This window comes from Bufo bufo, chromosome 4 (genome assembly GCF_905171765.1).
Source record: "Bufo bufo chromosome 4, aBufBuf1.1, whole genome shotgun sequence".
Taxonomy (NCBI): Eukaryota; Metazoa; Chordata; class Amphibia; order Anura; family Bufonidae; genus Bufo; species Bufo bufo.
Window position 1 is genome coordinate 405,610,714 of NC_053392.1, and position 72,089 is coordinate 405,682,802.

General features: G+C 44.9%; 1 long non-coding RNA gene across 1 annotated transcript; it reads left to right on the plus strand.

The window, feature by feature from the left end:
* The first annotated feature begins 7,570 nt into the window (after window positions 1-7,570).
* On the plus strand, window positions 7,571-33,238 carry LOC120997572. Its single transcript, XR_005778196.1, has 6 exons — window positions 7,571-7,580; window positions 17,241-17,246; window positions 19,105-19,118; window positions 21,863-21,866; window positions 30,661-30,670; window positions 33,110-33,238. It is a non-coding gene; the product is annotated as an uncharacterized LOC120997572 (long non-coding RNA).
* Window positions 33,239-72,089: the final 38,851 nt, after the last annotated feature.

Sequence of the window (72,089 nt, forward strand, 5' to 3'; positions counted from 1 at the left end):
ATACAGTCTGCTCAGCTGTAGGCTCTCACTACATTATTTTATGTGGTTTGTTCACCTGTAGGCCTTTACCTCCAATGTTTCATACGGTCTGCTCAGCTGTAGGCCCTCACCTCCAATGTTTCATACTGTCTGCTCACCTGTAGGCCCTCACTACAATGTTTTATGGGGTTTGCTCACTTTCAGGCCCTCACCTCCAATGTTTTATACGGTCTTCTTAGCTGTAGGCCCTCACTACAATGCTTTATATGGTTCGCTCACCTGTAGGCCTTTACCTCCAATGTTTCATACGGTCTGCTCAGCTTTAGGCCCTCACCTCCAATGTTTCATACGGTCTGCTCACCTGTTGTCACAGCCAGACAGCTGAGAAGCGCTCACAGGAGCTTCTCAGATCCTCCTCCTTGAATTTCTTTGTTTTGGTTTAGTTTCTCATCTCGTTAGTCTATCTCAGCTGTCATGCAGTCAGACTGATCGCTACCCTTTAAGTTCCTCCCCATAATGCAGTAGTGTGCGGCTGATACAACTTCCTGGAGTGTGTGTGCATGCTGTTCCCTGTTCCCTGTTCCCAGTTCCCTGTTCCCTGTCGTCAGTCGTCATTCGTCTGCAAGATAAGTGCTGTTTATGTATTTATGATTTTGTCTTTTCTGGATCCAGGTGACCCTGACTCCCTCCGTGTCAGTGTAGGGAGCCGGTGGTCGTGTCCCTTCACTATTGCAGGGTCTTAAGGTAATAGATAGCCGAGGAACGTGGATATGCGGACATCCACCTTTGGGGTGTTCGCATAGGCTGAGCAGTGAGGGAGAGCGACAGGTCTATTGCAGGGGTCTCCCTTTGTTCCTTAGTTGTGGATCCAGAGAGACATTGTTTATATGGTATTGTCTTGTTTCCTGTACACCATCCGTGACATTATCAGCCGCCCAAAACCGTCTCAAGCATGGATCCGGTTTCACTTTTGGCTGAACGCTTTCAGTGTCTTTCTTTGGAGGTAGCTGATCTCCGTAAGACTTTTTCTCAGTTTCAAGTGACCGGTTCAGCTTGCGTTCATGGAGTTTGTGCTGAGCCTAAGATCTCGCTCCCGGATACATTCTCCGGGGGTAGTGAGAATTTTGTGCGTTTTAGAGAGGCTTGCAAACTCCATTTTCCATAGCATCATCACGACGGCATACAAGGAGATTGACCCCTGACCTCTGTAGGGGCAGGAACAGAGAAAGGTTAAATACCCTCCTCCCACCACCAACACCAGTGTTTCCTGTCCCTACAGAGGACAGGGCAGAGAAAGGTCTCCCTGTATGCAGGGAGATGAAGCTAAGGAAATGGAACCTGTTTATTTTTTATTTTCCGTTACCTTTGGAAAACGCCGGCATCCAGCATGGCGTCCCCCTGCCCTCCCGCGGTCCAAGTACTAACGCTGGGCAGGGGGTTCAGGGCTATCTCGTCCTGGTTATTCCGGGGCCTGTCCCTGGCGCAGACTCCCTCCTAGCCTAAGGAAAGGGCGATAGCTGGGTGCGCGCCGGCGCATGGAGCGCATGTTTCTGACGTCACGGCCGGCGACCCGGAAGTGACGTCGCGGCGGCAGCGTGGAGCCCAGTTTAAAACCGAGGCATAAACGCTGGTTACCGCCCGTGTCAGAACGCTCCCAGGATCGGTCCCCACTGGTGCGGAACCCTTGCCTACAGAGAGGACGATGTCAGCATCTGAGCGATCCCCCAGAGCTGAGCCACCGGCGCTGCTACCAACTGTGAGTCCCCTTCGGGGGTATTGTTTGTGCAGGTCAGGGAGTCTGTTGATCCCCCTCTCCTGCTGTAATGGGTGGAAGGGGGAAAAAAGAGAGAGAGGAAGTTATTTCCAGGGGCAGCTAGCTCGCCTCTGCTGTCCCCCTCTTGCTCTCTCTCTCTCTCTCCCTCTAGTGGTCATACCCTGATGCCCTGCCTTCTCCTCTCTTTTAGGCTAAAGAAGCCCCGAAAAAAATCAAAAAGACACTCAAATGTATCTCCTGCAATAGCAGACTTCCTGACTGCTACCCTAAAAAGTTGTGCAAGTCTTGTATTTCTAATATTGTACGGGATGAAGCACCCTCCTTAAAAGAGGAATTGAAAACCATGATTCAGGAAGAGATCCGTTCATCCCTGGCCCACCTGTCCACTAATCCCCCCGACTTGCCGCAACCTAAGAGGAAGCGGGCTAGGTCTCCGTCCCCTTCGGACCTAGAAGTTATGGCGGATGAAAGTGCCCACTCCGTTAAGTCATGGGAAGAGGGGGAGAGAGTCTCTGATACAGACTCAGTGGATGACAGTCGTAGATATTACTTTTCTACAGAAGAAATGTCCGACCTATTAAAGGCAGTAAGGTCGACCATGGGCGTGGAGGAAGTGCAACGTACCCATTCAGTACAAGAAGAAATGTTTGGGGGCCTAAGAGTCAAGAAAACTCGTGTGTTCCCCATTAACGAGAGTATTAGGGATATGGTCCTTGATGAGTGGGCAGATCCAGAAAGACGTCTGGGAGTCCCGGCTGCGTTCAAAAATAGGTTGCTTTTTGATCCAGAGGAATCTAAAATTTTCAATGAAATTCCCAAGATCGATGTACAGGTGGCCAAAGTGAACAAAAAAACATCTCTCCCATTTGAAGATACCTCCCAACTTAAAGATTCAATGGATCGTAAAGCGGACAGTCTTCTCAGGAAATCCTGGGAGGCGTCCATGTTCAATATTAAAACCAATATTGCGGCTACCTCAGTCGCCCGATCCATGTATCTTTGGTTGGGAGAATTGGAAACTCATATTAAGGATAGAACATCTAGGGAACAAATTCTTAGTTCTCTCCCTCTTTTAAAATCCGCCACGGCCTTCCTGGCGGATGCCTCTGCCGAATCAGTCCGATTCTCAGCCAGAGACGCGGCACTTTCCAATGCAGCCAGAAGAGCCCTCTGGATGAAGTGCTGGTCAGGGGACAAGACGTCTAAATTGAAGCTCTGTTCCATACCCTTTTCTGGAGAATATGTGTTTGGCCCGGTGCTAGATAAGATTCTAGAGAAGGCCGCGGACAGAAAGAAGGGGTTTCCAGAAGATCGCCCCTCCAGACGCCGGTATCCTTTTCGCCCCTCCTCGGGTCAAGAAAAAAGCTACAGGGGGAAAGGGAAATCAGGACGTTGGAGCTATCCAAAAGGGGGAAGAGGAAGAGGCCAATCCTTCTCCCACCCAAAATCCTCCGATAAGCAATGACGTCGGGGTGGGGGGAAGACTCTCAAGATTCCTGGGGTCATGGGAATCCATCTCCCAGAACCCCTGGATTTCCAAGGTAGTCGGGGCAGGCTACTAAATAGAGTGGTCTTCAAGACCCCCAAACAAATTTTCACTGACACGGTTCCAAATGAACCTTTGGCAAGGAGTCCAGAAACTTCACTTAATGAATGTAATCTCACCGGTCCCGCCTCCAGAAAGAGGCAGGGGTTTCTATTCAACCCTATTTCTAATCAGGAAGAAAGAAGGCGCTTTTCGGACTATCATAAACCTGAAACCACTAAACAGATTCATCCGTTATCAAAAATTCAGGATGGAGACCCTAGCATCTACAATCCCTCTGCTAAGCAAAGACGTCTTCATGTGCACAATAGACCTACAAGACGCTTATTACCACATTCCCATTCACACCGACTCACAAAAGTTTCTCCGGTTTGCAATCCAGGATATATCAGGAAACGTCCATCACTACCAGTTCAGGGCCCTTCCCTTCGGGATTTCATCTGCGCCAAGAATATTTACCAAAGTAGTGGTAGAGATGGTCGCCTTTGCCCGAAGACAGGGACTTATGATAATCCCTTATTTGGACGATTTCCTTCTAGTCAGCGAAAGTCTCAGCCAAATCAGTTCGAACCTGAAGCTTTTTCTCTCCATCCTAGACGATCTGGGGTGGATCGTGAACAAAGGAAAGTCCGTCCTCACCCCCTCAAGGGAAGTTCGTTTCTTAGGGATGATCCTAGACTCCCGAAGGCAAGCGGTATTCCTACCTCGAGACAAAATATCAGTTCTCCAACAAAAGATCAGGTCCTTTCAAAAAAGAAGATCCTGCTCTATCAGAGAGGCGATGAGTCTGCTGGGCCTGCTAACATCCTGTATTCAGGCAGTTCCCTGGTGTCAAATACACTTCAGACCCCTACAGTCCTGGATCCTGAGTGTCTGGGACAAGTGCCAATCCTCTCTAGATCATCAAGTAAGTCCACCAACTCAGATTCTGCAGTCCCTAAATTGGTGGAAAGACCACGGAAACTTATCTCGGGGAAATCCGTGGCAGAAAACTCCCCAGGTCCAGGTAATAACAGACGCAAGTCTGTCCGGCTGGGGTGCAAAGGTGGGGGATCGTATGTTCCAGGGCACTTGGCCAGATTCGATCAGATCCCAGTCATCGAACTTCAGGGAACTGAGAGCAGTCTGGGAGGTGTTAAAGGTAGCAGAGGAAATGTTGTGTCATCATCACATAAAAGTGCTGTCGGACAACACTACGGCCATTGCCTACCTCTCCCATCAAGGGGGAACGCGGTCCGTAACCCTACAAGCACTGTCAACAAAAATCTTTGCTTGGGCAGAACAGAATGTGGCCTCGATATCGGCAGTTCATCTGAAGGGAATACTAAATCAGGAAGCGGATTTTCTCAGTCGCCACAGAATCGACCATACAGAATGGTCTCTAAGTCCAGAAATATTCGGGCTAGTAGTAAGGAAATGGGGTATGCCCGACGTGGATCTGTTTGCCACCAGGGCAAACTCAAAGGTGGAAACATTCTGTTCCCTAAACCCCAGGGACAGACCTCATGCCTTAGACGCCTTCGCCATTCGTTGGCATTGGAATCTGTGCTATGCCTTCCCTCCACTTCCTCTAATTCCGAAGGTGGTACAAAAAATTCTTCAAGACAAGGCCACGGTGATTGTGATCGCTCCCCTATGGCCAAAGAGAAGCTGGTTCTCATCCCTCCAAAAATTTTCCCTACAAGATCCATGGCTCCTTCCTGTGCGGGGGGATCTACTCCAGCAGGGTCCAGTTCTACACCCAAACCCACAGTTTCTGAAATTGGCGGCTTGGATCCTGAGTCCCAAACCCTGAAGCTTCAGGGCCTGTCAGACGGAGTTATTGCTACTTTGAAAGCCTCCAGAAAGAAGGTAACGTCAGCAATTTACCTTAAGATATGGAAACGTTTTTGTTCCTGGAGTGGGGACGAATCGCCACATTTGCGTAAACCCAACATCCAAAGAATACTGGATTTCCTACAGCAAGGTCTGGACCTGGGACTTAGACCCTCTACCTTGAAAGTCCAAATTTCAGCCCTAGGTTGTTTCTTTGACCAAGATATAGCCGGCCATCGTTGGATCAAAAGATTCATTAAGGCGGCGACGAGGCTCCGCCCAACGATCACCGCCCGTGTCCCTTCCTGGGATCTGAACGTCGTTCTTACAGGCCTTACTTTACCACCCTTTGAACCCATGTCTGACTGTCCAATAAAATTATGGTCCTTGAAAACGGCCTTCTTAATTGCGATAACTTCGGCCCGCAGAGTAGGGGAATTACAAGCCCTATCAATCAGGGAACCCTACCTCCGTATTCTAGATGATAGGATTATTCTCCGTTTGGATCCTGGATTTCTCCCCAAAGTCGTATCCAATTTTCATCGGAGCCAGGAGGTTACCCTACCTTCTTTTTGCCAGCACCCCTCTAATGATAAAGAATCGGCGTTTCACTCTCTGGACGTTAGACGGGCAGTCCTAAACTATATCACGGTGACTGAGAAGTTTAGAAAATCTGACAATCTTCTAGTCCTGTTTGGAGGAAGATTTAAGGGCCAAAAAGCCTCCCGGTCCTCTAAAGCTAGATGGCTCAAAGAAGCCATTAGTCTTTGTTACCAGATACAAAACCTTACATGTCCAGTCAACATTAGGGCCCATTCCACTCGAGCCATGTCTTCCTCTCAGGCGGAGAGAGCTGGGGCTTCTCTGGAGGAAATCTGTCGTGCTGCCACTTGGTCCAGCATTCATACATTTATAAAGCACTATCGCCTGGATCTTTCCAGATCTTCTGATCTGTCCTTCGGGCGGAAAGTCCTCCAGGCTGTAGCCCCCCCTTAACTGATATATTTTTTATATCTCCTTGTATGCCGTCGTGATGATGCTATGGAAAAACCGGAATTAGTCTTACCGGTAATTCTGTTTCCATGAGATCATCACGACGGCACGTTATTCCCTCCCTATGATTTAAATCATTTTGACCTAGTAGGTCTCTAGAAGGTATGAAGTAATACCTTTGTTTCACTATTTTCCACCACCGGGTTGCTCTGTGTGATTTTGGAAACACTGGTGTTGGTGGTGGGAGGAGGGTATTTAACCTTTCTCTGTTCCTGCCCCTACAGAGGTCAGGGGTCAATCTCCTTGTATGCCGTCGTGATGATCTCATGGAAACAGAATTACCGGTAAGACTAATTCCGGTTTTTCGCCTTCTTCCCCATTCTTCTGGTGATGAAGAACGGAGGGTGGGGATCATTATATCGCTGCTCAGGGGTAACGCTCAGTCCTGGGCCTTTTCGCTGCCGGAGGGGGCACGGCCCCTTCGTTCAGTGGATGAATTCTTTTTAGCCCTGGGTCAGATATATGATGATCCGGATCGTATTGTTCTGGCTGAGTCTAGACTACATCTGTTATGCCAGGGTAAACAATCCGCAGAGATATACTGTTCAGAATTTCGGAGATGGGCAGCAGATACGGGTTGGAATGATGCTGCACTCCGAAGTCAATTTTGCTATGGTCTTTCAGAGGGATTGAAAGATGCATTTGCCTTTCATGAAAGACCTACCTCCTTGGATTCTGCTATGTCTCAGGCTGTTCGTATTGACAGGCGTCTTAGAGAGAGAGGAGAGATCTCTCCTTCCTGTCATACTCAGTCCCGGGACAGTGCAGCGGTCTCATTCTGTGCACAGGGGTCTCAGTCGCTGTCAGCCCCTTCTGAGCAGGAGTCCATGCAGCTGGGGTTGATTGCCTCTGACAATAGAAGATTCAGCCCGCAGGGGAGGGTTTGTTTTTGTTGTGGAGGTATAAATCATCTGGCAAATGTTTGTCCCTCTAGGAGATTCAGGCAGTTTTCTGGGAGTAATAAAGAGACAAAAAGGAAAAAATCTTTTAAAAATGTTCCGTCTGTTACTATTGGCAGGGTTGAGGCGGAAATTGAAGGTTTTCCGTTTGCTTGTAGTTCCCGTTTTGTCCTGCCTGCTAGGGTGGCGCTAGAGAGCAAGAGCATTTTTTGTGAGATTTTTGTGGATAGTGGAGCAGCTGTCAACCTCATTGATAATCAATTTGCAATAACTCATGGTTTCCAGGTATGCACTTTGGGAAAGGATATTCCTGTTTTTGCTATTGATTCAGCTCCACTTTCTCAGAAATCATTAAAGGGCATAGTTCACAATATCCGTTTAATTGTGAGTGATGCTCATGTTGAGGATGTGTCATGTTTCGTCCTTAGCGGTTTGCCTACTCCTCTAGTGTTGGGGCTACCCTGGCTCACTAAACATAACCCCACCATTGATTGGCAAGCGAGGCAAATAAATGGTTGGAGTAACTTTTGCAGAGAGAATTGCCTCATAACATCTGTTTCTGAGGTTTCTACTAAGACTGTACCACCTTTCCTCTCTGAATTTTTGGATGTCTTCTCTGAGAGTGGAGTTCAGGGTTTGCCTCCGCACAGGGAGTATGATTGCCCTATTAATCTCATCCCAGGCGCCAAGCTGCCTAAATCTCGTTTATACAATCTCTCCCAACCTGAGAGGGTCGCTATGCGGGCTTATATCTCTGAGAGTCTGAGAAAAGGACACATACGACCCTCGAAGTCACCTGTTGCCGCTGGTTTTTTCTTTGTTAAGAAAAAAGATGGTTCTTTAAGACCTTGTCTGGATTTCAGGGAGCTGAACAGTATCACTATTCGTGATCCTTATCCGCTTCCTCTGATCCCGGACCTGTTTAACCAGGTTGTTGGGGCTAAAGTCTTTTCCAAATTAGACCTAAGAGGGGCATACAACCTGGTTAGGGTCAGAGAAGGAGACGAATGGAAGACGGCTTTCAATACCCCTGAGGGCCATTTTGAGAATTTGGTTATGCCTTTTGGTTTGATGAATGCCCCAGCCGTTTTTCAGCATTTCGTCAACAGCATTTTTCATCATTTAATGGGAAAATTTGTATTAGTGTATTTGGATGACATTTTGATTTTTTCTCCTGATTTCAAGACTCATAAGGAACATTTACGTCAGGTCTTGCTCATCCTGCGGGAGAATAAATTATACGCGAAACTGGAAAAATGTGTGTTTGCGGTTCCAGAAATCCAATTTCTGGGGTTTCTTGTCTCCGCTTACGGTTTTCGCATGGACCCCGAGAAGGTCCGCGCTGTGCTTGAGTGGGAGCTTCCTGAGAATCAGAAGGCGCTGATGCGTTTTTTGGGCTTTTCCAATTATTACAGGAAATTTATTTTGAATTATTTCTCTGTTGTTAAACCACTCACTGATATGACCAGAAAGGGGGTAGATTTTTCTTCCTGGTCGGTAGAGGCGCGTAAGGCCTTTTCTAATATCAAGGAGAGTTTTGCTTCCGCTCCCATCCTAGTACAACCTGATATTTCGTTACCCTTCATAGTTGAGGTTGATGCTTCTGAGGTAGGGGTGGGTGCGGTCTTGTCTCAGGGTTCCTCTCCTGCCAAATGGCAACCGTGTGCCTTTTTCTCAAAGAAACTCTCCTCCGCAGAGAGAAATTATGATGTGGGAGATAGGGAATTGTTGGCCATCAAGTTGGCTTTTGAGGAATGGCGCCATTGGCTAGAGGGAGCCAGACACCCTATTACCGTGTTTACTGACCATAAAAATCTGGCCTACTTGGAGTCAGCCAAGCGTCTGAACCCGAGACAGGCCAGATGGTCTTTGTTCTTTTCAAGGTTTAATTTTGTTGTTACGTTCCGCCCTGGGGTTAAGAATGTGAAGGCAGATGCCCTGTCACGTTGTTTTCCGGGAGGTGGGAATTTTGAAGACCCGGGTCCCATTTTGGCTGAAGGTGTGGTGGTCTCTGCTCTTTTTCCTGAATTGGAGGCAGAGGTGCAGGCAGCCCAGTCAGAAGCTCCTGATCTTTGTCCTCCTGGGAGGTTGTTTGTGCCTCTCGCTTTGAGACACAAGATTTTTAAAGAACACCACGACACGGTCCTTGCTGGGCACCCGGGGGCAAGAGCCACACTGGATCTCATCGCTCGGAGATTCTGGTGGCCTGCGCTTCGTAAGTCGGTAGAGGGTTTTGTGGCAGCTTGCGAGACTTGCGCTCGTGCCAAGGTCCCTCATTCACGGCCATCAGGTCCTCTCCTTCCTTTGCCCATTCCTTCCCGTCCTTGGACACATCTGTCCATGGACTTCATAACGGACTTGCCTCGTTCCTCGGGGAAGTCTGTGATTCTGGTGGTGGTGGACCGTTTTAGCAAAATGGTGCATTTTATCCCTTTTCCTGGTTTGCCCAATGCTAAGACGCTCAAATTGCATGGGATTCCTTCAGACATAGTCTCTGATAGGGGCACGCAGTTTGTTTCCAGATTCTGGAAGGCTTTCTGTTCTCGCTTGGGGGTTCGGTTGTCATTCTCTTCTGCTTTCCATCCGCAGTCGAATGGCCAGACAGAGCGCGTCAATCAGAATCTGGAGACATATCTGCGCTGTTTTGTGGCGGAGAATCAGGAGGATTGGTGTTCTTTTTTGTCCCTTGCTGAGTTTGCTTTAAATAACTGTCGTCAGTAGTCCTCTGATAAGTCACCATTTTTTGGGGCATATGGGTTCCATCCGCAGTTTGGGACTTTCTCGGGAGAGGGCTCTTCTGGTTTGCCTGATGAGGACAGATTCTCCTCGTCTTTGTCATCTATTTTGCAAAAGATTCAGGATAATCTAAAGAGCATGAGTGAGAGATATAAGCGTGTGGCGGATAAGAGACGTGTGCCTGGTCCGGACCTGAATGTTGGTGATCTGGTGTGGTTGTCTACCAAGAATATCAAATTAAAGGTTCCCTCCTGGAAGTTGGGTCCTAGGTTTATTGGGCCTTACAAGATCCTGTCTGTCATCAATCCTGTTGCCTACTGTCTTGATCTTCCTCAGACTTGGAAGATCCATAATGTTTTTCATAAGTCCTTATTGAAACCTTATGTTCAACCTATTGTACCCTCGCCTTTGCCTCCTCCTCCGATTATGGTTGATGGAAATCTTGAATTTCAGGTCTCTAGGATTGTGGATTCTCGTCTTGTCCGCGGTTCCCTCCAGTACCTCGTTCATTGGGAGGGTTATGGTCCTGAGGAGAGGATGTGGGTCCCAGTGACGGACATTGAGGCCTCTCGTCTCATCAGGGCTTTCCATAGGTCCCATCCTGAGAAGGTGGGCCCTGAGTGTCCGTAGTCCACTCCTAGAGGGAGGGTTACTGTCACAGCCAGACAGCTGAGAAGCGCTCACAGGAGCTTCTCAGATCCTCCTCCTTGAATTTCTTTGTTTTGGTTTAGTTTCTCATCTCGTTAGTCTATCTCAGCTGTCATGCAGTCAGACTGATCGCTACCCTTTAAGTTCCTCCCCATAATGCAGTAGTGTGCGGCTGATACAACTTCCGGGAGTGTGTGTGCATGCTGTTCCCAGTTCCCAGTTCCCTGTCGTCAGTCGTCATTCGTCTGCAAGATAAGTGCTGTTTATGTATTTATGATTTTGTCTTTTCTGGATCCAGGTGACCCTGACTCCCTCCGTGTCAGTGTAGGGAGCCGGTGGTCGTGTCCCTTCACTATTGTAGGGTCTTCAGGTAATAGATAGCCGAGGAACGTGGATATGCGGACATCCACCTTTGGGGTGTTCGCATAGGCTGAGCAGTGAGGGAGAGCGACAGGTCTATTGCAGGGGTCTCCCTTTGTTCCTTAGTTGTGGATCCAGAGAGACATTGTTTATATGGTATTGTCTTGTTTCCTGTACACCATCCGTGACACCTGTAGGCCCTCACTACAATATATTATGGGGTTCGCTCACCTTCAGGCCCTCATCTTTAATGTTTTATACGGTCTGCTCAGCTGTAGGCCCTCACTACAATGTTTTATTGGGTTTGCTCACCATAAGGCCCTCACTACAATGTTTTTTTGGGGTTTGCTCACCTTCAGTCCCTCACTTCCAATGTTTTATACGGTCTGCTCAGCTGTAGATCCTCACTACAATGTTTTATGGGGTTTGCTCACCATAAGGCCCTCACTACAATGTTTTATGGGGTTTGCTGACCTGTAGGCCCTCACCTCCAATGTTTCATACGGTCTGCTCACCTGTAGGCCCTCACTACAATGTTTTATGGGGTTCGCTCACCTTCAGGCCCTCACCTCCAATGTTTCATACGGTCTGCTCAGCTTTAGGCCCTCACTACAATGTTTTATGGGGTTCACTCACCTTCAAGCCCTCACCTCTAATGTTTTCCAGGGTCAGCTCACCAGTAGGCCCTCAACCATAATGTTTAAGAGGGTCCGCTGAGCAGCAGGCCCTCACCCGTAATGTTTTAGACGGTATCCAGCAGGCCCTTGCTCCTAATGTTTTTTGAGGGTCAGCAGCAGGCTATTATTAATAATTTTTAAATGGTGTGTATGATGCCCTCCATTATGTGTAATAAAATGTGTATTGGAGTGCCTTTTCCTTGTAATTTTTGGCAGGCCTTTTACTTAGTGCATAGGCTGTATGAGTGTAGGAATCCCACTACCTGAACAATTGTAGCACCATGTGAATGAAGCCCTCCTTTATGCGATATAAAGGCTGTATCTCTTTTTCCTTGTAATTTTTGGCAGCACTTCTACAGGAAAGAATGTTTCCTAACAATTTTTCCTCTAAAAGGATTTTTCTTTTGAGGGGGGCTGTGTTTTTGGCGTTTTTTTGTCAGTCTGTTAAAGGGGCGTACAACTCGGACAACATGGTTCCAAGCAGCGATATTTGCGTCCGATATACATCCAGACATGGTCCTCCTGCTGTTCCTGATCGATTTCAGAGGTGTTTCCATTACTTTAAGACCTTTTCCTATGAACCAGGCACACTTCCCTCATCCGAGCAGGGGGTGCCTGGTCGCCTCCCGTTGACTTCCATTGTACTCGGGTACTCGACCGAGTGCACGAAAATCGCGATGTGTTCGGACCGAACACACCAACACTTTGGTGCTCGCTCATCACTAGTCACCTTACATCCCTAAAAGTGCAACACCAAGTGATCAAAAAGGCGTTTACCCCCCAAAATAGTACCAATCTACCCGTCACCTCATCCAGCAAAAAATTATACCCTATCTAAGACAATCGCCAAAAAAACTACTGCTGTATAAAAATATCACATGACATAACCCCTCAGGTGAACACCTTTAAAAAAAAAAAAGAAAAAGTGTGTCAAAATGTCATTTTTTCTCACCTTATTTATCACAAAAAGTCTAATACCAAGTGATCAAAAAGTCATACGCATCCCACAATAGTACAAATCAAACAGTCATAAAAAAAATGAGCCCTTACATAAGACAGTCGCCCAAAAAATAAAAAAAACTATTGCTCTCAGAATGTGGAGACACAAAAATTTTTTTTTTTTTTAAAAATGCTTTATGTAAAACTGAAACAAACAACCCAAAAAAGTTGTCATATTTGGTATTGTCGCATCTGTAACAACTTGCTCTATAAAAATACCACATGATCTAACCTGTCAGATGAACGTTGTAAATAAGAAAAAAAAAAAACTGTGCCAAAACAGTTATTTTTTGTTACCTTGCCTCACAAAAAGTGCAAAATAGAACAACTAAAAATCATATATACCCTAAAATAGTAACAACAAAACTGCCACCTTATCCCGTAGTTTCCAAAATGGGGACTTTTTGAAGTTTCTACTCTAGGGGTGCATCGGGGGGCTTCAAATGGGACATGGTGTCAAAAAACCAGTCCAGCAAAATCTGCCTTCTAAAAACCATATGGCATTTCTTTTCCTTCTGCACCATGCCGTGTGCCCTTACAGCAGTTTACGATCACAAATGGGATGTTTCTGTAAACTACAGAATCAGGGCAATAAATATTGAGTTTTGTTTGGCTGTTAACCCTTGCTTTGTTAGCGGAACAAAAATTGAATAAAATGGAAAATCTGCAAAAGTGAAATTCTGAAATTTCATCTCCATTTTCCATAAATTCTTGTGCAACACCTAAGGGGTAAACAAAGTTTGTCAAATCAATGTTGAATACCTTGAGGGGTGTAGTTTCTAAAATGAGGTCACTTTTTGGGAGTTTCTACTCTAGGCGTGCATCAGGGGGGCTTCAAATGTGATATGGCAGCTTAAAATTTTCCTAGTGAAATCTGCCTTCTAAAAACCATATGGCGTTCCTTTCCTTCTGCGCCTGCCGTGTGCCCATACAGCAGTTTACGACCATATATGGGGTGTTTCTGTAAACTACAGCATCATGGCAATAAATATTGAGTTTTTGGCTGTTAACCCTCTGCTTTGTTAGCGGAAAAAAGTGGATTGAAATGGAAAATCTGCCAAAAAAGTGAAATTCTGAAATTTCATCTCCATTTTCCATTAATTCTTGTAGAACACCTAAAGGGTTAACAAAGTTTGTAAAATAAGTTTTGAATACCTTGAGGGGTGTAGTTTCTAAAATGGGGTGGTTTCTATTATGTAAGCCTCACAAAGTGACTTCAGATCTGAACTGGTCCTTAAAAAGTAGGTTTTGAAAATGTTCTGAAAAATGTAAAGATTTGCTTCTAGACTTCTAAGCCTTTTAACGTCCCCAAAAAATAAAATGGCATTCACAAAATGATCCAAACATGAAGTAGACATAAGGGGATTGTAAAGTAATAACTATTTTGGGAGGTATTACTATCATAAAAGTAGAGAAAATAAAATTTTGAAATTTACAAATTTTTCAAAATTTTTGGTAAATTTGGTAACTTTTCATAAATAAAAATGAAATTTTTTGACCAAATTTTACCTGTCATTGTACAATATGTGACGAGAAAACAATCTCAGAATTGCCTGGATAAGTAAAAGTGTTTTTAAGTTATCAGCACATGAAGCGACAGATTCGCACTTCAATACAACCTACAGTACAGACCAAAAGTTTGGACACCCCTTCTGATTCAAAGAGTTTTCTTTATTTTCATGACTATGAAAATTGTAGATTCACACTGAAGGCATCAAAACTATGAATTAACACATGTGGAATTATATACATAACAAACAAGTGTGAAACAACTGAAAATTTTGCTCATATTCTAGGTTCTTCAAAGTAGCCACCTTTTGCTTTGATTACTGCTTTGCACACTCTTGGCATTCTCTTGATGAGCTTCAAGAGGTAGTCCCCTGAAATGGTTTTCACTTCACAGGTGTGCCCTGTCAGGTTTAATAAGTGGGATTTCTTGCCTTATAAATGGGGTTGGGACCATCAGTTGCATTGAGGAGAAGTCAGGTGGATACACAGCTGATAGTCCTACTGAATAGACTGTTAGAATTTGTATTATGGCAAGAAAAAATGGTTAATCAACCTCTTGAGACAGTAATTGCTGTTGAGTTATTGGCAACTGTGTCTCATCATCATCTACCTCATTAAACAGTAATTGCTGGCCCTCTTCATGCGTGCTTGGCGAGAGGGCCAAATCAAGGAATGGCGCAGAAAATATCTCCTCGGAATATCCGACTGTGGGATCACTTGTTTGCTCCAGACTCTTGCCTACCGAGACTGGAATTGGTGGAAGACAGGGTGGTGCTTAAGTGACTGGAAGCATTATCTGCTGTAATCCAACCGACCACCTGGTCACACTGGTCTGACTTCAAGAGTGGTGTCCTGCTCCTCCCTGCAAACTGGGACATGAAGCTAGGTATCGTGGATGATTGTTTTTCTTGCGCTCTGGCAGCAGGCACAGTTTCAATGCGCCCGGGGCCATGGCCTCTGCATGCACAATCAGCATCATGGTCACTTCCCCATCCCTTACTGCTCTCCTTCTTCATATTAAATGTTATATATGCTTAAAAGTATGTCACACGTACAGTAGCGTAGGATTTGGAAGTGTATGCGCAAAACAATGTAAAAAGGAATTTGGGATGTGGAAACGTCACACAGGAGATATCCCGCAGATAATGTCAATGCTGTCACCAGCGGCTAATAAAAAATTACAGAAAATGTCACAGGTATTTGGGATGAGGAAACGTTATATAGGAGAGGTACCACTGGTATTGTCACTGTCCAAAGCATCTACGTAAAAAGTACGCTGTATATCACAGATAAATTTTTTAAGCGCACACTTTACACTGGAGATGTGGCGCAGCTATTGTCACTGTCAGAAGTGGACACTGTCTATTGAAAAAGTACACTGGATGTCAGATATTTTTTAGATGCGCACACTCTACACTGGAGATGTGGCGCAGCTAATGTCACTGTCCGCAGCAGACACCGTCTACGGAAAAAGTACACTGGATGTCACAGATATTTTTTAGATGCGCACAATTTACACTGGAGATGTGGCGCAGCGAATATCACTGTCCACAGTGGACACTGTTTACGGAAAAAGTACACCGGATGTCACAGATATTTTTTGGATGCGCACACTTTACACTGGAGATGTGGTGCAGCTAATGTCGCTGTCTGGAGCGGCCTAACTATTGTACGCTATTTAGCTCAGGATGCACTAAAAATAGATATTGCTGCCACACATAATAGTCCTTAGAAGGACTTTTGGCTCTCTGAAAAGTTTTGGTGGTAAAAATATTCTTAAATCACTCCCTATACTGTCTGTCCCTTCCTCAGCACAGCTCTCCCTGACTAAGAATTAGCCGAATATGCGCCATCGGGTGCTATATAGCACCCGATGACGCTTTCCGGCCAGCCCGTCACTGTAATGCCAGCAGCCAACATGGCTACGGCATTACAGTGAAGGGAGAACTTACCTGCACGTTTATTGGCTGCATAGCAGCCAAGAAGTATGGGGGGCGGAGACTCGAGCATTGCGCAATACCGCCATGTGCCGAACATCGAGATGCCTGAGCAGAACTGGTTTTCGGCCGAGCATGCTCGATCATCACTAGTAGGCACTGCTCCCTCTAAGCTGTGCTCTCTGAAATTAAAAGGGTACAAACAATTACAAATTCTACAGCAGGTACAGTGGTTATTGAGCTTATTAATCCTTGTTAGTATGTAGTTTTAATCTTCTCCTTTCCAGGGAACTCAGTTTGATATACAACAAACATGTGAAGATTTCAATTACTAACCGGTAATTGGTTTTTCCTCTAGCCCCCACAGCGGCACGACAGGAGGATAGCCCGCCTCCCCAGGGACAGGAAACAACGTGGAGATCTTTAAATACTCCCCTCCTCTTACCTGCTCCAGTAAATAACCGAGAAACTCTGAAATGGATGCGACAATATGAATCTTTATGTGTTATTGAAATTAGACAAGGATACTTTCCAAGAAATGACAAAAAAACACCTTTTTTTTTTTTTTTTTAAACAAAAGTTTGAATAACTTCTGGGTGGGAAATTCCCCGTGCCGCTGTGGGGGCTAGAGGAAAAACCAATTACCGGTAATTGAAATCTTTCCAAATGCCCCCCCAGCGGCACGACAGGAGGAATAACAGAGGAATCATATATCAGGGGGGGACAACCGCAGATAATACCCTGCGAGCAAATGATAACTCCCTGTTCTTTAACACGTCTAACTGGTAATGTCTAAAGAAAGTGGAAGGTGACGACCAGGTGGCTGCCTGGCAAATCTGTTCTAACTGAACCTCCGCTGATTCAGCCCAAGAGGCTGCCACAGATCAGGTTGAGTGGGCCTTCAGGCCCGCCGGAGGAGGAACCTCTTTTAAGTCATAACAAGTCAAGATTTCAGATCTGATCCATCGACTAACAGATGTTTTGCTTGCCGCGTTCCCCTTATTTGGACCTGTAAATTGAATAAGCAGTCTGTCCGTTTTTCTGAGATCTTCCGTAGTCTTGAGGTAGGCAAGTACTGCTCTTCTCACATCCAGGTTATGGAACCGTCTTTGCTCTTGACTGCCTGATGGGGATCCAAAGGAAGGGAGGGACACTTCCTGTAGACAGTGGAACTTAGAGACCACCTTAGGCAAAAAAGAGGGAGAATGTCTCAGTACTATCCTATCATCCTTGATGGATAGGTAGGGAGGTTTACACGAAAAGGCCTGGATTTCCCCCACCCTTCTAGCCGTGGTGATAGCTACTAAGAAAACCGTTTTAAAGGTAAGTAATTTTAGTGATATTTCAGATAAGGGCTCAAAAGGACTGTCTGATAAGGCAGCCAACACTAGATTCAAGTCCCAAGGGGGGACAGTGGACCTCACTATTGGTTGTTTTCTTCGAGCCCCTCTCACAAATCTCTTAACAAGGTCTACCTCTGCCAATTTTACATCAAGAAAGGCACTCAAAGCTGATATGTGGACCTTTATAGTGCTGACTCTCACCCCATTCTGTAGTCCTGACTGGAGAAACTCTAGGACCTTAGTGATTAAAGGGGAACTCTGGTATCACCACCTGTAAATTTTCTGAAGGACTGCCAGATTCTGTCATAAATCTTAGATGTCACCTTTTTGCGGCTATAAAGAATTGTGGAAATTACCTCGTCCGGGAGGCCCTTTTCCTTTAATATCTCCCGCTCTGTCTCCATGCTGCTAATTGGAGTTGCGTTGTCCTGGGATGCCATACTGGGCCTTGATGAAGGAGATCCGGGATGTCTGGTAGTAGCCACACGTCTCCTGCTGACATCCTCACTAGGAGAGGGAACCACGATTTCTTGGGCCAGTAAGGTGCAATCAGGATCAGCCTGTGGTTCTCCTGTAGCATCTTTTGCAGCACTCTGGGGATTAACGCAAAGGGAGGGAAGGCATATAAGTTTACTTTTGGCCACGGGTGGGAGAGAGAGTCCACTATGAGTGGGTGATCTGTATAGGCTAGAGAGCCGAACTTTTCTGTTTGTCTGTTTTGACAAGTGGCGAACAGATCTACTTCTGGAAGGAACCATCTTTGTGCTATCTGATGGAATATTTTTGGGTTTAAGGACCATTCCCCTTCCTTTAAGACATCCCTGCTGAGAAAGTCTGCAACTGTGTTATCTTCTCCCCTTATGTGAACCGCTGATATTGACAGTATGCTCCTTTCTGCCCACTGGAAAATTTCTCTTGTGACCTTCGCTAAAGATGGACTTCTTGTGCCTCCCTGCCTGTTCAGATAGGCCACAGCTGTGGTATTGTCTGAGAGTATTCTTACTTCTTTTCCGCAGATTTCTGAGTGAAGGGCCTTCAAGGCTTCCCAGACTGCGGTTAACTCCTTCAGGTTGGAAGAGGCTAGATTTAGATCTCCTTGCCAGCCACCCTGTACTACGGATCTGTCTGTAAAGGCTCCCTAGCTGTTTTTGCTGGCATCTGTAGTAATAGTGACTACATTTGTTTGTTGCCACGGGACGCCTGCGTTTAGATTCTTGTTGATCAACCACCAATTTAAGGAATTTCTTACCTACTGAGGCACTTTTACCTTCAGCTCTAGTGAAGCTATGCTCTTGTTCCACCTTCTGAGCATGAAAGATTGAAAAGTTCGCGAGTGAGCCTGGGCCCACTTCACTGCTGGGATAGTTGAGGACATCAGACCCAAGATCTTCATTATTGATCTGATTGTCATTCTCGATCTGCTGTGGAATAGAGTAAATTCTTGCTTGATAGTTTGAATTTTCTCTTGTGGGAGGAAGGTCCTCATGAGTCCTGAGTCTAGCAGCATTCCTAAAAAGATCTTTCTTTTTTCGGGCCGGAGGTCTGATTTTTCCATATTTATTAGCCATCCCAGATCCGTTAGGCTGTGCTTCACTAACTCTATGTGTTCTAACAGAAGAACCTCTGATCCTGCTGCTATTAGGAAGTCGTTTAAGTAAGGCACAACTAATATGTCTTTTAGATGAAGGTCTGCTATCACCTCTGCCATCACTTTGGAGAAGACCCTTGGTGCTGACGTAATGCCGAAAGGAAGGACTTGGAATTGAAAATGGTGTACTACTGAGTTTTGTTGTACTGCAAATCTTAGGAATCTCTGATGTTCTTTGCAGATTGGAATATGGTAGTACGCGTCGGTGAGATCTAGGGTTGCCGTAAAGATGTTTCTTTGTAATAGACTTATCGTGGATTTTATGCTCTCCATCTTGAATCGTTTGTAAAGTAGATTTAGTCCTTTTAAGTTTATAATGGCTCTGTATGAGCCGTTTGGTTTCCTGACTAGAAATATAGGAGAATAATAACCTGTTCCTTGCTCTTCTGGGGGAACTGACACTATAGCTTCCTTTTGTAAAAGGATCTCTATCTGATCTAGAATTAACGATTGAACTGTATTGTTTTTTTTGGTAATGTGGAACACATCTTGGGGAAGAGAGGAGAATTCCAGTTTTAGGCCTGATGAGACTACGTCCAACACCCAAGGGGAGTTGGAAATATTCTCCCAGGCTGGGAGGAAATATTTTAGCCTTCCTCCTACCTTGCTTCTGGATTCATTGTTTTGATGACTTTTGGGAGGAGTCTGAGGGGTTGAACAAAAAACCTCGCCCTCTTCCTCTTCCCGAACGCCACCGGGAAGAAAAATATTTTCTTTTCTGGTCTTGTCTGCCCCTAGATGTAGGAAAAAATCGTCTTTGACGAAAATTCCTTTGTTCAGAGGGAAATCCCTTCTTTTTGTCTGTGGCTTTTTCTAGGATGTCGTCCAGGACTGACCCGAACACCCTATCACCTTCTCAGGGGATGCCGCAAAGCTTGTTTTTTGATGCCGCATCACCTGACCAGGACCTAAGCCACACCGTCCTTCTGGTGGAATATGAGAGGGCCGCTGATCTGGCTGCTAGTTTTATAGAGTCGACCGAAGCATCCGTCAAAAAATTTGCCGCCTGCTTAACCACTACAGGACCGCCGTACGCAGGATTGCGTCTTTGCGGCGGCCCTGTTATTCTGAGTGGACGCTTCGGCGCGTTATCTCGCGAGACGCGAGATTTCCTGTGAACGCGCGCAGACAGGCGCGCGTTCACAGGAACTGCAGGTAATCGAGTGGATCTGCAGCCTGCCAGCGGCGATCATTCGCTGGCAGGCTGTAGATCTGATTTTTTTAACCCCTTAAAGGTATATTAGATGCTGTTTTGATAACAGCGTCTAATATACCTGCTACCTGGTCCTCTGGTGGTCCCTTTTGCTTGGATCGACCACCAGAGGACACAGGCAGCTCCACAAAACACATACGGACGTCTGAATGGAGCCTGACGGGGGGGTGATCAATGACAGGGGGGTGATCAACCCATATTAGACTCCCTTTGTCACAAGTTAGCGGAAATTTATTTTTTTGTTTTTGTTTTTTAGTTTTTTCTTACAAAGTCTCATATTCCACTAACTTGTGACAAAAAATAAAATCTCACATGAACTCACCATACCCCTCACGGAATCCAAATGCGTAGAAATTTTTAGACATTTATATTCCAGACTTCTTCTCACGCTTTAGGGCCCCTAAAATGCCAGGGCAGTATAAATACCCCACAAGTGACCCCATTTGGGAAAGAAGACACCCCAAGGTATTCGCTGAGGGGCATATTGAGTCCATGAAAGATTGAACTTTTTGTCACAAGTTAGCGGGAAAGGGAGACTTTGAGAAAAAACAAAAAAAAATCTATTTCCGCTAACTTGTGCCAAAAAAAAAAAAACTCGCCATGCCCCTCACGGAATACCTTGGGGTGTCTTATTTCCAAAATGGGGTCACATGTGGGGTATTTATACTGCCCTTAAGTGTCACACATGTGGTATCGCCGTACTCCGGAGAAGTTGAGCAATGTGCTTTGGGGTGTCTTTTTACATATACCCATGCTGGGTGAGAGAAATATCTCTCTAAAAGACAACTTTTTCCATTTTTTTAGACAAAGTTGTCATTTGACAGAGATATTTATCTCACCCAGCATGGGCATGTGTAAAAAGACACCCCAAAACACATTGCCCGACTTCTCCTGAGTACGGCGATACCACATGTGTGACACTTTTTTGCAGCCTAAGTGGGCAAAGGGGCCCACATTCCAAAGAGCACCTTTAGGATTTCACAGGGCATTTTTTGCACATTTTGATTTCAAACTACTTTTCACGCATTAGGGCCCCTAAAATGCCAGGGCAGTATAACTACCCCACAAGTGACCCCATTTTGGAAAGAAGACACCCCAAGGTATTTTGTGATGGGCATTGTGAGTTAATGGAAGTTTTTATTTTTTGTCACAAGTCAGTGGAATATGAGACTTTGTAAGTAAAAAAAAAAAAAATAATCATTTTCCGCTAACTTGTGACAAAAAATAAAAAGTTCTATGAACTCACTATGCCCATCAGCGAATACCTTAACGTGTCCAATTTCCGAAATGGGGTCATTTGTGGGGTTTTTCTACTGTCTGGGCATTGTAGAACTTCAGGAAACATGACAGGTGCTCAGAAAGTCAGAGCTGCTTCAAAAAGCGGAAATTCACATTTTTGTACCATAGTTTGTAAACGCTTTTACCCAAACCATTTTTTTTTACCCAAACATTTTTTTTATCAAAGAAATGTAGAACAATAAATTTTGAGAAAAATTTATATAGAAATGTATTTTTTTAAAAAAATATTACAACTGAAAGTGAAAAATTTCATATTTTTGCAAAAATGTTGGTAAATTTTGATTAATAACAAAAAAAAGTAAAAATGTCAGCAGCAATGAAATACCACCAAAGGAAAGCTCTATTAATGAGAAGAAAAGGAGGTAAAATTCATTTGGGTGGTAAGTTGCATGACCGAGTAATAAACCGTGAAAGTAGTGTAGTGCAGAATTGTAAAAAGTGGTCTGGTCATTAAGGGTGTTTAAGCTAGTGGAGCTGAGGTGGTTAAGTACTGGCAGAGATGCTAAAATATCCTCTCTAGGGGTTCCTGTTACTAGGTGTTCTTCTAACTGATTTAACCAGATGGACATGGACCTGGCTGTATAGGTTGAGGCAACGCTAGGTCTAAGGATGGACATGGAAGCCTCCCAGGACTTTTTTAGTAGAGCTTCGCTTCTCTTATCCATCGGGTCCTTTAGGAGACCCAAATCCTTAAAGGGTAACGCCGATTTCTTTGTAATCTTTGCTACCGGGGCATCCACTCTAGGACATTTGTCCCAAAAGGACGTATCTTCCTCTGAAAAGGGATATTTCCTTTTCAGGACCCTAGAGACACTCGGTCTTTTTTCCAGATCGGTCCATTCCTTACTAATTAATTTTGTAATATTAGAGTGGAGGGGGAACACCCTTTTCCTTTTTTCTCCTAAGCCTTTAAACATCATATCCTGTATAGTTTTGGATTGCTTAGACTCCTCCAAGTTTAGGGTTGCTCTAATAGTTTTCAATAATGCTTCGGTGTCCTCTATGGAGCAGAGTGGCTTCCCAGATTCGTCCTCAGGAGAGTAGCTCCGGCTCCGAGAGGAGCTCCCCATCATCTAAATCCTCTTCCTGATATTCAGACTCTAAAGTAGCGTACATCTCGGTCATGGAGGTAGAGGGTTTTTGGGACGTGGTGGCTAGTTTTTGATCCACAGCTCTGCTTACTTCCTCCTTAATTATATTTCTAATGTTGTCCAATAAGGAAGGGGACTCTTCCGAAACAATTTTCTCCAAACACTTTGAACAGAGGGGTTTCCTATAACCTGATGGTAAGGCTTTTTTACAAATATAGCATTTTTTGACTCGCTGAGATTCGGTCGACTTCTAAGCTTCCCTGACCTATAGATATAAGTCAGAGTGCTTGTTTAATAAAGGGGGCTGCCAAGTTTATTAAAAAAGGGAGAGGTACAGTCCCTTATCCAGTGCAGTACAAAGATAAGAATCTAACCCCTCAGTGTACACAGGCTACTTCAAGCATTTTCCATCTCCCCCCAGAGGAGGGTAGCTTACCGGGCTGCCGGCCTTGGATGGATCCGTGGGTCTGCGCATTGCGTCCTCTCCTGATGCCGACATGTTGCAGGCTGAATCTCAGGATGCTGCCGATTCCCGCAATTTTTTAAATGCCTAGGGGAAAAGACGTCACTCTTCTGCGCCTGTGAGCTTGCGCTCACGTGACCCGCTCCTTCCTCTCGCGAGAATTGTATTCAGGAAGCGCTTTCCAGGGCTGCCTCCACCGGAGGACTTGCGCCTGAGAGACAGGGAGGGCCGCACCGCAACCCCGCGATCCTGCTAGCCCCGCCGAACTGCCGGACGTCTTCTGTGGGAAAAAAGAAACTCCCACCGATGGATCTCCACACTAGTCCCAGAGGGACAGGAAACAACTGGAGCAGGTAAGGGGAGGGGAGTATTTAAAGATCTCCACGTTGTTTCCTGTCCCTGGGGAGGCGGGGTATCCTCCTGTCGTGCCGCTGGGGGGGCGTTTGGAAATGATGGCTACAATAATTATAATGATTTATTATAGGATGCTGTAGGAACCTTCATATGTCACTTGCTTGAACTATGACTACATCTCTGTGCAATGTAAGTGATTATTGCCTTAAATAGGTTGGATTTTTTCTGGTAATTGTTGACCAATGTTTTTGTGAGATGATATGGCACTTACTGGTATAGTCTTTGTTGAAAATCTGCCCCATTTTCTATATTTCAGAAGGTATGCCACTTTGTTTTTCAAGTATATTGTGCTGTCCACCCAGATGTCCTGTCTATAAAATGGTTGCTGATGCAGGGTAATATGACCAGACAAATCGCCTCCATGCTACTTACTCTAAACTCCAAACAGAACAAGTGGCAGGTGCAGTGTGTTTAAATGATGGCAACATCACACAGAGGCGATTTGCCAGGTCACATGACCCTCCATCAGCAGCAATTTTATGGATAATCATAGGACCTCTGTGTGGACAGCACAAAAAAATTGTAAACAAGTGGGCATACCCTATGAAATATGGAAAGTGGTACAGAACATTAACAAAGCTATATTATTAAGTGCCATGTAATCATCTCACAAACAAATTGGTCAACAGTAGCCAGAAAGTGGCCAACCCCTTTAATACAACCTGTATATGACGCTACTCTCTTAAAACTTTAGGGGGATCCACAGAATTAGGGGCCTGGCTTTGACTTCTACTTCTTTACCCCATACAGACTCCTGGATCTTCATCCAATCTGCAGTAAATCATGCATATTTTTTTCATATTCATGCTACAGTACGCAAGTCAAAGAAAGTTAAGGCAATGTTTAAAACATTTACAAAGCCTTCTATTTCTTTAGTAGACACACTTCAGTGTATTAGTACAGCTAAGAGATAGGATTAGAGCTCAGGGACCAAGCATTTAATTAATTGGCATCCAATTGATCTTTGAGAGCATTACCCATAAGAACATGGATACATTCTACCTGAATAAAGAGACCCGAGAACCTATGAAAAAAAATGCTGAATTTGCTTGCAAAGCTAGCAGTGATATTTGTAGAATATATGATTGGCATCCAACCTATTGCTAGAGAAGATATTATTTTGTCTCTGTACAATGCATTTAAACATTAGCATCTTCATGAAAAATAAACACTTTATAGACTTCTATAAAGTGTTTCTTTTTCATGAAGATGCTAATGTTTAAATGCATTGTACTTATCCTATAGAAGTGTCAAATAAAAAAAAAAATCTTCATTTCAAACATCTGACATGCAAAGTATTTTATTATTGTCTTAAACCCAATGCGGTATTTACTTACTAGTATAAAAAGTAGAAAGGAGTGAACTGATTGAACACATATCAAATTTATTACAAATTTCCCAAAAGCTTTGGTTTTCATTGAATCCGATAATTTTGGGATTCGGCCCGCACGAATCGCTCAAAATTGTTTCTGCCATTTTACAGATTAGAAGACAGAGAAGATGAAAAAAGATCACATGGTTTGGCCAGAGCTCTGCCCAGTGGGCTTGCCCATAATGCTTTGCAGGCAGCCTCAGGCAATCATAAGGGACTATAACTGCAATGCACTCAGATGGCTCAGAGGATACATTATATCTCCAGATTTGATAATCTGGAAATATTCCGGAGTAGGTGTGAAAACAGCATAGGAGTGAAATAGGGGTTACAAAAAAGGTGATTGTTTATTAAACTGGTCCAGCCATCTTTGTATTAGAATAGTGCAGATAGAGCTACATGAGCTAGTGAATTGAATGTTGGTTTGCTGTCAGACATTGTTGTTCGGTTCTGAAAAATGGGGGTGAGGTGGTGTAAAGAGGGAAGAGTCAGTTTATTGAATGTGATAAGCCTAACAAGATGTGTTTTTAATGCACATTTGAAGCTAAGGAGGTTGGTAATTAATCTGATTGCCCAGGGTAGTGCATTCCAGAGAGTAGGTGCAGCTTGAGAAAAGTCTTAACGATGGGAGTAAGATGTTCAAATTATGGAGGATGTTAATCTTAGATCATTGGCAGAATGGAGAGCTTGAGTTGGTTGGTAGACTGAAATGAGGGAGAATATATAGGGAGGTGCAGCACTGTGCAGAGCTTTATGAATGAGGGTCAGAGGTTTGAACTGTATTCTTTGGTAGATGAGCTGAAGTGACTAGCATAGAAGGTTAGAGGTATCAGAATAGTGGGTGTAGATGAGCCTGGCTTCTGCATTTAGGAAACAATGAAGGGGAGTGAGTTTAGTGAGGGGAATGCCAAGTTACAGTAGTCAAGATGAGAATGAATCAAAGCAACAACCAGCGTTTTGGCGGTTTCCACCGTGAGAAGAGGGCAGATTCTGGATAATTTCTTGACGTATGGATGTAGCAGGGTTAACACACATGCTTTATGAGACGTTATCTAAACTAAATGCAACTAAATGCGTTAAGCAATTGCTTTTCAATGGCTTTTGTTTCAAGATAACGCAATGAATTAAGAAATTTGAGTTGAGTGTGTGTGTTACCCCATCTGTATAGGTGATATGGGCATGCCAGAGATATTGAAACATAGAATACAGAGAGTTTATTATTAGTGAGTGTGTTTGATAGTGAGGGAAAAGGAATAGATTTATTTACAATTAATTAATAGAAAGATACATTTTAAAGAGAGATGGATTCATAAAGTTTATCATTTTGTTACTTACACAAGCATGCTGGCAGCCATTGCTGAGAGCACTGCCACAGCTAAGACTATACAATTACATTTCTTATTAATGTGAATCATCCCAATCTTCAGCACATCATTCACAATCACAAATCTTCCACAATAATATATTCATTCTGATGCTTATAGTGTGCCTGATGTATTATTCTGCCTCACAGTTATTCAACAAATATACTGGACCCTACCAAATGACAATTTTTTCTTCATTCAATCTCAAATTCAATTAAATAAATTCTGTTGCTCAGAGTATGCCTAAGGTACTGTTCAGCATTACAATTATACAGCAATTATACTAAACTCTGTCCAAGTGACCATTTTTACATCAAACTATTTTTCAGGTTTAGCTAAAGGGGCTGTGCCAAGTTTTGAAGTTATTCCATAGCCACACTATCCATCACTTGTGGTCTGACCACTGGATCCTAATCAATCCCAAGAACTGGTTCCCATTCTCCCCTCCTGATGGAGTGGCAGGCCCCATATGCGTTGTACTCAGCTATCTACGGCAGTCCCATAGAGAATGAACGGAAAGTAGGACGGGGGAATGGGACACCCATTCTCGGGATCCGTGGGGGTCCCAAAGATTAGACCCCCAGTGATCAGTTGGTTTGAAGTTATTCCCTCGTGGATAGGGAATAACTTCAAAACTTTGTGCAACCCCTTTCAGTAAAATTCTGTTGTTCAGAGTGAGCCTGATATATTATTCTATGTCAGTTATACAGCATTTATACTGGACTCTGTACACGTTTAGTGGATAGACTGTGTGACGTCTGATTGTTATTCTTCATAAATAAGCTTTCAAAAAATGTCTGGTAATGGACTGGGTAATGTAAGACAAAACACCTGTGTCAAGTCATCTGCCAGTGAGAATCTGGGGGATTGTAGTGCAAGTAGCAGCAGTAGCACAGTCATCACCAGCCAGTAATTACTGGCCAAGGGATAATCTTTGATGGCTGTTGTTAAAAGCCATTGCTTTTTCTCTATCCAGAATGATCATGCACGTTGTCACTGGCTCATGTTGTGGTGGTAGAAGTGGTGCATAATACATTTTTTTAAATAACACCAAGCCTGTTATTACTTCATCTTGTGTATAAACACTGGCAAGCATTCGCCCAATGTTTTGAACCATTTTTTTTATTTTAAAAGCATAAAAAATACTGTTTCTTTTTACACAGGCTGTTACCACCGGCTACCATCCATTTCCCCATAGCCGTATATGTTGATGTCATTTTGACATTACTAATGCTGTCTTGTGTCATTGGATACAGTCCTAAAACACTTCAGAGTGTCATATATAACTTTTCAGGGCAAATGGGGCACTTTCGATTTTTAAATTGAATCTGATGGCCAAACTGATAGAATCGAACCCTAAATGAATTTAAGGAAATTCACTCATCTCTAATAATGAGGCTTTAAAATTGCTACTCCAATATCCTATACTTCGGACATTGTTTGCCTTTGCTAAATCTCAGACAATAGATTCTGATGCCAATATAACAACCCATGGTTAATTTATAACATATGCATTTTTAGGGTAGAATAAATAACACTGATATTTTAGATATTAATTGAGGTGTTGGAATGTCTAAATTTATACAAAAGTGGTATATAATTATCATTATGTTCTTATTAAATAATAATAATTATGTTCTTATTAAAGGAATAGTGTGGGCTTCAGATACTGATGACCTATCCTTAGGGAAAAGACTGTCAATAAGCAGCTAGAAAGAAGATGTAGCCTGCATATCACAAATGCATTGGACACTCTGCTGGCAGCACTGGTTCCCCAAAACTATAGCATATTAAAGGGGTATTCCCATCTCAGACGTTTATGGCATAAGTGACAGACTTCAATCAAGTTTTCTTACATACAGTAGGTACCCAGTTTTTGAACCAGAGTGGAAAGCCACTCGAAGACTTGCTCTGGAGGATTTGGTGGGGCCACTTATATGAATGGACGATATTTAACCACTTCCAGATGGGCCATTCACCCCCTTCCTGACCAGGCCTAATTTTGCAAATCTGACATGTGTCGCCTAATAGCTTTGGAATACTTTTATTTAACCAAGCCATTCTGAGAATGTTTTCTCGTGACACATTGTACTTCATGATAGTCAAACATTTGAGTCAATATATTTCACCTTTATTTATGAAAAAATCCCAAATTTACCAAAAATTTTGAAAAAGTCGCAATTTTAAAAATGTTTATTTCTCTGATTTTTAAAACAGAAAGTGATACCTCATAAAATATTTATTACTTAACATTCCCCATATGTCTACTTTATGTTGGCATCATTTTGTAAATGCCATTTTATTTTTTTAGAACGTTAGAAGGCTTAGAATTTTAGAAGCAATTCTTAAAAAATTTTAAGAACATTTTCAAAACCCACTTTAAGGACCAGTTCAGGTCTGAAGTCACTTTGTGGGGCTTACGTAGTGGAAACCCCCATAAATGACCCCATTGTAAAACTACACCCCTTAAGTTGCTCAAAACTGATTTTACAAACTTTGTTAACCCTTTAGGTGTTCCTCAAGAATTAAAGGAAAATGGAGATCAAATTTCTAAATTTCACTTTTTTGGCATATTTTCAATTTTAATCCATTTTTTTTCTTTAACACATCAAGGGTTAACAGTAGTGTTCATAGAACATGCTCGGCCGAACACCAGTTCGGCTCGAGCATCGCGATGTTCGGCCGAATATCGTGTGAGCTCGAGCGCGATGCTCGAGTCAGTGTATTTAAATCTAATTTATCCTCTATTTCTGAAAAGTTTCATTTTTGGGTGGTTTCTATCATGTAAACCTCACAAAGTGACTTCAGATCTGAACTGGTCCTTAAAAAGTGGGTTTTGGAAATTTTCTAAGCCTTCTAACGTCCCAAAAAAATAAAATGGCATTCACAAATTGATCCAAACATGAAGTAGACATATGGGGAATGTAAAGTAATAACTATTTTTGGAGTTATCACTATTTTAAAAGTAGAGGAATTGAAATGTAAAAATGTGAACATTTTTGGTAAAGTTTTTTTTTATAAATAAAAATATTTTCATTTTTTACTCAATTTTACCACTTTCATGAAGTACAATATGTGATGAAAAAACTATCTCAGAATAGCCTGGATAAGTAAAAGCGTTATTACCATATAAAATGACATGTCGGATTTCCAAAAAATGGCCTGGGTAGAAAAGGTTAATGGTGTTGTTTTGCATGCCATTCCAAAACACCATTAAACCTTTCAGCCCCTGGCAATTTTCAGTTTTTTATGCATTTTGCCTGCCTTCCTGAAAAGCCATAACTTTTTTTAATTTTTCCGTTCATATAGCCGTATGAGGGCTTGTTTTTTTGTGGGATAAGTTGTACTTTCTAATAGCATTAATTCAACTTCGTCTGGAGCGGGCTTCTCGTTCAGTTTCTTCTACCCCATCTCATCGACCCGGTAAACCGGCTGAGGAACCCATGGAACTGGGGTCTTCGCGTCCTTCGGAGAGGGCTCGTCGCCAGAATGAGGATGACACCCGGGTTTCAGGTAACGGTAGGGGCTGGTCACCGGGAAGTCTTAAACTTTTTAACCCTGGACATGCCATCCACTCCTGTGATTTTGGGCCTCCCCTGGTTGAGACTTCATAATCCAGTTGCGGACTGGTGTTCTGGACAAATTTGCAAGTGGAGCTCTGACTGCTTCACCTGGTGCGTTTGCCTGGTGTTGCCACTTGTATCCACGGAAGTGCTGAGTGCGTTACCCAAATGCGATCATCATTTTCAAGACGTGTTTAGCCCACAAGGGGCTGATGTGTTACCTCCTCATAGGCCATATGATTGTCCTATTGATTTGTTGCCAGGTACCATGCCACTCAGAGGGCATCTGTATAATCTCACTGGGCCTGAAATCCAGGCCCAGCGAGAATATATAAAGGAGAATCTCAATAAGGGTTTCATCCAACCGTCCACTTCTCCTGCAGGGGCAGGATTCTTTTTCGTGGAGAAGAAAGACGGCGGATTAAGACCCTGCATTGATTTTCGCGCCCTCAATCGAATTACGGTGAAGAATCTATACCGCCTTCCACTTATTAAAGATTTGTTTGCTTAGGTGGCAGGGGCCCTGATTTTTACCAAACTCGATTTGAGGGGTGCGTACAACTTAGTACGTATTTGTAAGGGTGACGAATGGAAGACCGCATTTAATACTAGAGACGGGCATTATGAGTATCTCATGATGCCTTTCGGTCTCTGTAATGCTCCCGCAGTCTTCCAGGAGTTCATCAATGATGTCCTCCGGGATTTCTTGGGTAGATTCATGGTTGTCTATTTAGATGACATACTAATCTACTCATCAGACTTGCAGACTCACCGGGATCATGTTTGTCACGTTTTCCAGAGGCTGAGAGAGAATCACTTGTACGCCAAGCTCGAGAAATGTTTGTTTGAAGTGAAAGAATTGCCTTTTCTAGGGTATATAGTCTCTGAACGAGGATTGGTGAAGGACCCCTCCAAACTCTTAGCTGTCCTGGACTGGCCTCAGCCTAGAGATCTGAAGGGATTACAGTGTTTCCTAGGTTTCGCCAACTTCTATCGCAAATTTATTAAGAACTTTTCTGCGGTAGTGTTGCCTCTCACTAACCTCACTAAGAAGGGGATGAACCCTTCTTATTGGACGAAAGAGACTGGCGAAGTCTTTGAGATGCTAAAACAAGCCTTTTGCTCAGCTCCAATTCTTACTCATCCAGACACTTCTTGACCTTTTTTCCTCGATGTTGACGCCTCTGAGGTTGGAGTGGGGGCGGTTCTGTCTCAGTACTCTGGAGATCCTAAGAGGCTTCATCCTTGTGCCTTTTTCTCTCGGAAGCTCTCTCCAGCCGAGCGTAACTATGATATCGGTAATAGAGAGCTTTTGGGGGTTAAGTTGGCCTTTCAAGAGTGGATACATTGGCTAGAGGGTGCGAAACATCCCATTACGGTTTACACCGACCACAAGAACCTCGAGTATATCGAAGGGGCTAAGATATAAAATTCTTGCCAAGCCCGCTGGGCATTGTTTTTTACCTGCTTTACTTTCCGCTGAACCTATAAACCAGGAACCAAAAATGTCAAAGCGGATGCTCTTTCCCGTTGTTTTCCTGAAGCCCCTTCTGGACATGACACTGAGCCAGAACCCATTATCCCTGTGAGGTGTTTCATAGCCGCCTTGGACACCTCAGGGATAATAGAGGATCTGGCTTCACTGCTCTTACCTTTACAGGCGGAGAGCCCTCCTAACTAACCAAAAGGTCGGCTTTTTTTGCCTTTAAATTTCAGACTCAGGGTTTTGCAACAATTGCATAATTCTAAGTCAGCCGGGCACCCGGGGATAAAGAAAACCATATCCCTTTGTAAACGTCATGTCTGGTGGCCCAAGATGTTTTCTGATGTCAAAGCCTTTGTCCAAGCATGTAGTGTCTGTGCTCGCTGAAAATAGTCTCGGTCCACCCCTTCTGGTACTTTGCTTCCTCTGTCCATTCCTTCGGCCCTGTGGACCCACGTGTATATGGATTTCATAACGGATCTGCCTAGGTCTTTCGGCTGTACGGTAATTTGGGTAGTGGTGGATCGTTTTAGCAAAATGGCTCATTTTATTCCACTTCCTGGATTGCCGTCGGCTGGAGAGCTGGCAGATCTGTTTGTGAAACATGTCTTCCGATTACACGGGGCATCGGAGGATATTGTTTCATATAGGGGAGTTCAGTTTATTTCCCGTTTCTGGCATTCCTTCTGCTCCTGTCTAGGGATTAGGCTGTCATTTTCATCTGGTTTTAACCAAGAGACTAAGGGGCAGACAGAAAGAACGAACCAGACCCTTAAACAGTATCTCCAGTGTTTTGTGTCAGACTGCCAGGAGGAATGGGCAGCTCACCTCCCCTTTGCAGAGGTGACTTATATCAACTCCGAACATGACTCTACCAAGATGTCTTCGTTCAGGTGTGTAGGGGGCAGGGATCCAAGACTCTCCTCTCTGGCAGGGGCCTCCACTGACTGTTCAGTGGTGAATCAATGGTTCCAGGATAGACAGCCCATTTGGTCGTAGGGTGGTGGCGCAACAGAAAGAATTCGCTGACCGCCATCGCACTACGGAGCAAGAGTTTAAGGTAGGAGATCCAGTTTGGGTCTCCACCCGAAACATTCCGTTGAGTCAACCATCTGCCAAACTGGGGCCTAGATTCATTGGTCCATACCCAGTTATACAAAAAATTAACCAGGTGACTTACAAGGTTGCTCTTCCTCCGTTGATTCAAGGAGTGAACACCTTTCATGTTTCACTGCTCAAATCGGCGGCCGAGTCAGCTCCCTTTATTCGAACTCCATCTCTGGTGGAGGTTCAAGGGGAGCCGGAATTTGAGGTCAATAGGATTTTGGATTCCCGCTTTGTCCAGAGATCTCTCCAGTATTTAGTGGACTGGAAGGGATTTGGTCCAGAGGAGAGATGTTGGGTACCTGCCCGCCAGGTTCATGCGAAGGAATTGGTAGCTACTTTCCACCGTGAGAATCCGGGGAAGCCCCATTTGGAGTCTTCTGAGCCGCCTCCTCGAGGGGAAGGTAATGTAAGGGAGTCTGCGGTTCCGGTTCCCTTGTGGGCCTCCGGTGTCTCCTGCGGGTTCCCTTCCGGTGTCCATGCTAGCGCTATCCCGTGCCCATGTCGAGTTAGTTGGGCATCCGCATGCACGCCCGAGGGGTGATTCGCAAAGGAATGCACGGCCGAGCGTGCATCTTATGCGCTACGTTGGCCACTGGCAGGTAAAGCATCTGTGCTTAAATTCAAAGTTGATTAGGGATTTGCTGCACAGGTGACCTATGAGGTTCTGACAAGCAGCACTCTGTGATTGGCCAGCAGGTGTTTAAAAGGTAATCTCCCTGGCTGATCAGTGCTCACTGTCAACTCTACAACCTGGGAGTATGCTGGTTCAGATTCACTAAGTTTGTTCCATGCATGAACTCTGTGTGTCTTCATCTAGTGAATGCCTATGGAAACCTCGTCTCTGCTCTACAGTTGCACCGTGTGTGACCTCGGATCGGACCTTGGATACTTCACCATCTCATCCTTAGGTACCTGGTTTCACAGACTCTTCTGTATGAACTTTAGCCTGGTCTGGCTTTTCTCTGACATTTTCCCACAGAGGTTATTATTTGGACTACGTTATTTCTGTATGATTTCTGGCTTGGACTTTACTGCTGTGTTTTCAATAAATCCACGTTTGTTCAAATCTTTGTCTGGTTGCTTTGGGATCTGCAGCATTACAAAGAGCTGGTTATTTTTGGTCTAAAAATGCAGCAAAATATGCTAGTAAAAAAACACCTCAAAAAATGCTAAATGTCTTAAAAAATGCTAAAACGAGACTATGTGCTACCACCTTTAAGAAAACTTAAAAACTTCCAATTTAGCCTGTGAACTTGTATTTCTAAGAGTTTATACGACTAAGGTTATCTTTTAAGTGGTGAAAAATGATCTTCCTGAAGTTCAGTGTTTTTGTGGCTCCTCCTTCCTTTTATACAGAACTATAGAATGAAAAGAAAAATGTCTTATTTATAGGGGGGGGAAAAGTAGGAGCAGATTTATCAAGACTGATATTCCCATATTAGGGCGTGTCAAATTTTTTTACTTTGTTTTTCAAAAAATGAGGGTGGTCAAAAAGTTGTGTTTTGATTAGCTATTCACAATAATATTTACAAGAAATGGCAATTACATTGTTTTGCTTGGTAAATAGCTACTTCAATTTTGTGATATTTTGACATTTTATGTAAAATTCGCCGCAAACTATCTTTCAAAAAGTGCCTTCTCATTATTTCTGTCCTTCTGCTCTAAGGTTAAGAATATACTTATATTATACTATAAAATATGTAAAACATTTTTATGCCATTCGTAAAAGTTTTTAAACTAGCAATACTCATTTGCAGCAGAGTGTCTATTTAATAATTTTTACTAATGTCATACTTTATCAATTTTTATCATAGTATCATACAAATAGTAACATTTTCTTATCTTTCTTTTTCCAGGCATGAATAGTTTCTTCCACTTGCACAATCTGAAAATTCGGATCCATGGCTAGTAAAAGGAAGACAAGACTGGCAACTTCCACTCACATGAGTAACTTCATTGGAACTGGTCAAGAAATGCTGCCTTCTGAACTTCCAACTCTTCGTGATGTTCAAAGATATGGCCTTCTGCTAAGAGAGCAGAGTGCAGATAATGTCAGAAATTACCCTGCAGCCACTTTTGCAAAGTATAGGCTACTTTCACACTAGCGTTCGGGTGTCCGCTCGTGCGCACCGTTTGAAGGGGCTCACGAGCGGCCCCGAACGCATCCGTCTGGCCCCAATGCATTCTCAGTGGAGGCGGATCCACTGAGAATGCATCCGCCTGCCAGCGTTCAGCCTCCGCTCCGCTCAGTGAGCGGACACCTGAACGCTGCTTGCAGCGTTCGGGTGTCCGCCTGGCCGTGCGGAGGCGAGCGGATCCGTCCACACTTACAATGTAAGTCAATGGGGACGGATCCGCTTGAAGATTGAATGTATCTTCTTTGATGGACGCCAAGATTCCACTAAAGTTCTGTTACAAGCAGATAACTCAAGTAATCAGTTTCCAAGTATTGTGAAAGAAGAGCATTACACTGTTTGCAGTGAGCCAGGTGGAAGGTATCTTTGCTATTTTACTCCAGAGAAAGACTTAACGAAAAACAAACCTGCTGAAGTTATTGCTAACCATCTTGTGGATTTTTTAAAGAAAAACAGCACTGATAAAAGTTTGCAGGATATTGGTGGTGACTCAACGAATGTTAACACTGGTTGTAAAGGAGGAGTCATGCATTGGGTTGAGGTAAAGCTGAATCGTAAACTCATCTGGTTAGTTTGTGCTCTTCATACTAATGAGCTACCTTTGCGGCACTTGATTAAACAGTTGGATGGGAAAACTTTGTCTAACAATAAGTGGAGTGTAAAATTGGCAACATGCTTGATAGTGCAACTGAACTTGAAAGCAATCCCTCATTTGTCAGAATATCCTTTCCAGAGCCTTTGGTTCCATTGAGTGACACTGTTGTCAAAGATCTCTCTACAGATCAGGCTTATGGTTACAGGATAACTCAGGCCATAAGGACAGGTGTACTTCCAACTGATCTGGCATTATTAGAAATTGGTCCTGTAAGTCACTCTCGGTAGTTAACAACTGCAAATAGGATTTGTCGCATATGGGTTTCAAAACATGGCCTTAAAAGGCAACAACTTGAAGACATTGCAACTGCTTGTGGAATACATTGTTGGCGTATACTATCCCTGCTGGTTTACAATCAAATCGAAATTCTCTTGGGTGGAAGAACCCCGCCACATTCTTTATCAATTGAAGCTCCTAAAATCCCAGAAGAAGGCAGTAGCAGATATTGTTTTGCAAACAATCCAACGTTTATCGTGGTTCGCATTTAGTGAAATGGTGCTTCAGACACTTTTATGCTCGGAAGACCAAGAAGAAAGGAAAGCAGGGGTCCAGAAGATAATTGAATTAAGGAATGAAGACGATGATACACCAGACCTATCTGTTCGGCCTTTTTATTTATTTTTATTAAGTTTTTTTAAGTACACACGCAGGCGCACTATGAGAGACGTCCGCCTCAGCCACATTCTAACTCCCCGTGCAGTCGCAGAGCCCTGATATAATGGTCTGGTAAGGTAAGGCTTGGTGCAGGGGGCGTGTGCACATCTGACATATCTGAACACTCCCACATGGATGATGCCAGTGGAGCGTCAGAGGCAACTTACAGGCCATTCATTGGCTACTTGCATCTATCTGATACTCACCTACCAGTACACTCTAAAGTGATTAGTCTTGATAACACGCCTCCAATCACGTGACTGCCTTTTTAAGGTCCTCAAACAGCGTTTCATTCAATTCTGTCCGTTACCCCTGATGAAGCCAGATTAGCTGGCAAAACATGTTGGGGGACAGTCTCATAGAAACATAGAAACATAGAATGTGTCGGCAGATAAAAACCATTTGGCCCATCTAGTCTGCCCAATATACTAAATACTATGGATAGCCCCTGGCTTTATCTTATATGAAGGATGGCCTTATGCCTATCCCATGCATGCTTAAACTCCTCCACTGTATTTGCAGCTGCCACTTATTGCAGACCCAGCCTACTAGCGTTGCCCTGCCTTCTGTCAATTTGGACCTACCTACAACATGGAGCCACTTTTAGTTTTGTTTTTTTCCAGGGCCACTTTAAGTTTCCAGTCCACCAATGGATCTGGATACAGGTTAGGGAGAGTTCACATCACTGTTATTTTTCCGTTCTTCTGATTAGTCAGAACTAAGAACAGAAAAAAAATAAAAAAATGGATCCTGTAAAAATAAAAAAACATATCCTGTGTATCAGTTTTGCACATTTGGCATCCATTTGTTCCATTTCTGTCTGATGTTTTAGGTTCTGAGATCTTTGTCAGTGTCAGCCTTCAGTAAGATTGCTATAGCAAGTCTTCAACACATTTAGTGTCTGCATGTGGAATCTTCCATGGCGAAATAGATAGTACGATACTACATGTGTCTGTGAATACAGCAATATAGTGTGTGAATGAATGGGATGTGCACCTCAGGTTCACATGCTAGCTAGGACATTACTGCTGAAGTACTGACAGGACATCAGAAAGTTTTAACTTAGTAGTGCTCACATTTATTTCACTCAGGAATCTTAGTAGACTTAATAAAAGTTTAGTTTTATTATCTGGGATAAGAGAGGTCATTAGCCTTAACAGGCCTGAATTGTTTGTTCGGCCTAGGAAAGCACCTGCAGTAAATCCAAATGCAACTTAACTTTTGGAACTGATAAACTGGTCAGAAAAAGTATATGAACCTCCACTTACTTGTAAACTCAAAATATCAGAAATACGAAAGTTTGTTCAAGAGCCAATGCAAGTTCCAAAGTGGCCATGTCATGGACAGTCTATAGAGAGGTGTGTGAAACAAGTAACAGAGGCTTCTGGCAAAGTGTATACTCATGAGAAATGAGAAGGATTCATTAGAGGCCAGGAAGCAAGCAGAAGAATGATGTCTAGGAATGAATCAAAGCAAGATTTGATGAATATTGTTGGTTGAAGTTTTTAAAAAAAATTTACAATGTGTTTTCAGTGTTTGTTAATAGAGACAGAATATAAATAAAATAGTTTTACATCATTAAACAACTTTTTGAGCAAATTTTTGTGGAGTTTATATAAAGTTATTCTCTTTTTTTGGAAATTTCAATATACATTATAATCAAGCATAAATTTACCAAGCTAAATGTTTATCAATAACAAAAAAACTTTTAAATTAGGATATTACACATCAAAAGGCAAATTTTTGGACCCCCTAATTTACATAACCCCCCCAAAAAAAATGATCCTCTAAATTGACACGCCCTATTCCCATATGTCAGTCTTGATTCCTTGTTCGTAAGATGCACCTAATTTATTAACGAATTAGGAGCATCTCGGGCACTTCTGCACCAGAAACTCAAGTGTACACCAGTTAGGCCCCTTTCACACGGGTGAGTATTCCGCGCGGGTGCAATGCATGAGGTGAACGCATTGCACCTGCACTGAATACAAACCTATTCACTTCAATTGGGCTGTGTAGATGAGCGGTGATTTTCACGCTTCACTTGTGCGTTGCGCGAGAATCGCAGCATGTTCTATATTCTGCGTTTTTCACGCAACGCAGCCCCCAAATGAATGAATGGGGCTGCGTGAAAATCGCAAGCATCCGCAAGCAAGTGCGGATGCGGTGCGATTTTCACGCATGGTTGCTAGGAGATGATAGGGATGAGCAACCCCGGGCCACATTAAAGTCTATTCACTGTATTATTTTACCTTATAACATTGTTAAGGGAAAATAATAGCATTCTTAATACAGAATGCTTAGTAAAATGTGCCTTGAGGGGTTAAAAAATAAAATAAAAATAACTCACCTCATCCACTTGATCGTGCAGCCGGCATCGTCTTCTTTCTTCTTCTTTCAGGACCTGCAAAAGGATCTTTGATGACATATGTAATCGCGCTCACCACGTGGTGAGCGCTGTGACGTCAGCAACAATGCATGCACCATAATTTGTGATTTTTTTAACACCAAGATAGTGGTGTAATAACATTGACACATGCCTCCTTAGACTCTATTGATTAAAGTCAGAAGCACACACTCTCCATCTCATAATTATAAACCATCTTCTCCATGAATGGGACAATTCATATCACTGTTATTTTTCAATTCTTCTGATCCATCAGACAGAAATGGAACAAATGGATGCCAAATGTGCAAAACTGATACACAGGATATGTTTTTTCATTTTTACAGGATCCATTTTTTACATTTTTTTTCTGTTCTTAGTTCTGACTAATCAGAAGAACGGAAAAATAACAGTGATGTGAACTCTCCCTAACCTGTATCCAGTGCCATGGGTGGACTGGAAACTTAAAGTGGCCCTGGAAAAAAAAAAAACTAAAAGTGGCTCCATGTTGTAGGTAGGTCCAAATTGACAGAAGGCAGGGCAACGCTAGTAGGCTGGGTCTGCAATATAGCAATATAACAAAATAATAGCAAATAATAGCTGGGTCTGCAATACCATAATGCAACACAAAATACTGCCTCAACAGAACCAGATACCACCGTGCAGTACAAAATATCTCTCCAGAAACTGTCCTTTTGTGCTGATCAGCACCAGCTGCCATGTTCTGTCCTCCTCCAGTTGTTACTGATTAAAATATGGGGCAGGGGGCTTCGGGGATGACATGCGGCCACAGCAACAAGCCAGCCCTACCTTCAGCATGCTGCCTGGACTGCCCCTGGAATAGTGTCCCAGTAGTATGCTCTTCAAGTGGCCAAGAAGAAAAATAAAATACCTGAGTCCTGTTCCAAGCTGCTGTCTCCGGTGCATGCCACAGGACTTTTCCAGCTTGTATCCCTGGCCATTTGTACACTGTCTCATATAGTAGCCTTTGGCCTATAAGAATGAATAGCAGGGCAGAGACCCATGGGGTCCTTTACCATCCTACAGTTTTCAATTGCATCACTATTCTGAGGACAGCCATATATCTGAATTCAGGAGAGCACCTGTGGCCGCTGTTCAGATATATGACAAGATGATGCTCCCAGCGTAAATTAACATAGAGAGTGTCAAGTAATTTTATACCCGGACAGTGGCCATTGCAAGGGCTCAGGTGGCCCCTATTGCATTTTCCCACTGGAAAATGGATAATGGATCCGGTTAGATAATGGATCAGGTTCTGAAATATGAGGTTGAAGGCAGGAGTTTTTTAGGGAGCACATACAGTTGTGTTCAAAATAATAGCAATCAGACATCACAAACCTGATCAATCACTGTTTTTGGCAGAAATTATATTTCTACATGGCAAATAATTTACTAGCAGGTGTAGTAGAGTAATAGAAATCCAATAGACCCAACAGTCATGACATGCATGCTGCTGATTCTGTGTAATTGAATCACTATTAGAAAGGGATATGTTAAAAATAATAGCAGTATGGAGTTCAATTAGTGAGGTAATTAATTCTTTGAAAAACTGGTGGCAATTATTGCCCTTATTTAAGGAAGGAAGGCAGCAAATGTTGTACATGCTGGTTACAGTGCATTTCTCTCTGAAATTTTGAGGAAAATGGGTCGTTCCAGACATTGTTGAGAAGAACAGTGTACCTTGATTAAAAGGTTGATTGGAGAGGGGAAAACAGATAAAGAATTGCAGAAAATCATAGGCTGCTCAGCTAAAATAATCGCAAATACTTTAAAATTGCAACCAAAACCTGAAAGATGTGGAAGAAAGCAAAAAACTACCATTCGAATGGATAGAAGAATAGCCAAAATGGCAAGGACTTAGCCAACAGCTTCAGGAAGATCAAAGAAGGTCTAAAATTACCTGTGAGTACTGTTACAATTAGAAGACACCTATGTGAAGCCAAGCTATCTGCAAGAAGCCCCCGCAAAGTCCCACTGTTGAAAAAAAGACGTGCTGAAGAGGTTACAATTTGCCAAAGAGCACATTGACTGGCCTAAAGAGAAATGGCGCAACATTTTGTGGACTGATGAAAGTAAAATTTTCTTTTTGGGTCTAGTGGCCGGAGAAAGTTTGTCAGATGACCCCCAAACACTGAATTCAAGCCACAGTACACTGTGAAGACAGTGAAGTATGGTGGCGCAAGCATCATGAAATGAGGATGTTTCTCATACTACAGTGTTGGGCCTATTTTTCTCATACCATGGATCAGTTTGAATACTGTACAGACCAAAAGTTTGGACACACCTTCTCATTCAAAGAGTTTTCTTTATTTTCATGACTATGAAAATTGTAGATTCACACTGAAGGCATCAAAACTATGAATGAACACATTTGGAATTATATACATAACAAACAAGTGTGAAACAACTGAAAATATGTCATATTCTAGGTTCTTCAAAGTAGCCACCTTTTGCTTTGATTACTGCTTTGCACACTCTTGGCATTCTCTTGATGAGCTTCAAGAGGTAGTCCCCTGAAATGGTTTTCACTTCACAGGTGTGCCCTGTCAGGTTTAATAAGTGGGATTTCTTGCCTTATAAATGGGGTTGGGACCATCAGTGGCGTTGAGGAGAAGTCAGGTGGATACACAGCTGAGAGTCCTACTGAATAGACTAGTTAGAATTTGTATTATGGCAAGAAAAAAGCAGCTAAGTAAAGAAAAACGAGAAATGAAGGTCAGTCAGTCAGCCTAAAAATTGGGAAAACTTTGAAAGTAAGGGCTATTTGACCATGAAGGAGAGTGATGGGGTGCTGCGCCAGATGACCTGGCCTCCACAGTCACCGGACCGAACCAATCGAGATGGTTTGGGGTGTTTCATTTTCCCAGTCTACTGTATATCTTGGTAGTTGAAGTCCCCCATAATAACCACCTCATTTTGATTTGGCCTTGCGGTCCGCCTTCGCCATATTCTTTTGCATTGTGACGAACTTTGACCCATGACACAGCCATCAGGTGGGACAGGACAGCCAATTGAGATGTTTCAGCACATGGACACACCCCCTACCCTATAAATAAACCTGATCTGGCAGCCATTTTACATTCAGTTTTTTGCCAGTGTAGGAAGAGGTTGCTGTGTGGAGCAGGGTCAGACTGTTAGGGACACCAAACGCTAGCTAAAAGGGCCACAAAAGTCCTTTTAAGGACTGGTATAGGTGTGCTATCGATATGTGTGACATACTGAGGGGTGTGATATACTTATACTTTCTAACATAGAAAGTATAATATAGTGCATTTGTACAGTACAGTGCAATTGTGCAGCAGTTGTGTGCGGTTCTGCAGCTAGATAAAGGGACAAACGCTATTGGAATTACTAATTGCAACTGGTGTGATATACCTGTTGCCCCCCCCAAAAAAAAAATGATTGAGGGGTGTGATATACCTATAATATACCTTCTAACATAGAAAGTATATTATAGTGCATTTGTATTGTGCAGCAGTTGTGTGCAATTCTGCTGAGATACCGCAGCTAGATAGAGGGACAAACGGCATTGGAATAACTAATTTGAACTGGTGTGATATATAGTGTTGAGCGCGAATAATAGAAACACAAATTTTTATCGCGAATATCTCCACTTTGAGAATTTGCGAATGTATAGAATATAGTGCTATATATTCGTATTCGTGAATAGTGCTGAATATTCTAATCACTAATTTATAGCGAATTTATTGCGAATATATTACATTGTTGATTTTCGCAATCAAGTAAGCAATGACTGGAGATCACAAATTCTCAAATTTGCAAATTTATGGTGAATATTAAGCCAAAAATTTGCAAAATATTGCAAATTCGAATATTGCCTATGCCGCTAATCACTAGTGATATCCCTGTTGCCCCAAAAAAAGAAAAAAATATTGAGGGGTGTGATATACCTATAATATACCTTCTAACATAGAAAATATATTATACTGCATTTGTATTGTGCAGGAGTAGTGTGCGGTTCTGCTGAGATACTGCAGCTAGATAGAGGGACAAACGGTATTGGAATAACTAATTAAAAGTCGTGTGATATACCTGTTGCCCCCCCAAAAAATGATTAAGAGGTGCGATATACCTGCTTCCACAAAATACTGATTAAGGGGTTTGATATTCCGGCTTCCACAAAATATTGATTGAGGGGTGTGAAACACCGGCTTCCACAAAATGTTGATTGAGGCCTGCGATACACCAGCTTCCACCAAATATTGATTAAGGGGTTTGATTTACAAGCTTCCACAAAATACTCATTAAGGGGTTCTATATACCTGTTTCCACAAAATACTGATAGAGGGGATTGATATACCGGTTTTCACCAAATATAGATTGAGGCCTGAGATACACCGGATTCCACCAAATATTGATTAAGGGGTTTGAAGAAGCAGGCCATTCCACCGGGGTGGTAGGGGTCGAGCAGGTGCACCAAGCGGCAAGTTGGAGAAGGTGCATGCGATTAGGTCAAAGGACGCACCAGGGTTGGTTGAGTGGCTTACTCAGCCTTCCACTTCTGAACCCTCCTCATCTTCTGTATCTGCACCCTCCTCACTCTCTGCTGTGTGCACCCCCAAAGACACCACCACCACCATAGCACCTCCACTTGAGTCAGAGGAATTATTTTCCTATCCATTCCCAGACGCAGCCATTCTTGGCAAATGGATGAGGAAGAGGAGGTAGCAATGGCCGCCACCCAGCGGTCTGACGGCAGTACCCAGATCATCCCAAGGACGGAGGTCCCCGCTGTTGCTGCCTACTCCGAGATCTCATATCTCAGTGGTGGTGAAGGTGACGATGATGATGTGTCGATGGAAGTCACCTGGGTGCCCACAAGAAAGGAAGAGGAGGGAAGTTCAGAGGGAGAGACAGCAGCAGATAGGTAGAAGGAGGAGAAGCAGGCAGAACTCGCAGTGCACAGGAGACAAAAAGCAGACTGCAAATGTATCTGGAGAGAGCCATCGACCATGCACGGTCACATCTGGTGCTCCCAGAAATTTTTTGCCATTGGCATTCTGCAATGGGCATCCCAAAGCTATATGTGAATGTATCGCTGGCACACAGTGTCGGTGCCAAGATACATCTGACCACAGACACGTGGTCTAGCAAACACGGAAAGGGAAAGTACATAACTTTTACTGCCCTCTGGGTGAATTTTCTGACAGCTGTCAAGCATGCAACCCGTAGCACCCGTGTGGATTTGGTGTTACTGCCACGGATTGCATGCAGGCCTGCCTCTTCTCCTCCTCCTACTCCATCCTCCGTCTCACTCCTCCTTTTCCACTGCTCCTGCCTCTTCCGCTGCACCCCCCAAGCTCCCCAGAACCTGTTCGAAGTGTCAGGTGAGACGGTGCCATGCTGTGCTGCGGCTGATGTGCCTGGAAGCCAAGAGCCACACCGGTCTTGTACTGCTTTTAGCTTTGCGATCACAGGCCGATCAGTGGCTAACCCCGCTCAATTTGACAGTTGGTAAAGTGGTGTGCGACAATGGTGCCAATCTGCTGAGCGTGCTGAAACAGGGCAAAATGACACACATGCCGTGCATGGCTGGCACACGTCCTGAATTTAGTCGTGCAGCGATTCGTTGCCAAATACCCCGGGGTCCAGGAAATTCTCTGACCATTTTACAAGATCTTACACGGCCATGGCTCGCCTTGCTGACGTTCAGCGGCGACAGCACCTGCCTGCCCGTCAGATGTCTGATTTGTGACAGCCCGAAGCATTGGATCTCCACCTTGTATATGATTGATAGGCTTCTCCAGCAGCAACGTGCTGTTAACGACTAACTGTGTGAACTCTGCAGCAGGACAGGTTGTGGGGAGCTTGGTTTCTTTTCACCGCGCCGGTGGCTGCTCATGCGCGATGCATGCAGACTTCTGCGGCTATTTGATGAGATCACCAAACTGGTCAGTCGCAGCCATGGCACCATAAGTGACATTGTACCTTACGCCTTCTATCTGGAGCATGCATTGCGTTGTGTCATTGATCAAGCCGTCGAGGAGCAAGAGCTGAAAAATGAGGAAGTCGCAAAGCTGAATGAATTCCCAGGGGGGGCTACTCCATCTGAAACAAGTCAGCAGGAGTCTGAAGAGAAGTTAGAGGAGGATCATGGCTGGGGGGAGGAGGAGGAGAAAAAACTTTTCGGGGGTTCCTGGTGTTGTCCGTGGATGGGGGAGGAGACCGAGGACGACATTCTCCTGGGCGATGAGCAGGAGCCAGGGCACTCCACCGCTTTCAATTTAGTGCAAATGCTTCATGCTACGCTGTTTGAATACGGACACCCGTATAAAAAGCATAAAGGGCAAGGACCAGTCCTGGGTGGCAATGTACTTAGACCCCCGGTACAAACACAAAATGGCAGACATGTTACCAGCATCACAGAGGGCTGCATTTTGCTGTTGCGGGCACTGGCAGAGGAATTTCTACCCACAGCAAAACAGGTGCAGGTACCAATCCTACCGTGCCTGCAAGAAGAGGGTGGTTTGAAGATGTGTTGGTCACTTTGGGTAGGAGATAATTCTTGCAGCCAAACCATCGACAGCCACTCTCCGGATCCAGCCTCAGGGAACGTCTAGACCGACAGGTGTCTGACTACATCGGGTTAGTGGCCGATGTGGACGCGCTGAGAAGCGAGGAACCCCTGGACTACTGGATGTGCAGGCTTGACCTGTGGCCAGAGCTGGCACAATTTGCCATGGAACTCTTGGCTTGTCCCTCATAGAGTGTCCTTTCCGAAAGGACGTTCAGTGCAGCAGGGGGGATCGTGACCAATAAGCGCACTCGCCTAGCTTACGACCACGTTTAATTGAATTTCCTCATGCCAGCCCCCATATATCCGCCACCACAAAGAACAAAGAATGGTCCCTGTCTTATGTACATACAGCTGCATAAAAGGGCGTTTCTGTCCGGTGAATGCCTAATGTTTGGGGTCTAATATACCTCCAGCCACATAATCACTTGATCTTTACTGTACGGTGAATGCATAATGTTTGTGGCCTGTACTCCACTGGCCTGCAGTAAAATTGATATCCAATGACCGTCTAATATACCTCCTGCCACATAATCACTTGATGTTTTCTGTACGGTCAATGCATAATTTTTGGGGCCTGTACTCCACAGGCCTGCAGTAAAATTGTTATGCAATGACAGTCTAATATACCTCCAGCCACATAATCACTTAATCTTTTCTGTACGGTGAATGCCTAATTGTTGGGGCCTCGGAGGAATTCAACACCTGTGATGACCACGTGTTATCGAATTTCACCTATTATCATTTGGGGTTTATTTAAGCGAGGGGATTTCGTTAGCCATGTTTTTAATCCAATTTTATATTTTTAGTTCTTTTAAACATATGTATTTGACATGTATTTGTACTGGCCTGCAGTAAAATGCCTATCCAATGATCGTCTAATATACCTCCAGCCACATAATCACTTGATGTTTTCTGTCCAGTGAATGCCTAATGTTTGGGGCCTGTACTCCACTGGCCTACAGTAAAATTGTTATCCAATGACTGTCTAATATATTCCATTCACATAATCACTTGATGTTTTCTTTTCGGTGAATGCATAATTTTTTGGGCCTATACTCCACTTGCCTGCAGTAAAATTGTTATCCAATGACCGTCTAATATACCTCCAGCCACATAATCACTTGATCTTTTCTGTATGGTCAATGTGTAATGTTTGGGGCCTGTAGTCCAGTGGTCTACAGTAAAATTGTTATTTAGTGACCGCATAATGTACCTCGAGCCACATAATCACATTTCTTTTATGTTAGGTGAATGCCTAATTTTTAGGGCCCATACTCTCGTGGCCTAAAATCAAATTATTCCGAACTTTTTCCACCTTTAATGTTACCTATTAACCAAGAGCTGGACGTCCCTCCAAAATTGATGAAAAGATTAGAAGAAAACTGGTCTGGGATGCTACCAAGAGGCCTACAGCAACATTAAAGGAGCTGCAGGAATATCTGGTAAGTAGTGGCTGTGTGGTACATGTGGCAACAATCTCCCGTATTCTTCAAATGTCTGGGCTATGGGGTAGAGTGTACATTTTGCAAAAACACATCCGAAGTCTCCCAAAAGCATGTGGGAAAGGGTGTTATGGTCTGATGAAACCAAGGTTGAACCTTTTGGCCATAATTCCAAAAGATATGTTTGGCCCAAAAACAACACTGCACATCGCCAAAAGAACACCATACCCACAGTGAAGCATGGTGGTGGCAGCATCATGCTTTGGGGCTGTTTTTCTTCAGCTGGAACTGGGGCCTTAGTTAAGCTAGAGGGAGTTATGAACAGTTCCAAATACCAGTCAATATTGGCACAAAACCTTCAGGCTTCTGCTAGAAAGCTGAACATGAAGAGGAACTTCATCTTTTTACATGGCAACGACCCAAAGCATACATCCAAATCAACAAAGGAATGGCTTCACCAGAAGAAGATTAACGTTTTGGAATAGCCCAGCCAGAGCCCAGACCTGAATCCGATTGAAAATCTGTGGGGTGATCTGAAGAGGGCTGTGCACAGAAGATGCCCTCGCAATCTGACAGATTTGGAGTGTTTTTGCAAAGAAGAGTGGGCAAATCTTGCCAAGTCAAAATGTGCCATGCTGATAGACTCATACCCAAAAAAACTGAGTGCTGTAATAAAATCAAAAGGTGTTCCAACAAAGTATTAGTTTAACCGCCTAACGCAGGATTGCGTTCCGGCGGCGGTCGATTTGTTCCTCCTTCACGCTTCAGCGCACCATCTCGCGAGACGCGAGATTTCCTGTGAATGCGCGCACACAGGAGCGCGCGTTCACAGGATCGGGAGGAAAACGAGCTGATCTACAGCCTGCCAGCGGCGATCATTCGCTGGCAGGCTGTAGATGCGATTTTTTTAACCCCAAAAAGGTATATTAGACGCTGTTTTGTTAACAGCGTCTAATATACCTGCTACCTGGTCCTCTGGTGGTCCCTTTTGCTTGGATCGACCACCAGAAGACACAGGCAGCTCTGTAAGTAGCACCAAACACCACTACACTACACCCCCCCTGTCACTTATTAAGCCCTTATTAACCCCTGATCACCCCATATTAGACTCCCTGATCACCCCCCTGTCATTGATTACCCCCCTGTAAGGCTCCATTCAGACGTCCGTATGTGTTTTGCGGATCCACTGATCCGCGGATCCGCAAAACACATACGGACGTCTGAATGGAGCCTTATAGGGGGGTGATCAATGACGGGGGGGTGATCACCCCATATAGACTCCCTGATCACCCTCCTGTAAGACTCCATTCAGACGTCCGTATGTGTTCTGCGGATCCGCAAAACACATACGGACGTCTGAATGGAACCTTACAGGGGGGTGATCACCCCATATAGACTCCCTGATCGCCCCCCTGTCATTGATCACCCCCCTGTAAGGCTCCATTCAGACGTCCGTATGTGTTTTGCGGATCCGCGGATCTGCAAAACAGGGACACCGCGGATCCGCAGAACACGGACACCGGCAATGTGCTTTCCGCATTTTGCGGATCCGCACATTGCCAGAATTATATAGAAAATGCCTTTTCTTGTCCGCAATTGCGGACAAGAATAGGACATGTTCTATAGGCTCTACAAAAAACGCAGTGTTCGCCCGATCAGGCCTGATCTTGTGCGCACACTTGCGTTCAGTCCGCCCCACCGCAGTGACAGAAATTAATTTTTTTCTGATCACTGCAAAAACACCGTAAAATCGCTGCGCCGCTATAAAAATCACTTTTGAGGGGCATCACTTTTTTGGCACAAGTTAGCGAAATTTTATTTTATTTTATTGTTTTTTCTTACAAAGTCTCATATTCCACTAACTTGTGACAAAAAATTAAATCTCACATGAACTCACCATACCCCTCACGGAATCCACATGCGTAAAATTTTTTTGACATTTATATTCCAGACTTATTCTCACGCTTTAGGGCCCCTAAAATGCCAGGGCAGTATAAATTTTGTCACAAGTTAGTGGAATATGAGACTTTGTAAGAAAAAAAAATAATATATATATATATTTTTCCGCTAACTTGTGCCAAAAAAAAAAAATATTCTAGGAACTCGCCATGCCCCTCACGGAATACCTTGGGGTGTCTTCTTTCCAAAATGGGGTCACTTGTGGGGTATTTATACTGCCCTGGCATTTTAGGGGACCTAAAGCGTGAGAAGTAGTTTGGAATCCAAATGCGTAAAAAATGCCCTGTGAAATCGTAAATATTCTCATTGGAATTTGGGCCCCTTTGCGCACCTAGACTGCAAAAAAGTGTCACAAATGTGGTATCGCCGTACTCAGGAGAAGTAGGGCAATGTGTTTTGGGGTGTATTTTTATGTTTCAAATGCTTTATTGATAAGTGAAATTCCATCACATAAAAGCATCTTGACATAGCAATATGATATACATTTTAGTCATACATAAAATATAGGAAAATAAAACAATAGTAACAATATCAATCGTCAAATGGAGATCCAATAGCAAGTACAGCTAGGAAATAAGGAGCAAGTCAATAGCGTCTTATATACGAACATCATATAATCAGCTTGCCTGGAGTAGCCTTAAACAATATAGCCACCATTATAATGACAGACTTCGTTGTACACTGGCGGAGTAGGAGGAAGAAACCCAGGGTTCCCAAAGCTTCTCAAATGCTTCAAAAGTATCCATACGAATAGCTGAGAGCTTCTCATACAAGAGAATCCTATTGATTCTATCCAAGAGTGCTTGGCAGCTTAATATACTAGTCTTCCATTTGAACGCAATATGGATTCTGGCAGCCATTAAGATATATTGAGACAGTCTGAACTTGGCAAATGTCAACCAAGGGGGCTTATCCCCTAATAGACAATAGGTGGGGGTTGGTTGGTAATTACAACCTAGAATTGAAGAAAGCAATCTGCATACTTTAGACCATAATAGCTGGACATGAGGGCATGTCCACGAGATATGGTAGACTGTTCCATTCTCGGCACATCCCCTAAAGCAGAGTGGTGAAACCTCTGGGTAAATGTGGTGTAGCCTGAAAGGCACTAAATGGGTTCTATGAAGGACTTTCACGGAGGTCTCTGCCAGTGTGGTCTGCCAAGAAATTTTGGATATAGTTTGGGAATGGAAGAACCAATCTGAAAGAGGGTATTCTACCTGTGTATCCTTCTCCCACTCCACCATATACGGGAGGCGAACCCCATCAGGCGAGGGATCTAGCATTCCGTACAGTCTAGACAGTAGTCCTTGCCTACACAAAGAAAAGTTAGCATAACGTTCAAAGGGAGTGAAGTCTAGATTCACATTATTGATCCTTAAAGAGTAGAAGAATGAGAATATTTGATTAGCCCTGAATGATTCACTCCTAGGGAGGACAGATTTATCTTTAAAATCATTCAAGGCAATCAACCTCCCTCTAACCAAGAATCTGTGTAGAGTCACATACTTGTTGTCAATCCACCAGCTAAAATCGGAGGCTTTCAATCCCGGAGGGAAGGCGGGATTACCTATAAGGTGGAGAAGAGGAGAGAGTTTCGATTGCAAGGCCAGCTTAAACCTAACAGATCTCCACAGTAGTAGGGCCTGGTAAGACAGCGGTGAATTGGAACGTACTTTAATCGGTAGGGATAGTGAAGTCCATAGTAAGGCTCTCCACGACCAAGGCGAGAGGAGGGACTGTTCTATTGAAACCCATAAGGGGTGTGACTCCGGCTTAGTATGTGTCAAAAAAAGCTGGGCCAATCTAGCAGCTTTATAATACTTTATGAAATCAGGAACAGAGGGACCCCCTTGCGTTTTATGTCGACACATGGTAGTCCGAGCTATACGGACACGTTTATTGCCCCAGATAAACTTCAGTACATCTCTCTGCAGGTCACGGAGATCCCCACCTGGGACTGGTAATGGTATGGTACGAAATAAGTATAAGAGCCTGGGCAGAACTACCATCCTAATAACATGTATCCGACCTATCCATGATATAGGTAATGCACTCCAGGTCTTAAGGTCCTCTCTGATAGCCCGATATAAGGGAGCATAGTTCAGCCTGTACATCATATGGAGGTGAGTGGGGACTACCGTACCCAAGTATGGAATATGATTAGGCAAATAGTGGAACTGAAAATCTTGCTTTAAGAGTGACTGCAAAGCGGGGGAAGTGTTACATAACATGAGCTCAGATTTTTGGTAATTAACACGTAGCCCAGAAATTTCTGTAAAGGACTTTAGCAGTTTAAGGAGGTTTGGCAGGGAAATTAGGGGGTTAGTAAGTGAAAGGAGGAGGTCATCCGCAAACAAGCTTAGCTTATGCTCGGTGTCGCCTACTTTGACTCCTGAAATATTTAGGTCATTTCTGATAGCAATGGCCAGAGGTTCCATCGCCAGGACGAAAAGCGCCGGGGATAGAGGACATCCTTGACGGGTACCCCTAAGGATTTGGATGGGGGCAGGGTTCATGGACGGAAGCTTAAGGTATGCAACTGGAGAGGAGTAAAGAGCCTTGATGGCCTGTACAAATGGACCCCTAATACCCATAGATTGAAGGACCAGGTGCAAATAATCCCATGTGACAGAGTCAAAAGCTTTTTCTATGTCAAGGGCTAGGACAGCTAACGGTGTGTTCTTAGTATTTGCAACCTGGATCAGATTGAGAATTTTACGTATGTTGTCCGGAGCTTCCCTACCCGGAATAAACCCTACTTGATCCTTGCCAATAAGGGTGGGAAGTAGAATGTTTAATCGGCGAGCAAGAATGGACGTGAGAATTTTCGTATCCAAGTTCAATAGCGAAATTGGTCTATAATTGGATGGGGATAAATGATCTTTTTTGGGTTTGGGAATGACGGTTATGTTAGCCTCCAGGAAGTCATGGTCAGGAGTATTGCCTTGCATTATGTGATTACAGAATTTGGTGACATGGGGAGTTAACAGGGGGGCAAATTTTTTATAGTACAGGGCTGACAATCCGTCCGGGCCCGGCGCCTTGCCTAATTTTAATGTTTTAATGGACAGCTCCACCTCCTCATCTACAATTGCTTTGCCAAGATCACACACTGCTTCATGAGAGGCCTGTGGTAATCTAACGGAGTCCATAAAACTGCTATGTACTCGTCCCTGATTACCCGACACTTTAGTATAAAGTTTTTGATAAAATGTATGAAAGGTCTGTGTCACGGAACCATGAACCAGACGTACAACAAGAGATAAGTGAAAATAAGAAGGCTTTATTGAAAATAAAGCTGTAAAGCAAAAGTCCAAACGGATGGTGAAACCGAGCAGAGTCTTTGCGAAGCCAGAGGTCAGGAACCAGAAGGGTAGTCAGACGAAGCCAGGATCAGGAACCAGCAGGGTAGTCAGACGAAGCCAGGATAAGGAACCAGCAGGGTAGTCAGACGAAGCCAGGATCAGGAACCAGCAGGGTAGTCAGACAAAGCCAGGATCAGGAACCAGAAGCAGCAGCAGTCTAGAAGCATGTGAACACAGGAGGACCAAGCAAGGAACTGAAGCCACAGACCTCCTATATATATGAGCTAGGCATCCAGCTCCTCCCAGGGGAAGGAGGAGCCGCAGGGTGGAAGGCTACAAGAAACCCAGAACCCAAGATGGCCGCCAGCACATGTCAAACGAAGGAGAGCAGCAAGCAGGTAAGACCATGACAGTACCTCCCCCTCAAGGGCCCCTCCTCTGCGGAGCACAAAACGGTTTCTGAGGGAAGCGTGCGTGGAAGGCTCGGAGCAAGGCAGGAGCATGGACATCTGCGGAGGGAACCCAGGAACGCTCCTCTGGACCATAACCACGCCAATGGACCAAAAACTGCAACCGACCGCGGACCAGGCGTGAGTCCAGGATATTGCTCACCTCATATTCCTCACGATTGCCCACTTGGACCGGACGAGGCCGAGGAACCGAGGAAGTGAAACGATTACACACCAGTGGCTTCAACAGGGAGACATGAAACACGTTGGAGATCCGCATGCCAGGAGGAAGCGCAAGGGCATAGGCTACCGGGTTTACCCTGCGAAGCACTCGGAAGGGACCAACAAAGCGAGGCGCCAGCTTGGGAGTGGGCACTCGAAGGTTGAGGTTGCGGGTGGACAACCATACACGGTCTCCGACCTGGTAGGAAGGAGCAGGCGCTCGTCTGCGATCAGCCTGGAGTCTCTGGCGCTGCGCAGAGACCTCAAGGGACTTCTGGATCTGTACCCAAGAAGCACGTAGGACGGAAAGGTGATCCTCCACAGCCGGAATATCCTGGGGAGAGAATACCTCCGGTAACACGGCAGGTTGGAACCCATAATTGGCCATGAAGGGAGACGTCCCAGAGGAAGAGTTCACCGCCGTGTTCCTGGCAAACTCAGCCCAAGGCAGGAGGTCAATCCAATTGTCTTGGTGATCGGAGACATAGCAACGAAGGAATTGCTCCAAGGCCTGATTGGATCGTTCTGCGGCCCCATTGGACTGAGGGTGGTAGGCCGAGGAGAAGGAGAGATGAATCCCCAACTGGGAGCAAAAGGCGCGCCAGAACCTGGACACAAACTGACTCCCCCGATCCGACACAATCTCCTTAGGCAAACCGTGCAACCGGAAGACCTCCCTGGCAAAAATCGTGGCCAACTCTTGTGCAGAGGGTAACTTCTTGAGAGGAACACAGTGGCACATTTTGGAAAACCGATCCACAATCATGAGAATGACCGTATGGCCTCGGGATGCAGGGAGGTCCACAATGAAATCCATCCCCAGGTGTGACCATGGGCGCTCCCCGGTGGCTATGGGTTGCAGAAGGCCCAACGGAAGGTGCCGAGGGGACTTACTCTGGGCACAAACGGAGCATGCCGCTACATATGCGGCGATGTCGGAACGTAGGGAAGGCCACCAGAACAGACGTGAAACAGCCCAGGACAGCTGATTCTTTCCAGGATGCCCCGCGGTCTTGGAGTTATGGTAGGTTCGCAACAACCGAGTGCGCAACTCCTCAGGCACAAAACATCTGCCGTTGGGTCTCCCAGAGGGAGCACCAGATTGAGCCGCCAAAATCTGCTCACCCAGGGGAGAGGTCAGGCTGGTGCGAATGGCGGCCAGGATCTGATTCGGAGGTATGACCGAAGTCGGAATCGACTCCTCCCTGGACAGCTCGGAGTACTGCCGTGATAAGGCATCCGCCCTGATGTTCTTGGAACCGGGTAGGTAGGAGACCACGTAATTAAAACGTGACAAGAACAGAGCCCATCTGGCCTGACGTGGTGTCAATCTCTTGGCCTCAGAAAGGTAGGTCAGATTCTTGTGGTCCGTCAGGATGAGAACCGGAACCACCGAACCCTCGAGCAAGTGCCTCCATTCTTTAAGGGCCTGCACGATGGCCAATAACTCCCTGTCACCAATCTGATAGTTGCACTCCGCGGAAGACAGTTTCCGGGAGTAAAACCCACAAGGAAGCAGAGGACCCTCTGGTGTTCTACGCTGAGACAGAAGGGCGCCTACTCCCGTCTCAGACGCGTCCACCTCGAGGACAAAGGGCAACCCAGGGTTGGGATGCGACAGAATCGGAGCCGACACAAAGGCGGACTTTAGGGCCTCAAAAGCTCGGATGGCCTCGAGCGGCCAGACCTGGGAATTACTGCCCTTCCTGGTCAGATCCGTGAGAGGCTTGGCCAGCATGGAAAAGTCCCTGATGAACTTCCGATAATAATTGGCGAAGCCCAAAAAGCGCTGCAGGGAACGAAGACCACTGGGCTGGGGCCACTGTAAGACAGCCGAAACCTTCTCAGGATCCATGGAGAACCCCTCAGCGGAAATGATGTAACCTAAGAAGGTTACCTGGGATCGGTGAAATTCGCATTTCTCAAGCTTACCGAACAGCTTGTTCTCTCGTAACCGTTGCAACACTCGTCTGACATCCAGAATGTGGGCCTCCATGGATTCAGAATATACCAAGATGTCATCCAAATAGACTACCACACACTGCTGCAACAGGTCACGGAAAACATCGTTGATGAATTCCTGAAAGACTGCGGGCGCATTGCACAACCCAAAGGGCATAACCAAGGATTCGTAATGACCGGTCCTGGTGTTAAACGCGGTCTTCCACTCATCGCCCGCCTTGATCCTTACCAGGTTATATGCCGCCCTCAGGTCGAGTTTGGTAAAGACCGTGGCCCCTTTAAGGCGATCGAACAGCTCGGAAATCAAGGGTATCGGGTAATCGTTCTTGATCGTGATGCGATTGAGACCCCTGTAATCGATGCAAGGCCTCAACTCACCGCCCTTCTTTTTCACAAAGAAAAATCCAGCCCCTGCCGGGGACGAAGACTTGCGAATGTGTCCGCGTGAAAGCGCCTCCCTCACGTACTCCTCCATGGCCTCATTCTCCGCTACCGACAGTGGATAGACTTTGCCACGAGGAGGAACGGCACCAGATTGTAACTCTATGGCACAATCGTATGGGCGGTGCGGAGGTAGGGCAACCGCGCGCACCTTATCGAATACATCCCGGTACTCCTCGTATTCAGGAGGCAACAGAGAGTCCGAGGAAGTACACAGCAACTTGACAGACCCATGGATGCAACTAGCCCCACACTGCGGTGACCACGAGAGGATCTCGACCGATCTCCAATCAAAAGTCGGATTATGCTTCTGGAGCCAGGGGTACCCCAAGACCACCGAGTAGTGTGGAGACGAAATAACCTGGAGGCAGACCGACTCTCTGTGAACGGCACCAATGGCTATCCCCACTGGAAGGGTCTCATGAGTCACGTGTGGCGGCAGAAGGGGTCTGCCGTCTATCGCCTCAAGAGCCAGTGGGGAACCTCGAGCCTGCAGAGGAATGGAATTGGCGGCAGCGAACACACTATCAATGAACAAACCACCAGCACCAGAGTCCACCAACGCCTGGGTCGTCACCGAGCCCCCGACCCAGGAGAGGACAACAGTGATCAGTGGTTTGTCAACACGGGAAACCGGGGACGAGGAGACTCCACCCAAGATCTGCCCCCGACAGGATCTCAGGGTACGAGCGTTCCCCGGACGGTTCGGACATGCCAACCGAAAATGCCCACCGAGACCACAGTACATGCATCGGCCCTCGCGTCTCCGGAGTGCCCTCTCCCCCTCGGACAGGCGAGCAAACCCCAGCTGCATGGGTTCACCCCCAGACAAGTCATCCCCAGGAGGCGTGGGAGGAGAGGGAGGCACGGGTGGGACAGCAAACGTAGGCACCAATCTGTTAGAAGACCTCCGCAGGTTCTCCTTAAAGGAAGGTCTCTCCCTGAGTCTGGTGTCAATCAAAATCAGGAAAGAAATAAGAGACTCGAGCTCAACTGGTAGGTCCTTAGCTGCAACCTCATCCTTCAAGGCATCCGAGAGACCATGAGAGAAAGCAGCGACCAGAGCCTCATTATTCCAGCCCACCTCTGCTGCCAGGGTACGAAACTCAATGGCGTATTCAGCTACGGATCGTGAACCCTGTCTGATGGACATAAGGAGCTTCGCAGCAGAGGCAGCACGAGCCGGCACATCGAATACCTTCCGAAGAGAAGCAACAAAACCGGAAAACTCGGCAACCACCGGATTGTTGTTCTCCCATAAAGGGCTGGCCCAGGCCAAGGCCTTGTCCGAGAGCAGCGAGATCAAGAAGCCCACCTTTGATCTCTCAGTAGGAAAGGCATGTGGCAGCAACTCAAAATAAAGGCCCACCTGGTTAAGGAAACCTCGGCACTGAGTTGGCTCTCCCCCAAAGCGCTGTGGAAGAGGGGCAGAACCGGTCATACCCCGAAACACCGCAGGCGCAACAACAGGTGTCGGGGTAGACTCTGGCGCAACAACCGGAGCGGCAGTAGGAGCGAGCCCAGGAGCGACAACCGACCCATCGGCAACGGGAGCGAAATGAGCCGTGCGTTCAAGCAGGGTTTGCAACGCCACAGCGAACCGACCCAACAGGTGATCCTGCTGATCAAGTCTGGCAACCAGCGTGGGTAGCGAGGATGGCCCTGTACCGTCAGAATTCATGGCTTGGTCCTAATGTCACGGAACCATGAACCAGACGTACAACAAGAGATAAGTGAAAATAAGAAGGCTTTATTGAAAATAAAGCTGTAAAGCAAAAGTCCAAACGGATGGTGAAACCGAGCAGAGTCTTTGCGAAGCCAGAGGTCAGGAACCAGAAGGGTAGTCAGACGAAGCCAGGATCAGGAACCAGCAGGGTAGTCAGACGAAGCCAGGATCAGGAACCAGCAGGGTAGTCAGACGAAGCCAGGATCAGGAACCAGCAGGGTAGTCAGACGAAGCCAGGATCAGGAACCAGAAGCAGCAGCAGTCTAGAAGCATGTGAACACAGGAGGACCAAGCAAGGAACTGAAGCCACAGACCTCCTATATATATGAGCTAGGCATCCAGCTCCTCCCAGGGGAAGGAGGAGCCGCAGGGTGGAAGGCTACAAGAAACCCAGAACCCAAGATGGCCACCAGCACATGTCAAACGAAGGAGAGCAGCAAGCAGGTAAGACCATGACAGTCTGGTATACGGTTTCTGGGTTGGAGGAAACTTGGCCTGCGCTAGTTTGAATCTGGAACACCTGAATAATTTTTTGGTTAGATTTAAGTTGAGGGGCCAGCATCTTATCGGGTTTGTTAGCATATTTATAGTAATAGGACGCAGTCCAGCGCAGTGCTTTTTCTGTTTGATTCGAGAGAATCATGTTAATTTGAAGTTTTGCGGTTTTAATCTCTTTAAGTAGGTATAGCGAGGGTGATCTTTGATGAGCTTTAACCAATCTGCTAAGTTTAGATTCAAGATCTAGTAGGGTAGTATGTCTCTCTTTTTTTAGACGTGAGGCCTCCCTGATAATCTGACCCCTCATGTAGGCCTTGTGAGAGAGCCAGATTACCACAGGGTCCATATCTGGGTCGGAGTTATCTAGAAAGAATTGTTTTAATTCGTCCTGAAGTCGGTGGCGAATTACAGGTCTGGTCAATAATGACTCGTTAAGCCTCCATGTGAACATTCAGCTGGTAGGGGTGGCTGGGGTAATAACCGCAATAACCATGTCATGGTCCGACCATGACGCAACTTGGTGTCTACAATAGGCTAGGTGTGGTAGAAGGGATGTGGAGATTAAAATCAAATCAATGCGCGTGTACAGACCGTGGCAGGGAGTAGTAAGTGTAACCCCTCTGAGTACCATTATGTTCCCTCCAGGAGTCGGCTAGAGAAAGAGACTTCATAACCATCGAAATCTGATGTCCCAAGGCGGCTGGGCGTGGCGTATTGGGCTGTGAGGAGCAGTCTAACAAAGGGTTCATTACAAAATTGAAGTCTCCTGCCCAAGCTATTTCATCATAACGTAATGCCTCAAGCTTCTGGTACAAATAAGTGAAAAAGACAATTGGGTCTTCGGTTGGGGCATACACGTTCACTATACACAGAACCTTCCCCTTGTGTTCCCCCACTAAGATAACATAACGTCCCTCCTGGTCAGTGATGTGGTCAGTAATCTGGAATGGGAATGAGTTCCGTAAGAAGGTAATGACCCCCCTGCATTTAGTGCGGAAGTTGGAAGAGAAGAATCTGGAATATCGGGGATGGAAATATTTGGGGTGGGAGGAGGGTGTGAAATGCGACTCCTGAATACATATTACATCTGGGTCATGTCTAAAGTAAGATGTGAATGCCATTTTACGTTTGCCTGGGGAGTTTAAGCCCCGTACATTGTGTGACAATATCTTACACATTATTCCAGCAATATAATGTAAAGCTTAGTATGTCAGTTCGTCTAGACCACCTAGCATAGATAGTAGTGAAAGCATAGATCTCCATATAGACAATAAAACTGGATAACATAAATAAAAACAAATCCAACATTACTGTTAGATAGCAAAACTGGCTGGGCCCAACATGGCCCGCAGCAATTAGTGGGTCTAGTGTGGAAATCAAGGGCGCATTAATCATCCCTGGATCCACAATCAGTAACCTGTTAGTGAAGGGCAACAATGACATCCGATTCGCTGTATCCCTAGCGAATGTCCTGAACTGAACCCGCACAGATAGTCACATGTAACCGGCCCCAACATCAAACTGCACCCCGGGTATAAAGAAAAAATCGCTCCCAAGGACTTATTAGGGAACTGTCGCGAACATCACCTTCCGTGGGTGTGCAAAACAGGACTGTGCTTTCAATGTCCCGGGGACTTGGAGGTGGTGGGTACCTGAGACCAGACTCTGGCAGGGCGCTGAGGTCTAGGAGGAGCAGCAGATTTCTCCAAGCGATCCACCTTTAAGCCGGCTTGGCGCAGTTTCTCAATCCCCTCATCAGGGGTGTGGACCGTATACAGGCGCAAATTAAGTTGAAACGACAGGGCGAAGGGGAATCCCCATCTGTAGCGCACCTGAGCTTGCTGTAATGCCTGAGTCACAGGCTTCATCTCCCTGCGCTTCCGGAGCGTCGTGGGAGTCAGGTCCGCGTAAATGTGCACCTCAGGTGGAAGGTCCGGCATGGCCGTCAAATTTCGCGCAGCATTGAGGATCATGTCTCTCATCTCTGGGTAATGTAATTTTAGAACCACATCCCTAGGAGTATCAGGGATGTGCGGTTTCCCCAGGGCCCTATGGATTCTGTCCATCCGTAATTGACTCAGTTGGGCCTGAGGGAGCAAGACGTTAAACAGCGCACCAATTGGGCCTGAGAGGTCCTGAAAGAATTCAGGTAAGCCCTTGATGTGCAGGTTCCCTCTTCTAGACCTGTTCTCCAGGTCTTCAATTTTCGTCTCTAGGGCTTGTAGCTGGAAGGAGTGCGCGTCGATGTCCTCCCTGTCAGTCCCAATGGCGTCTGCCAATTCATCCGTCCTGGACTCCAGGTCAGATACTCTGTTCCCCAGCTAATTAATCTGGCGGGAGAATTCTGCAACCGCCTGTGAGAGCTCGGTTTTGAAAAGGGCTGCTATATTGGTATATAGTTCTGCCTGACCTGCTTGCGGTGGTACCGCTTCCACGCGGAGCTCACTTTCAATAAATGAGGCCGGGCTCGCCGGGGAAGCTGCCTTGTCGGCCATGATGGAGTGCCTCGTGGTCCGGAAGATCTCCGGTATTGTCTGTGAAGCGGCAGGCGTTCCGGGATTTTCGTTCCCCTTTTGCCTCGGGCAGTCTTCTGTGACCCCTGCATGGGCGTTCAGTGCTTGTGGAGCCGAATGAATGGCGCTAATGAAGGGAAAATGCCAGCGGTTGGAGCGGAGCTCACAGAGACATGTCTGCCCTGCAAGCCGCGCGCATGCGCCCATTGGGGTGTATTTTTACATATACCCATACTGTGTGTGAGAAATATCTCTGTAAATGACAACTTTTTTAATTTTTTTATACAAAGTTGTCAATTTACAGAAATATTTCTCTCACCCAGCATGGGTATATGTAAAAAGACACCCCAAAACACATTGCCCTACTTCTCCTGAGTACGGCGATGCCACATGTGTGACACTTTTTTGCAGCCTAGGTGCGTTAAGGGGTCGAAAGTCCAACAAGTACCTTTAGGCTTTACAGGGTTGCTCACAATTTAGCCCCGCCCAAAATGCCAGAACAGTAAACACACCCCACAAATGATCCCATTTCGGAAAGAAGACACCCCAAGGTATTCGCTGAGGGGCATATTGAGTCCATGAAAGATTGAACTTTTTGTCACAAGTTAGCGGAAAGGGAGACTTTGTGAGAAAAAAAAATAAAAATCAATTTCTGCTAACTTGTGCCAAAAAAAGTCTATGAACTCGCCATGCCCCTCACGGAATACCTTGGGGTGTCTTCTTTCCAAAATGGGGTCACTTGTGGGGTATTAATACTGCCCTGGCATTTTAGGGGCATTAAAGCGTGAGAAGAAGTCTGGAATCCAAATGCCTAAAAATGCCCTCCTAAAAGGTACTCATTAAAATTTGGGCCCCTTTGCGCACCTAGGCTGCAAAAAAGTGACAACTTTGTATAAAAAAAAATGGGAAAAGTTGACTTTTAAAGAGTATCTTTACGATTTCACAGGGCATTTTTTACGCATTTGGATTCCAGACTTCTCACGCTTTAGGGCCCCTAAAATGCCAGGGCAGTATAAATACCCCACAAGTGACCCCATTTTGGAAAGAAGACACCCCAAGGTATTCCATGAGGGGTATGGTGAGTTCATGTAAAATTTTATTTTTTGTCACAAGTTAGTGGAATATGAGACTTTGTAAGAAAAAAATAAAAAAAATAAAACATTTTCCGCTAACTTGTGACAAAAAATTAAAACTTCCATGAACTCACTATGCCCATCAGCGAATACCTTAGGATGTCTACTTTCCGAAATGTGGTCATTTGTGGGGTGTTTCTACTGTCTGGGCATTGTAGAACCTCAGGAAACATGACAGGTGCTCAGAAAGTCAGAGCTGCGTCAAAATGCGGAAATTCACATTTTTGTACCATAGTTTGTAAACGCTATAACTTTTGCGCAAACCAATAAATATACACTTATTGCATTTTTTTTAATCAAAGACATGTAGAACAATAAATGTCGAGAAAAATTTATATAGAAATGTAGTTTTGTTTGAAAAATTTTACAACAGAAAGTGAAAAATTTCATTTTTTTGCAAGAATTTCGTTCAATTTAGATTAATAACAAAAAAAGTAAAAATGTCAGCAGCAATGAAATACCACTAAATGAAAGCTCTATTAGTGAGAAGAAAAGGAGGTAAAATTCATTTGGGTGGTAAGTTGTATGTTGTATGACCGAGCAATAAACCGTGAAAGTAGTGTAGTGCAGAATTGTAAAATGTGGTCTGGTCATTAAGGGGGTTTAAGCTAGGGGGGCTGAAGTGGTTAAAAGGACTTTTGGGTCTTTGAAACGTCTTGAGAAAGAGTAATTTGCGATCACAATCTCCCTACACTGTCTGTCCCTTCCTAACAGCAGCTCTCCCTGACTCGCAATGAGAAGAACCCGCGTGACCGGGTGCTATATAGCACCCGATGACGTGTTCCGGCCAGCCAATCACTTTAATGCCAGTAGAAAACATGGCTAATGGCATTATAGTGATGGCAATACTTACCAGCATGTTTATTGGCTGCTTAGAAGGCGCCAAATGTGCGGGGAGGAGACTCGAGCATGGCGCTCGAGCACATGTGGTACTCGGCCGAGCGTTCGGATCTGCCGAGCATAGCGATGCTCGAGCCAAACCGGTACTCGGCCGAGCATGCTCGCTCATCACTAAAGGTGACAAAAAAATGATCTGGTGGTCTGGTCATTAAGGGGGTTTAAGCTAGGGGAGCTGAGCACACCTATGCAACCATATTATTTTATTTTTATATTTTTTCTTCCCTGTACCTGAAAGATTTCAGTTCGTTTTTCAATTGAGTTGTACAGTTTATAGGTCACATTAAAGGTGGAAAAAGTTCTGAAATGATTTATCTTTGTCTCATTTTTTTACATCACAAAAACCTGAAATTTTAACAGGGGTGTGTAGACTTCTTATATCCACTGTATGACCTGAAGGTTTTTAAGGTTCGCCTGCCATTAAAGTGAATGGGGCCCGCCGCGAACCGTCCCGGCCAATGTTTGTCCATCACTAAATATGAGTATCTGGATCTCCAAGTAATGCTTCCCTGCAGTTGTAAATTGCTTTTTTCACAATGAGGTTTTTGCTATGACTCTCCCTAGCATCTGCACACGACTCTCCCTGCCTGTGAAATGATTCCTCTCACTATCCTTTCCTTGCACTAGTAAATCGCCTTTTTCCTTTTTTTTTTTACAATTAGGTTTTCTTTCATTCTCCATAGCGCTTGCATACACATCTGTCCCTGAACAAAGTACGATGGTGAATGGCAAAATCTAAGATGGCCGCCGTATTTATAGGGCTGTGACATCACCGGGCTGGCTGGCTGCATGCATGGCATTATGAGTCATCCCGCCTTCCCAGAGTTCCTTGCCCCATGTCCTCACACGTGTAGCCGCCATTTTAGCCACCATTGTAGCCGCCATGTTAGGAAAAATTGCAATTCGTTACCATGAAACGCGAGGAAATTCGGATTCGTTCAGAATCAAATTTTTCCTGAAATTCTGAACAAATTCAACTTCGTAAGCTTCAATTCGCTCATCTCTAGTAAACAGCATAATAAACCTGTTACCTAATTTTTGTCTATTTTTATTGTACATATGGTATCTTTTACTATGCATGTAATTGATTTTTTTCGTGGCAACACATACTATAACAGATGCTGTTCCTGCTGTGCTTGGAAAGTGAATGGATATTTTTAGTTTATTTATGTATTTTTATGCAGAAAACATTTTCCTGGTATGTACTGTAGCTACTGAAGACTTCTCTCTAATTTATAATTTTAGTCTCATTCTTTTTCATCCTTTGTGTATCTCTGTGCATGTGTTTACAGTGAAGTCTATTTGTCCTGGGACCTTATTTCAATTATCTAAACAGAATGCAGGCAGAGTACTTCATCATCTTTTTTCTCTGTAAATTACACAATCTGTTTCTTCTATGTCGCAAACAAAGACAGCTATTTAATAACTGGCTTTCCATATGAAAACAAAGTATTGACAAGAGTCTAGAATGGATTGCTGAAACTGTAAATCTGACATATACAAATGAGAAAATTAAGGCAGTAGTGGGGAGATCTAAGCAAGTTAACTGTTTTACTGCTCTAGAGTACATGGATACAGCGGATAATAAGCATATTGTAACAGGATGAAGATTTTTATTTTTCTATCTAGAACAAACTGATCATTAAATAGTCAAAACAATCACTAAACAAGATTCAATTTTTTAAGATACAAGAGCAATGCCATATATACATCCATGTATTTAAAGGCTGTGTACAAGATTGGGGGGGTCATTTTTTATTATTGCATTGTACTTATATTGAGATTCATTAAAACTATGGCTTCCTTTTTTTCTGTACAGAGCTGACATGCTCTAGTAGCACCTTTTGGATTTTCTGTCTTTTCCGTCAGACCAGTAGCAGACAGACTCCTTATCTCTGATATCTGACAACACTCATTATAGCTCAGTTCTTATCTTACTGATAAGAATGTGGCTTAACTAAGCGTGTATAGCCTCTTAGTAGTTAATCAATCACCAGCTAGAAAAACAGTTAACCCTTTGTTTTTAGCCAAAAATGAGTTACATGCAGTCATAAAAATATTGCCTCTGAAGGTGTACATAGACTTTAAGGGCTCATCCAGTACCTTTGTATGCCTCCAGTTTCCTATGGAAACTGAATAAAATGCGTCATCCTCTGTTGAATGCTGTAATAAGGCGGTACATGGATTGTCTATGATGTATTACAAATAGTAATGACTCAGTGTTCCACCATACAGGCTCCACACATATAATTTTTATATTTGTAGAAGCCTTTAAAGTCAATGCAATATTTAGTGGTACCAAAAGTTCAACTGATTAATACTTTATAATAATATTACTATTATTAATAATAATACGCTGATTTGAAATAATTATTTCACATTATATCACTGGAAAAAGGCTACACTTGGCTACACGGCGACATTTGTTGCACGACTTATTGTCACAGAAATATTGTTTGACAATTTTTGCAATGATAGTCAACTGTATAGCGATATGCTTGTCACATGTCGCTTTACAACAACATTGTCTATCATTGCAAAAAATGCTGAGCGATATTGCTGTTGTCCAGAGGCAGACTGACAACTCATGGGGCCCCCGGGCAATAGGAGATTATGGGGCCCCTGTGTCCCAGCCCACCCTAAAGCCACCCACACACACAGCCCCACACACATATTGCACCACCCACATCACCTTCACTTGGTACAAAATTTCTCTTCACTCTGACCAAAATAAATGTTTACTAATTAAAAAAAAAATAATCACGCCCTTCACCACAACACAAGCGCATCTCAAACTCAGTGTATCACATAGCTCCACAGCAATACAACTCACAGTAATGTGCGATGTGCAAGTACATCACAGATCACCTCTAGAGTTGAGTGGACACCTGGATGTTCGAGTTCGGGACCCAAACTTGACCCGAGATTGACCCCGAACCTCAACCCCATTGAAGACAATGGGGACTCGAACTTTTGAGCACTAAAATGGCTCTAAAAATGTCATGGAAATGGCTAGAGGGCTGCAAATGCCAGCAAAATGCAGTTAAGAGCATGGCAAGTGCTCTGCAAACAAATGTGAATAGGGAAATAACTTTAAATAACATAAAATGTATAAAAATAAAAAATTATAATCTTGATCTATGAGGACGAGGTCCATATGGAGTAGGAGGTTGAGGAGGCAGTGGATGTGGCGGTGTAGGTGGAAGGGGCGGTGGAGGAGGAGGTAGCCTACACTGCTTTTTGGTTTTAAAAGTATTATTTTTTCTTTTTAATTAGGGTACACCCCAAAACATTGGGAAATATAACCTGTGATAACCCCCCTCCAGTCGTGCTAAACACACATTCAGACAATACACTGGCTGCAGGGCAGGCCAGCACCTCCAAGGCGTAAAGGGCAAATTTAATTGTGATCGAGCGGAAATGTGGGAGAAGCTATTAAAATGGAAGATATGAAGGAAAGGAGGGGGTGCGCGGCAATTACCTACTCCCGACTCGGGGAGGTAGTGACGATAAATATCAATACAGGACTCTTAACATGCCCTGTTATTGGAATGATTAATAAAAAATTATAGGGAATGTCACTGGAGTATTTAGGATTTGGAAACGTTAGACAGGATAGGCCCTGCTGCCGCTTTGTTGACTCTAGATAACTTCTGCCTGATCGCACGTCCCCTTGACATCCACAATCCATTTGGATATATTCTCAACTTTCGATGTTCTTTTCTGAGCCTACCATGTTGATCACAGTTATCAGCGAATCAGGGTTCCACACTGGAGAGGGAGCGTGAGAACGAGAGACCACATCCAAGGGAGGTTAATTGTTTGAAATTAAATATGATCGAGTGGAAAAGTGGGACAAATTATTGAGGCGCAAATGTGGGACAAGTTGTTAAAGTTTAAGCATTTAATGAAATGGGCGTGCATCAATTAAAGAAAACTTTTTGAAATTTAATTCCCTGTACCCTATGCAGAGCAGGGGTTTGTATACGGCAAAATTGGTAAAATGTCACCTGACAATGTAACAGACGATTTTTTGAAATTTATGTCCCTATCACTAGGGATGAGCGAACCCGAACTGTATAGTTCGGGTTCGTACCGAATTTTGGGGTGTCCGTGACACGGACCCGAACATTTTCGTAAAAGTCCGGGTTCGGTGTTCGGCGCTTTCTTGGCGCTTTTTGAAAGGCTGCAAAGCAGCCAATCAACAAGCATCATACTACTTGCCCCAAGAGGCCATCACAGCCTTGCCTACTATTGGCATGGCTGTGATTGGCCAGTGCAGCATGTGAACCAGCCTCTATATAAGCTTGGGTCACATAGCGCTGCACGTCACTCTGCTGATACAAGTGTAGGGAGAGGTTGCAGCTGCGACGTTAGGGCGAGATTAGGCAGTGATTAACTCCTCCAAAAGACTTCATTCAGTGATCGATCTACAGCTGTGGATCATTGAACTGCTGCTATTCAATTGCTCAGTGTTTTTAGGGTGCCCAGAGCGTTTTTCAGTCACTTTTTTCTGGGGTGATCGGCGGCCATTTTGTGGCTTGCTTGTGCGCCAGCACAAGCTGCCACCAAGTACATTTAACCATCAATAGTGTGGTTATTTTTTGCTATATCCTACATCAGGGTCAAGCTTTCATCAAGTGCATTTAACCATCAATAGTGTGGTTATTTTTTGGCCATATACTACATCAGGGGCAAGCTGACCTTGTCTCCCAAGTGCATTTAACCATCAATAGTGTGGTTATTTTTTGCTATATCCTACATCAGGGTCAAGCTTTCATCAAGTGCATTTAACCATCAATAGTGTGGTTATTTTTTGGCCATATACTACATCAGGGGCAAGCTGACCTTGTCACCCAAGTGCATTTAACCATCAATAGTGTGGTTATTTTTTGCTATATCCTACATCAGGGTCAAGCTTTCATCAAGTGCATTTAACCATCAATAGTGTGGTTATTTTTTGGCCATATACTACATCAGGGGCAAGTTGAGCCTGTCACCCAGCGCCTAAAAAATAGGACTCACATTTATATTAATCCAAATCTGTCATTACTGCTTTAGCTGGTCAAGTTATTTAGTGTCCGTCAAAGCACAGTTTTTGTTCTGGGTTGAAAAACAATTCCCAAATTTGCAATTCTCAAAATTAGTGGTTTCTGCTGTATCAGGCCTACTTTAAATCTATCCCTAAAAGGGTATATTAGATTCAAGGTGCTGATAGGGTAATTCTCAAAAACTTAACACACACGCTACAGTGCAGATCCAAGTCTAATTCTGTGATTAAACGTATATCTGTCACCCAGCGCCTAAAAAATAGGCCTCACATTTATATTCATCCAAATCTGTACTGTTTTAGCTGGTCAAGTTATTTTTAGTGACCGTCAAAGCACAGTTTTTGTTCTGGGTTGAAAAACAATTCCCAAATTTTCAATTCTCAAAATTAGTGGTTTCTGCTGTATCAGGCCTACTTTAAATCTATCCCTAAAAGGGTATATTAGATTCAAGGTGCTGATAGGGTAATTCTCAAGAACTTCACACACACGCTACAGTGCAGATCCAAGTCTAATTCTGTCCGTAAACGTATACCTGTCACCCAGCGCCTAAATAATAGGCCTCAAATTTATATTCAGCTAAATCTGTCATTACTGGTGTGCCTGTATTAGTGTAATACGGTACCTAAATAGATAGACAGATAGTGTTAGGTGTCTGTAAAAAAAGGCCTGAATTTTAATTCAATACATTGGCCCGAATAATATTTTTCTTATTGTGGTGAACGGTAACAATGAGGAAAACATCTAGTAAGGGACGCGGACGCGGACATGGTCGTGGTGGTGTTAGTGGACCCTCTGGTGCTGGGAGAGGACGTGGCCGTTCTGCCACAGCCACACGTCCTAGTGTACCAACTACCTCAGGTCCCAGTAGCCGCCAGAATTTACAGGAATATTTGGTGGGGCCCAATGCCGTTCTAAGGATGGTAAGGCCTGAGCAGGTACAGGCATTAGTCAATTGGGTGGCCGACAGTGCATCCAGCACGTTCACATTATCTCCCACCCAGTCTTCTGCAGAAAGCGCACAGATTGCGCATGAAAACCAAGCCCATCAGTCTGTCACATCACCCCCATGCATATCAGGGAAACTGTCTGAGCCTCAAGTTATGCAGCAGTCTCTTATGCTGTTTGAAGACTCTGCTGCCAGGGTTTCCCAAGGGCATCCACCTAGCCCTTCCCCAGGGGTGGAAGAGATATAATGCACTAACGCACAACCACTTATGTTTCCTGATGATGAGGACATGGGAATACCACCTCAGCACGTCTCTGATGATGACGAAACACAGGTGCCAACTGCTGCGTCTTTCTGCAGTGTGCAGACTGAACAGGAGTTCAGGGATCAAGACTGGGTGGAAGACGATTCTGGGGACGATGAGGTCCTAGACCCCTCATGGAATGAAGGTCGTGCCACTGACTTTCACAGTTCGGAGGAAGAGGCAGTGGTGAGACCGAGCCAACAGCGTAGCAAAAGACAAAGAGGGAGCAGTGGGCAAAAGCAGAACACCCGCCGCCAAGAGACTCCGCCTGCTACTGACCGCCGCCATCTGGGACCGAGCACCCCAAAGGCAGCTTCAAGGAGTTCCCTGGCATGGCACTTCTTCAAACAATGTGCTGACGACAAGACTCGAGTGGTTTGCACGCTGTGCCATCAGAGCCTGAAGCGAGGCATTAATGTTCTGAACCTTAGCACAACCTGCATGACCAGGCACCTGCATGCAAAGCATGAACTGCAGTGGAGTAAACACTTTAAAAACAAGTAAGTCACTCAGGCTCCCCCTGCTACCTCTTCTGCTGCTGCCGCCTCGGCCTCTTCTGCTGCTGCCGCCGCCTCGGCCTCTTCCTCCGCCTCTGGAGGAACGTTGGCACCTGCCGCCCAGCAAACATGGGATGTACCACCAACACCACCACCTGCATCACCAAGCATCTCAACCATGTCACACGGCAGCGTTCAGCTCTCCATCTCACAAACATTTGAGAGAAAGCGTAAATTCCCACCTAGCCACCCTCGATCCCTGGCCCTGAATGCCAGCATTTCTAAACTACTGGCCTATGAAATGCTGTCATTTAGGCTGGTGGACACAGACAGCTTCAAACAGCTCATGTCGCTTGCTGTCCCACAGTATGTTGTTCCCAGCCGGCACTACTTCTCCAAGAGAGCCGTGCCTTCCCTGCACAACCAAGTGTCCGATAAAATCAAGTGTGCACTGCGCAACGCCATCTGTGGCAAGGTCCACCTAACCACAGATACGTGGACCAGTAAGCACGGCCAGGGACGCTATATCTCCCTAACTGCACACTGGGTAAATGTAGTGGCGGCTGGGCCCCAGGCGGAGAGCTGTTTGGCGCATGTCCTTCTGCCGCCAAGGATCGCAGGGCAACATTCTTTGCCTCCTGTCTCCTCCTCCTCCTACTCAGCTTCCTCCTCCTTTTTTTCCACCTGCTCATCCAGTCAGCCACACACCTTCACCAACAACTTCAGCACAGCCTGGGGTAAACATCAGCAGGCCGTTCTGAAACTCATATGTTTGGGGGACAGGCCCCACACCGCACAGGAGTTGTGGGGGGGTATAGAACAACAGACCGACGAGTGGTTGCTGCCGGTGAGCCTCAAGCCCGGCCTGGTGGTGTGCGATAATGGGCGAAATCTCGTTGCAGCTCTGGGACTAGCCGGTTTGACGCACATCCCTTGCCTGGCGCATGTGCTGAATTCGGTGGTGCAGAAGTTCATTCACAACTACCCCGACATGTCAGAGCTGCTGCATAAAGTGCGGGCCGTCTGTTCGCGCTTCCGGCGTTCACATCCTGCCGCTGCTCGCCAGTCTGCGCTACAGCGTAACTTCGGCCTTCCCGCTCACCGCCTCATATGCGACGTGCCCACCAGGTGGAACTCCACCTTGCACATGCTGGACGACTGTGCGAGCAGCAGCAGGCCATAGTGGAGTTTCAGCTGCAGCACGCACGGGTCAGTCGCACTGCGGAACAGCACCACTTCACCACCAATGACTGGGCCTCCATGCGAGACCTGTGTGCCCTGTTGCGCTGTTTCGGGTACTCCACCAACATGGCCAGTGGCGATGATGCCGTTATCAGCGTTACAATACCACTTCTATGTCTCCTTGAGAAAACACTTGGGTCGCTGATGGAAGAGGAGGTGGCCCAGGAGGAGGAGGAGGAAGAGGGGTCATTTTTAGCACTTTCAGGCCAGTCTCTTCGAAGTGACTCAGAGGGAGGTTTTTTGCAACAGCAGAGGCCAGGTACAAATGTGGCCAGACAGGGCCCACTACTGGAGGACGAGGATGAGGAGGTGGAGGAGGATGAGGATGAAGCAGGTTCACAGCGGGCTGGCACCCAACGCAGCTCGGGCCCATCACTGGTGCATGGCTGGGGGGAAACGCAGGACGATGACGATACGCCTCCCACAGAGGACAGCTTGTCCTTACCTCTGGGCAGCCTGGCACACATGAGCGACTACATGCTGCAGTGCCTGCGCAACGACAGCAGAGTTGCCCACATTTTAACGTGTGCGGACTACTGGGTTGCCAAACTGCTGGATCCACGGTACAAAGACAATGTGCCCACCTTACTTCATGCACTGGAGCGTGATAGTAAGATGCGCGAGTACAAGCGCACGTTGGTAGACGCGCTACTGAGAGCATTTCCAAATGTCACAGGGGAACAAGTGGAAGCCCAAGGCGAAGGCAGAGGAGGAGCAAGAGGTCGCCAACGCAGCTGTGTCACGGCCAGCTCCTCTGAGGGCAGGGTTAGCATGGCAGAGATGTGGAAAAGTTTTGTCACCACGCCACAGCTAACTGCACCACCACCTGATACGGAACGTGTTAGCAGGAGGCAACATTTCAATAACATGGTGGAACAGTATCTGTGCACACCCCTCCACGTACAGACTGATGGTTCGGCCCCATTCAACTTCTGGGTCTCCAAATTGTCCACGTGGCCAGAGCTAGCCTTTTATGCCTTTGAGGTGCCCGGCAGCCAGCGTTTTGTCTTAACATGTATTCAGCACGGCAGGGGGCGTCATTACAGACAAACGCAGCCGCCTGTCTACACCCAATGTGGACAAGCTGACGTTCATAAAAATGAACCAGGCATGGATCCCACAGGACCTGTCCATCCCTTGTGCAGATTAGACATTAACTACCTCCCCTTAACAATATATTATTGTACTCCAGGACACTTCCTCATTCAATCCAATTTTTATTTTCATTTTACCATTATATTGCGGGGCAACCCAAAGTTGAATGAACCTCTCCTCTGTCTGGGTGCCGGGGCCTAAAAATATCTGACAGTGGCCTGTTCCAGTGGTGGGTGACATGAAGCCTGATTCTCTGCTATGACATGAAGACTGATTCTCTGCTGACATGAAGCCTGAATCTCTGTTATGGGACCTCTCTCCTCTGCCTGGGTGCCTGGGCCTAAATATCTGACAATGGACTGTTCCAGTGTTGGGTGAAGTAAAGCATGATTCTCTGCTATGACATGCAGACTGATTCTCTGCTGATGTAGTGTCCCACTAGGTAAAGGTGGGCACTGCACAAAAGGGGTTAATGTGTTGTTATTACCTGTAATGTTACAGGGAGTGCAGAATTATTAGGCAAGTTGTATTTTTGAGGATTAATTTTATTATTGAACAACAACCATGTTCTCAATGAACCCAAAAAACTCATTAATATCAAAGCTGAATATTTTTGGAAGTAGTTTTTAGTTTGTTTTTAGTTTTAGCTATTTTAGGGGGATATCTGTGTGTGCAGGTGACTATTACTGTGCATAATTATTATGCAACTTAACAAAAAACAAATATATACCCATTTCAATTATTTATTTTTACCAGTGAAACCAATATAACATCTCAACATTTACAAATATACATTTCTGACATTTAAAAACAAAACAAAAACAAATCAGTGACCAATATAGCCACCTTTCTTTGCAAGGACACTCAAAAGCCTGCCATCCATGGATTCTGTCAGTGTTTTGATCTGTTCACCATCAACATTGCGTGCAGCAGCAACCACAGCCTACCAGACACTGTTCAGAGAGGTGTACTGTTTTCCCTCCTTGTAAATCTCACATTTGATGATGGACCACAGGTTCTCAATGGGGTTCAGATCAGGTGAACAAGGAGGCCATGTCATTAGATTTTCTTCTTTTATACCCTTTCTTGCCAGCCACGCTGTGGATTACTTGGACGCGTGTGATGGAGCATTGTCCTGCATGAAAATCATGTTTTTCTTGAAGGATGCAGACTTCTTCCTGTACCACTGCTTGAAGAAGGTGTCTTCCAGAAACTGGCAGTAGGACTGGGAGTTGAGCTTGACTCCATCCTCAACCCGAAAAGGCCCCACAAGCTCATTTTTGATGATACCAGCCCAAACCAGTACTCCACCTCCACCTTGCTGGCGTCTGAGTCGGACTGGAGCTCTCTGCCCTTTACCAATCCAGCCACGGGCCCATCCATCTGGCCCATCAAGACTCACTCTCATTTCATCAGTCCATAAAACCTTAGAGAAATCAGTCTTGAGATATTTCTTGGCCCAGCTTGTGTGTCTTGTTCAGTGGTGGTCGTCTTTCAGCCTTTCTTACCTTGGCCATGTCTCTGAGTATTGCACACCTTGTGCTTTTGGGCACTCCAGTGATGTTGCAGCTCTGAAATATGGCCAAACTGGTGGCAAGTGGCATCTTGACAGCTGCACGCTTGACTTTTCTCAGTTCATGGGCAGTTATTTTGCGCCTTGGTTTTTCCACACGCTTCTTGCGACCCTGTTGACTATTTTGAATGAAACGCTTGATTGTTCGAT